General features: G+C 41.7%; 1 protein-coding gene across 3 annotated transcripts; it reads left to right on the top strand.

Moving 5' to 3' along the window:
* The first annotated feature begins 15,687 nt into the window (after nucleotides 1-15,687).
* WNT5A (Wnt family member 5A) lies at nucleotides 15,688-66,692 on the top strand. 3 transcript variants are annotated; one of them, XM_073644590.1, is made up of 5 exons: nucleotides 15,688-15,708; nucleotides 30,209-30,342; nucleotides 31,295-31,542; nucleotides 37,276-37,568; nucleotides 65,496-66,692. In XM_073644590.1, the coding sequence occupies exons 2-5, from the start codon at nucleotides 30,263-30,265 to the stop codon at nucleotides 65,952-65,954; spliced, it is 1,080 nt and encodes a 359-aa protein (XP_073500691.1). In that variant the 5' UTR covers nucleotides 15,688-15,708; nucleotides 30,209-30,262; the 3' UTR covers nucleotides 65,955-66,692. The 3 variants fall into 3 exon arrangements, with proteins under 3 accessions (XP_073500691.1, XP_073500690.1, XP_073500689.1); XM_073644589.1 differs by lacking the exon at nucleotides 15,688-15,708 and adding an exon at nucleotides 24,951-25,697; XM_073644588.1 differs by lacking the exon at nucleotides 15,688-15,708 and adding an exon at nucleotides 29,838-29,979.
* The last annotated feature ends 5,397 nt before the right edge of the window (nucleotides 66,693-72,089 follow it).

Genomic DNA, 72,089 nt, shown 5'->3' with positions numbered 1-72,089 from the left:
GCGTACCGTGTGGGCGCGCGCATATGTCTGCGTACCGTGTGCGCGCGCGCATATGTCTGCGTACCGTGTGTGCGCGCATATGTCTGCGTACCGTGTGCGTGCGCGCGCATATGTCTGCGTACCGTGTGCGTGCGCGCGCATATGTCTGCGTACCGTGTGCGTGCGCGCGCATATGTCTGCGTACCGTGTGCGTGCGCGCGCATATGTCTGCGTACCGTGTGCGTGCGCGCGCATATGTCTGCGTACCGTGTGCGTGCGCGCGCATATGTCTGCGTACCGTGTGGGCGCGCGCATATGTCTGCGTACCGTGTGGGCGCGCGCATATGTCTGCGTACCGTGTGGGCGCGCGCATATGTCTGCGTACCGTGTGGGCGCGCGCATATGTCTGCGTACCGTGTGGGCGCGCGCATATGTCTGCGTACCGTGTGGGCGCGCGCATATGTCTGCGTACCGTGTGGGCGCGCGCATATGTCTGCGTACCGTGTGGGCGCGCGCATATGTCTGCGTACCGTGTGCGCGCGCGCATATGTCTGCGTACCGTGTGCGCGCGCGCATATGTCTGCGTACCGTGTGCGCGCGCGCATATGTCTGCGTACCGTGTGGGCGCGCGCATATGTCTGCGTACCGTGTGGGCGCGCGCATATGTCTGCGTACCGTGTGCGCGCGCGCATATGTCTGCGTACCGTGTGCGCGCGCGCATATGTCTGCGTACCGTGTGCGCGCGCGCATATGTCTGCGTACCGTGTGCGCGCGCATATGTCTGCGTACCGTGTGCGCGCGCATATGTCTGCGTACCGTGTGCGCGCGCGCATATGTCTGCGTACCGTGTGCGCGCGCGCATATGTCTGCGTACCGTGTGCGCATATGTCTGCGTACCGTGTGCGCGCGCGCATATGTCTGCGTACCGTGTGCGCGCGCATATGTCTGCGTACCGTGTGCGCGCGCGCATATGTCTGCGTACCGTGTGTGCGCGCGCATATGTCTGCGTACCGTGTGTGCGCGCGCATGTCTGCGTACCGTGTGTGCGTGCATATGTCTGCGTACCGTGTGTGCGTGTGCATATGTCTGCGTACCGTGTGTGCGCGCGCATATGTCTGCGTATGTGAAGGATGAGGGGGCAGGCTGGGCCATGTGTAATAAATAAATAAATAAATAAATATATATATATATTTATTTCTCCGCCGTATCTGTGCATCATGAATCGTGTATGTGTTAAAAGGGCCCACTGAGACTCTTTCGCCCGGGGCCCAGAAAAACCTGGAGCCGGCCCTGCTTTCAGCCTATATTGATGCAGTTTCATTGTGGTTATTGACACAATCTTACCAGCTTCCGCCATCATCTTCACAAGATCTTTTGCTTTATCCTTGGGTTGATATGCACATGTCGGACCAAAGCACGTTCATTTCTGGGACACAGAACTCGTCTCCTTCCTGAGCGGTATGGTGGCTGGACATTCCCATCTTGTTTGTACTTGCGTATAATTGTTTGTACAGATGAACGAGGCACCTTCAGAGATCTTGAAATTGTACCCAAGGATGAGCCAGACTTGTGCAAGTCCACAATTCTCTTCCGGATATCTTTGCTGATTTCTTTAGACTTCCCCATGATGCTACACAAAGAAGCAGTGTGTATCAGGTGTGCATTAAAATACTTCCACAGGTGTGTCTCTAATTAACTCAGATGTTGCCAAAAAAAACTATCAGAAGTTTCCAAACACATGACAATCACATGGGCAGTCCAGAATTGTTTAAAGGCATAGTAATGTTAGTGTCTGTAAACTTTTGACTTTGCATTAAGTACTAAAAATGTCTTAAAACATTCTCTCTCTCTCATTATTCTGGCAATTGGCAAATACTAAAAATTATGGTAATCCTAATTGACCTAAAACTGAAAAGGTTTATTCTGATTTCATGTCAGATATTGAGAAAAACAGGCAGATGTGTCTTTTTATATAGTGTATGTAAACTTCTGGTTGCAACTGTATATACTTTTTGGCCATTTAGTAATGTTATATTGGGCAGATTTTACATTGTAGCAAATGGAATTTTCAATATTTCCCCTCCAACTAAAGAGGTTGATATCCAAGGGCTCATAGAAGATCTTACTCTTTGGATTTTTGTAGCATTTTTATTGTTTATTTCGATGGGGAAATACCCCTAAAAATTGTGCAGAATAATAGCCTGTTTTGATGAAAATTTGCATAAACTATTCCCTCTTTGTAGTGAAGTGAAAATTGGTATGGTTGACTACTTGACGAAAATGTTGCTTATGTGCCCTATTAAATCACTAAGAACCAGTTCCATAAAGCCTCATGACCAGAAACTTTAGGTGGCCATATACTTTACATTAGATGAGTTTTGGCCAATTTGTTTCGCTCGAACAACCATGTAATATGTATGGAGGTATCAGAGCTCTCTGTGAAAGCAGATGTTGGAGGAAAGGGACGTGCATGTTGAATTTCAACATGCCCAATCATTTCATTTTTAGGAAATATAAGCTGCCACAAGAAGAATTTATTTTATGGTTCACTCAATTCTCACTAAGTTGAATCTCTCATTGATTAAGTATTTTTTAGTGTGCCATTGAAATATAATGTGCAAATTGCCTCTTCAGAGGGGAAGAAGACTAGAACTCTAGTGGCACCTTTGACCTACCTTCCAGTAGGTGGAACTAGAGTTCTAGTCCTCTTCCTCTCTGATGAGGAAAATTTTTTATTTAACTTCCCAGAGAACCATTGCATGGCCTATAAGTCTCCTTACACTGGAATGTCAGGCATGTCACTCTCCACAAGGAGAAACGTTACCCCTTAGACCTCATTGAACTATAAAGTCCTCCATTCACATTAAAATCAGCCAGACCCATTACTTTCACCTTGACTGGCAACTAAGTAATGTGCATAGGGGCCTCCAGACTCGACTTCAATCGATGATGTGGAACAGAAGAACTAAGTCAAACTAAGTTAAGGTCCATTTCAGAGGCAGATATATCATTGGTGCAACCTGTGGAGCCGCACAGGGGCCCAAAAAGTGAGGGATCCATTTCCACCTTCAAAACTGGTGGTACTATGCATTATAAGGAACTATTGGACTGCAAAGGGCCTATATACTGTTCTTGCACATGGGTCCTCTTCTGACTATCTCATATCCGCCAATGGCCCATTTAGATGAGCCAATAATCAGGAATGATCAAATGATATAAACACTCTGGAAATTGCCCAACAAATGAGCAAAATATTAGTTTGTCAGATGATTGGCATTATTGACAGTGCATTGTACTGTCTAAAAAGGGGTTTACAGCGATAACATTATTCTATGTGCACAGTTCTAATCCCGGCAGATACTGGTTCATATATTGGTGATAAATTCGTTATACCTTAGAATTGGGAGAAATATTTTTCCCTTATTGGTGATGTAGTAGATAAGATAAAAAATGGAGTTCTTAATATTGATGACATCGTTATATTCTAGAATCGGGAAAAATATTTCTCCCCTATCAGTGAAGTAGAAAATAGGATGACAAATAATTTTATTTTATAGAGAAAAAAAGAAAAAAAGAAAAAAAAATTATTGAATAGGAAAAAACAATATATAGTGGTGTTTTTTATTTTTATTTTATTTTTTAAAATTTTTTATTTTTTTTTTTGTTTCCCCCTCCCCCCTTTCTAAATCCATATAGAGTTCACTTTTAATTAACTGCTTAATACCTTTTAGAAGTGCACGTGTTTTAAATTGATGAAAATTGATTGAGGGGTTGGATTAGTTCCTCCTCCTCTTTTTATGCTATATAAATGTATTCTTTAAAGACAACTATGATTTTACCTGATGAAGGCTAATGTTATGTATAGCCGAAACGCGTTGTTTATATAAAAATAAACTGGATTATTCCTGAAAGATTTGGAGTAAGTAATGAATCACCTGGAAGCGCTCCCTGACAAACTGGAAACTTTTTCTTGCTCTATGTGCACAGAAGGATCATATAAATGATTGCCTATTTTAACCCCTTAGCGCTGGAGCTAATTTTGACCTTAATTACAGGGCCAAATTTTAGAAATCCCCAAATTTTAAAAATCACTGTCACTTGATAATGTAATAACTCTGGAGCGCGTCAACGGATCCCACGTATTCTGTTTTTTCGTGACATATTGTACTTCATGTTAGTGATAAAATTTGGTTTATATGATTTGCGTTTCTTTATGAAAATTTAGCCCTAAATTTTTTATTTTTACAAAAGGTAACAGGAGAAAATGGACCACAAACTTTGTTGTGCAATTTCTCTTGTGTATGCAGATACCCCATATGTGGGAGAAAACTACTGTTTTGGCGCACGGCAGGGCACAAAAGGGAAAGAGCGCCTTTTGACTTTTTGTACGCAAAAATAGCTGGAATCTTGAGCGGACGCCATGTTGCGTTTGGGGAGCCCCTGATGTGCCTAAACAGTGGAAACCCCCTACAAGTGACCCCAATTTGGAAACTACACCCCTCAAGGATTTTATCCAGGGGTATAGTGAATGTTTTGAACAAACAAGTACGACACTGAATTTGATTAGGTCATCATATTGAAAGAGTTCATTTTTTTTCACAAAAATCTTGCTTTAGGCCCAAATTTCTCACTTTTGCAAGAGGTAACACCAAAATGTGGACCCCACAGTTTGTTAACCACTTTCTTATGACCCATATGTAGTCAAAAAGTTTTGTTTGGACAAATGGCAGAGCTCAAAGCGGAAGGAGCAATATTTGAATTTTGGAACACAAATTGGCAGAAATAGATGGCGGGCAACACGTTACATTTGCAGGGCTCCTAAGCACCCAAACAGCAGAAACACCCGGCCGGCAGATCTCTGTGGGCGCACTTTGCATGCACCTGCCATATTTTTTCGTGAAGATTATGCGGAGGGCCAGGAGATGGATCAGGAGGTCCAGGGATGGATCAGGAGGTCCAGGGATGGCGGAGGTACCGGGAGGTGTGGGGGGGGGTACTCGGGGACATAATTTCGCTCTCCTCTGGCATGTATATCATGTCAGAGGAGAGAGAAATGATTCAGTGGGTACAGATTGGGGACCGGTCATGTTCTGGTAAGGTGGGAGGGGGGGGCGCTACAGCCTTTTTCCCAATTCCTGTTTTAAAACGGCAATGAGGGAATAAGGAACCTTAACAGCCGCTGTTTTAATGCATATAAGCGGTCGTTAAGGGGTTAAAGTTGGCGCAAATCAAGTTGCAGGGGTCAGTCCATCAGCCATGTCAGTAATCTGTGGCCACTTGATGGGAGCCCTAAGAATTACCTCTTGCCTCCCAGCATTTGTAGTTCTTCTCTTGAAAAGCCGGCCTGATGCGACATCATCATTGCAGCATGATATACAGCGGGTGAAATAAGTATTGAACACGTCACCAGTTTTCTAAGTAAATATATTTCTAAAGGTGCTATTGACATGAAATTCTCCCCAGATGTCAGTAGCAATCCATCCAATCCACACAAGCAAAGAAATCAAACCATAGATGTCCATAACTTAAGATATGTGTAGAATGAGAAATGACGCAGGGAAAAAGTACTTGAACACATGAGGAAAGAGAGGTGGAAAAAGCCATGGAAAGTCATGACACCAGCTGAAATCTATCAGTAATAAGAAAGCAATCCTGCCACTTAGTGAAAAATAATATCAGTTGGTTCAACTGATGGCTTATAAAAAGATGTCTCATTACCAAGGTGCCACACCAAAAACCTCTCATAATGGGTAAAACCAGTGGGCTGTCTCAAGACCTTCGCAACCTTATTGTTGCAAAACATACGAATGGCATTGCTTACAGAAGAATTTCTAAACTACTGAAGGTTCCAGTGAGCAGTGCTGGGGCCATAATATGGATGTTGAAAGAACATCATTTCATCATAAACTGACCAAGACCAGGTACTCCCCCGCAAGATTTCAGACAGAGGAGTGAAAATAATTATCAGAAAAGTTGTCCAAGAGCCAAGGACCACCTGTGGAGAGCTACAGAAAGACCTGGAATCGGTAGGTATAATTGTTTCAAAGAAAACAATAAGTAATGCTCTCAATCTCCATGGCATGTATGCACGCTCACCATGGAAGACTCCATTGCTGAACAAAAAGTATGTTCAAGCGAGTTTAAAGTTGGCTCAACAACATTTAGACAAGCCTGTGAAATATTGGGAGAATAAATACTGGTCAGATGAAACCAAAATGGAACTCTTTAGATATCATAATGCATATTATGCTTGGAGGCCAAAAGGCACTGCATATCACCCCAAAAGCGCCATACCAACAGTGAAGGTTGGAGGTGGGAACATCATGGTGTGGGGCACCAGAACATCGTACTGTCTAAAAAGGGGGATTTACAACAAACATAATATTCTATGTGCACAAAAAGATCATATAAATGATCGATCTTTAGGGTTGATGTGAATCAATTTGCAGGGGTCGGTCTATCTGCCACGTCAGTAATCTATGGGCACTGGATGAAACCCCTGAGCACCTCTAACTTCCCAACATCTGCGGTTCTTCTTTTGATTAGCTGGCCAGACGTGTGGTCATTGTTGGGCCACAACATACTTCTGACGTTGCGCCTGCAGTCAGGTAGAAGGAAGTTTTCAATGCTTCCATCTTTTAACAGAAGCAGTCATCAGCATCTAAATATGCCTTTTAACTTATTTCTTTAATGAAGATAAGGTATTACAGTAGTAAAATAGGGTTGAAGTTGAGGTGGTTTTATAATTACAATTCTGAGTTCACAGAAAATGATGATGTGTGCTGTGCGGTTTTTGGCTGCCTCAAGTTGACCATGACGAAAAGTTTGGAAAAGTTGCATAAACTTCATTTCCTTGATGTGAAGCATCAGAATTTAATTAACAGTGAGAAACGCCTGACACCAGAACCATCTACCGATAGACATACGATGGATCAATCGAGACATACAGAAAGATTATCCCTTGATGGTGTCCTATTGTATTAACACTCTCCCTTCCAAGTTATAAGATCTGGTATATCTATTACTAATTGTATTAGGACCCTACAAAGCGTATGTAAAAAAAAAATCTCAAAGATGCTTCGTGTTTGCCAAGAACGGCTCTTTATCTTACTTATGAAATGCCTGGATAAAATGTAACTTTGGAAATGCATACATCATAGCCTGAACTGTAAATATATTAAAAGAAGCAATATGTGTGGACTGGGCACCAGAGTTTTATTAATATGAATCAGGTCTGGAACAAAGACTGAAGGCTAAAGGCACTTCCATTGTTTTCTTCTATTTTATTGGAATGTTATTAACTCCTTTCTGTCCAGGCACCACTTTAGAGGGAACGTTTACCAAGACTGATGTCTCATAACTCCAAAGACTGATAGGGAATGTAGATTGTGAGCCCCAATGGGGACAGCGATGATATAGTCTGTAAAGCGCTGTGGAACTAATGGCGGCTATATAAGTAAAATATATAAACACATTTATTTCTACATCTTTGCACTAATTTCTGGACATAAGTAATAGTAAATATGTCAAATTGTTGGAAACCAGGATCGCTCCAAGTAGGTTTACTCCATTCTCTTGATACTTGATAGTGGGCAGTCACAAATTTTTGCGCACATACAGTGGGGAAAATAAGTATTTGATCCACTGCTGATGTTGCAAGTTTTCCCACCTACAAAGAATGGAGAGGTCTGTGATTTTTATCGTAGGTACACTTCACCTATGAGAGACAGAATCTAAAAATAAAATCCAAAAAAATCACATTGTATGATTTATACATAATTACATTGAATTTTATTGAATGAAATAAGTATTAGATCACCTACCAACCAGCAAGAATTCAGGCTCTCATAGACCTGTTAGTTTTTCTTTAAGAATCCCTCCTACTCACACTCATTACCTGTATTAATTGCACCTGTTTGAACTTGTTCCCTGTATAAAAGACACCTGTCCACACACTTAATCACACTCCAACCTCTCCTCCATGGCCAAGACCAAAGAGCTGTCTAAGGACACTAGGGACATAATTGTTGACCTGCATAAGGCTGGGATGGGCTCCAGGACAATAGGCAAGAAGCTTGGTGAGAAGGCAAAAACTGTTGGCACAATTATTAGAAAATGGAAGAAGCACAAGATGACTGTCACTCTTCCTTGGTCTGGGGCTATATGCAAAACCTTGCCTCGTGGGGTAAGGATTATTCTGAGAAAGGTCAGGAATCAGCCCAGAACTACATGGGAGGACCTGGTCAATGACCTGAAGAGAGCTGGGACCACAGTCTCAAACATTACTGTTAGTAACACACTACACCGTCATGGATTAAATTCCTGCAGGTCCCCCTGCTCACGCCAGCACATGTCCAAGCCCATTTGAAGCTCATCAATAACCATCTGAATGATCCAGAGGAGGCTTGGGAGAAGGTCATGTGGTCAGATGAGACCAAAATAGAACTTTTTGGTATCAACTCTACTCGCCGTGTTTGAAGGAAGAAGAAGGATGAGTACAAGAGTACAACCCCAAGAACACCATCCCAACCGTGAAGCATGGTGGGAAAATTACAGACCTATCCATTTTTGTAGGTGGGAAAACTTGCAAAATTGGCAGTTTATTAAATACTTATTTTCCTCACTGTATGTCCAAGCCATAATTTACAACCTTTGCCACCCAAAAAAAGTGTTGCTAAGCATTTAACTAATTTTTCTCTTGCCATCTCTTTTTACTTTGGGATAATACTCAGGGTGTACAGATGTGACAATCATCAACTTGACATCCAACAAGGTGCAAATTATGATGCTTCAAACCTTAAAGTAGATCTGTCACCAGACTTTACAATATAAACTCCATTTATTATTAAATATACATTTCAGATCTGATGAGCTTAGTGTACTTACTTTGAAAATCCATGTCGAAATGACTATGATTTTTATATTAATATGAGCATTTTATATTTCCAGTTGAAGAGTTAGATAGCTCATTAGTTCAAGTGTATTCAGTCTCAACTGACTGATGGGTAACATCTTGTACTGAGCAGTGTGAGATCTCAGCAGCAGGGAGGAGGAACACTGAGGAACTGACAATCAGGATAGGTGGGTGGAGATTCAGCAGCAGCAGGGATGAAGAAAGCTAAGGAGCTGTTAATAAATCTAAATGGGCAAACATTCAACAACATCAAGGAGGAAGGACACTGAGGAGTCCTCATTCAGTCTGAATGCAAGGAGACAACACAAAAAGGAGAGAGTGACACTGAGGAGCTGTCAATCAGGCTAGGTAGGCAAACATTGAGTTTAAACATTCACAAGGATTATATTTAGCCATGTTGACACTGATGATCACAGTAAGTATGCCAGCCTCATCAGGCCTAATAGATCTTTTGACACTTTTGTCATTGAAAGTGTTAATCTAAGAGGTCAGTCTGTAAAGTATTTTCACTCTGAGTTCCCCGGAGCTTCTAGTTCTGCCTCTGACATCAATAAACAATAGTGATCCTTCATAAACTACCAAAACGCAGTCACCGATTCCTAAACGAATCACAATTCGTACCAAAATTTTCTTTATAGGGGTTGTCTGGTTTGGAAAACCCACTTTCATATTTAGTGTATTATTAGAGCACCCATTTAATCAGCGTAGGGAATGGTCTCACACTTTGGAGGGCCAGTCACATTTATGCATTACATGGATAGGGCATTAGGTCAATGAGAACTGTGTTATGCTCGGTTTCACCTGCGGAGGAGCTGTAGGTGAATCGAATACTTGCTGCCAAGTTTTCCCGCAGATTACAGCTCATTTCTAGTGACCCAGCAGCAGGACTCTCAGTATTAAAGCTTATTTTTTGGAGGACAACCATTTTAACCATCCGTTTGCTGTCTAGATCTTTACTAAAACCCTGTTTTGGGGACAACTATTATTTGATATCACTGAGCTTCCATATACCGGTATCTCCAAGCCTTAGAAGTCTAATATTTTCCTGATGCCGCTGACCTTTGATACATTCCTATTGGAGAAAGCCCAATGTCACAAACCTCTGTAAATGATAAATCTATTGGCAGTTTTGTTTTTTTAAAGCAGCAGATTGTGCAATATGTATTTTATATATTAATTATTAGCTGCTCTTTTCACAAAGCTTGGATGTAACAGAGAATATGACAGATCCTTTATCCCCAACAATGTATACAGGTTGTACCAGAAAAAAAGATTATTTTAGAAAGCTCCACCCTATTTGGATATTCCCCTATGGGACACTATTAACAAACTATAGGACTCCATTAAAGAGAATCTCTCAGCAGAATTTTACCCCCAAAACTATTGATATGTACATGTAGCTCTTTCAAAGACAAGTCCAGCAATATCTATACATGGCCGGTCCTCCACTACTGAGATATCGAAGTTTGAATAAGATAAAGAACTATTTGTAGATCTGGAGCCTCCGTCACTCCAGCTCTATTCTTTGTCCAGCACCACTTCCTCCTGCTTGATTGAGAGCCTCAATATTGAGTAGCTTCAGGTAAAGGAGCGGTCTTGACCTTTACAGACTCTTAGTTTGCCTGTACATTCAACTTTGATGTGGTCTTTGCTCATACATCGGCTGAGAGCAGCTGAGAAAAAGAGCGATAACACAAGTCCAAACTCTCCCATCAGAACGAGGTTACTAAAATTCTTAGTTAACTCATTCTGCAGCCAGCAACAAACAGTGCAATATAGAGACTGTAGAAGGAAACACAACTAAAGCCAATTTCAAAAATGATTTTTAGCCTCTAAATAAACATTCCAAGTAAAAAGAAAATACTTTCTAAAAGTGCATCCTTTCCAGAGATACTGGAAAGCAAGGCACGGTAAAAAAATAACTCAAAAGTCATACCAGAGGCAATATTCGAAACGCCTACATCCATCCCCTGCTAGCTATTACCAACATGTCCATCTAAGTTTGGGAATTTTCCAATTTCTCAAAATCAGAACATTATTGTGACGAGCTAGCAAAACACTTCACAGACTGTGGTGCACATCACAAACACCATATATAACCACATATAGCATAAACATCTCCAGACAGAGTATTGCAAAATCATGATTTTTTTTCAAAGCTGGTCATCTTGTGCCAAGAGGAGCCAAGATGAAAGCTGAGGAAGAACACACCTGGATTGATTGTACTGGTATCACCATGGGGGGCACTGGGACCTTTTGCTCCTTCAGTCTTCAGGGCTCTGGTGCGATTACAACCACTATCATAGTATCATAGAATGTTCTAAGTTTGAAGGGTCATCGTGTCCAACCCCCTGCTCAATGCAGGATTCACTAAACCATCTCAGACAGATGTCTGTCCAGCCTCTGTTTGAAGACTTCCATTCCATTCCACCCTATGCCACCCTACGTCTATGACTGTCGTTCATACTCCACTTGTCCGTTACGAAAGGAAGGAAGTGTATAAGTTTTGGGTACGTGGTGGCATAAACCAACATTGGGTTGGTGTCCCACTTCTCGTAGCTCTCTACTTCTTGGTACTACTAACATGTTCACATTCTAAGGGAAAGCAAATAGAATTTCAGTCTCTTACTACAAAGCCTACGATGTGCAGAAAAAAAATAGTTACCATTTTCGTCAGGAAATTACAGGAGTCAAGTGCCAAGAAGGTCGATGATATGTGGACTTCATTCCTTTGAAGGACCTTGTAAGCTGTAATTTTCACTTCCAATCGAATTCTAGAAATCTCAACATTGACTTTCTAGTTTCCACTAGAAGAAAACAGAAATAGAACAATGGTTGTTCAAATATAGAAACAAAATATGGCACCAGATGTCCTGCTAGCACCCTCATAGCTTTTACCTGGTACCGGCTCTCCAACCCTCCAAAAGACTTTGTGTAACAAAATAGACTTTTCTCCTAAATTGGCTTAGCACATCATGTTAATCAAAAGTAATACTAATAAAAGTTAATTTTTAGGGATCTAATACTCTCTTCCTTGGTTGCTTAGCCCATCGTGATAAGAAAGGCTGAGTTCACCAGATGTGATGGTGACTGTTCCTGCACTAGACAATGGCTGGAGGGGACATTCTGGTGCCAGTCAGCAGCACCTGTGCAGTCTTGTCATTGAAAGCCTGGGTAATAAGATCGTGTCATGGCTTTACTTGCATTAGATCCATGATCTGTATAACCACAGACTACAGGAGTATCCTCATTGTCTTGTTATGTCCTGAGAACATGAATCACTCTTAGAAGACATGACGGAGAGATGGATCCTTATATGGAGAGACTGATGTCTGCACACTGAACTCATTACCGTTTTGGGCAGTCATCAATGGGTGGGTCGGTGCTTCATCATCACATATTGGAACCACTGACTACAGTTAAGCCAACGAGGGATATAAAATGAAACTTTTTATTATTTAATTCTTCCGCCACTTGAAATATCTCTGCTTGCATCGAATGAATGGAAGCAATTAATCGCCAAAATTCTGACGCCAAAAAAAACCCATTCTCACCATGTTTAGCTGGCACAGATGCACAGATTTTTACAGTGTTTGGTTTTTTTGGAATCAACTCTGAATCCATGTTATTTACACGCTCCGAGGCTAGGGTCACACAAGCGTGTATTCTCGCATCGGGCCGATTTTTCTAATCACGCACTGATCAAAGTGTGATTTGATTTTCTTAAATGTGTAGAATATGGAAAAAAAAAATCCTCCATCTTCTCCATTCTGTAAGTCCATGAAAAACTGACTGCACTCAGATGTCATCCGGACTCATTGACTTGCATGGCAGAGTGCGATCTGATCCAACTTAGGCATGCAGTGATTTTTTTTTTGAACCAACACTGTCCGAGGAAGAAAATCGGACATGTGCACGGCCCCATAGAATAACATTTGTCCGACTGCAATCTAATGATTTGTCGGTTCACGCTCAGACCAAAAATACGGTCGTCTGCACGAGCCCTAATAGTGCCCAAGGTGGTGGTTTCAATATAGACATGGGGGATCGCTATTTTTTAGGGTAGCGGTCTTATACACTGGGTTATGCTTAGTGCAGGGCCTGATGGGGATGGTGCATTACACAGGTATTCTCACTTATGTGTTTTTTTGAATCCCTGGACTATGGTCAGCCGCCCCTGTGCAGTGTATCTGTTTTTCCTGGATTACTTTAATAAGCATGTTAAATTAATTACCTGTCACTTGCCATAAATATGTTGTTTTTTTACCTGGTGTAAATGCCGCTTTTCTCCTGAATCCGGCGATGTGTTTCTTTTGTTCCTGCACCTCTCCATTCCTGAGATATGGCCTTCTCTTCCCTGTATGTTAACCTAGTCTTTTTCCCCAAGTGGCCATACTCATCAACTTTTTCTGTGGGGTTTTTCTTGAGAACCTTACCCAGCTGGGAAGGGAAGAGAAGATCATATCTCAGGTTCAGAAAGGCACAACTACAAAAAAAATACATTACTCTAGATTCAGGAGAACAGCGGTATTTGACCAGGAGAAAAAAAAAATCATACTCATGCCAAGTGACAGGTTCTCTTTAAATGGAATCTGTCATCGGATTCTGGTTGCCCAAAGTGAGGGTAGCATGATTAAGAGCCTGGCTGCACAAAAAAAGAAAATATACTTTAGGGATCCGTCTGGAGACCATAGCCAGAGACGAGACTAGTTCGGCTCTTAGAGGAGAGGGGCCTTGGCACTCGCTTAAATTTTGCATCAACTTAATGTTTGTCCAGCTGGAGCAGCTTTCCCAGGGGCGCAACTATAATAAGTTCAGGGATGGCAATCGTACCCAGGCCCTGGAGCCTAGGGAGCCCAAAAGGCCTTTAGCCCATATGAAAAGACCATTACTACTATTAGGAAATCTGTCTTCAGGTTTTTACTATGTAGGCTGAAGACAGCATGCTGTAGGGGTTAAAACACAGATTTCAGCAATGTCTCTCTTATCAAGCTCTGTGTTATCGTTTGCTTGCAGTGATTGTTTTAGCCCCAGGAGCTTATCATTGTTGGACTAGAGCAGTGTGCCTCCTGGTCTGACACGCCCCCTCCTGTGATAGGCAGCTCACTGTCTATGGTCATTGTATATACAGAGCCTGGTGTGGGCGTGGTTAGGTTCCTCAGCTCAGCTGCATTGCTAAATTTAAGAACTCTGTGTCAAAACGGCTGCACCCTGTAATCTATGTGATACATTGTTGGATTCGGCTTCTTCTTGCCTACATTACACTGCTCTCAGATGAGTCAGCAAAAACCTGCTGACAGATTCCCTTTTAAAGACTTGCAATAATTAAAGGTCCCGTTGGAGCTTTTGCATTGGGGCCCACAAGATTCATGTTACACCACTGAGCTTTCCCATATATAAGGCAATACCACAGCTCAAATATGGATTATTGGTGGTTGGATCTCTACTGATCCTGGGAAAGTTCTTTAACTCAAAATATTTTCCTAGAAATTTCCTATGCAACTTACTGTGACATGCAGAAATAGTGCTGTTGTTGCAAAGCATCCAGCAACTAGAGGGGTTAACACAGTCAGAGGAGACAGGAAGTGTTTTAGCAGAGCCCCAGGGTGATTTTGGTGAACTTGTTATTGTAGTCTGGCTGAAGCCAAAGAGAAAGGTGGTGTGTTATCTGGATCTGACAGAAGGCAACCGAACAGGATTCAAATCAGGAGAGAAACTAAACACAGGTCAGATAAACTCCCTGAACTAACAGTGCAGAATATTATTGGGCAGGAAGATAAGGACTGGAAGGAATTGTGTCACAGGGATCATCTCCCTCATCAAACCCTCCCCCCTCCATCACCATGCAGGATAAAGAATGCGGTGTACTATTGTGTCCTTGTAAAGGAAAAGCCTGTGATTGTGTATGCATAGAAGTGTGCTGCTAAGAGATCTAATCTGTGCTGAATTATGCTACTGAAGAGACTGTAATACTGTGCCTTGTGAAGAAACTACTTTATTGTTACTGGAGCCGGTTGGTCAAGAAACTCAGACTGTACTGTAATGAAGATTGTTGCAGCTATATCCCTGAATTGCATTGGCCGTGCTTCAGATTAAATTCCACTGTTAAACTGTTGAAAAAGACTCTTGTCAGATGTGTCTGGTCAGCAACTGAATCTATCGTGTGCCTGAGAGAAGCTGCAGCACATGGTCTATGGTCGCCCTTAGTAACGGTTCCCCCAGGATTCCAAAGAATTCATGAAACCCGTGTCGCCCTATCTGAACCTAGCAGCGTGCGTGTAACATTACACATTAGTACTTGCAGTTCTCCTAGCTCCCTCCTAATCTATATAGTATAATTGGAGAGTTGTGACATCATGATCATTCCTGTTGTGCTGCAATAACGACTCATCCTTACAACACTTTTATACTTTCCTGTGCACAACTATTACACACAGATAACATCCATCCTCTTGCATGGACCTGCTCATTAGGGAGTCTATTGTCTTCTCTTTGCCAATTGAACACACAATGGGATCTAGTGACGTTTAGAGATCACTAGTGATTGGGGACCAGCGAGACATTATTTGGGGTTTATCCAGATGGGATTCAGAGAAAATAATGACAGGGCTCTTTAATTCCAGTCTAATACTCACAGGAAAATAAAACTCAATTTCTGAGATCTCGTTTGGACGTCTTAGAGGATTTTACCTGCCGGTCTCATTCCCACATGTTGTAATTAGACGGAGCCTCTGCCCAGTTGTTTCAGGACAGAGCCCACAGATAACCGGCTGCACTCCCATCACTGCTGACACTCGCTGCCTGCCGCCTGCCCAGTAAGTACATCACTGCTTCCTCTACATGGTTACATTGTAACGTTTATTCTTTCCCTAAACTCTTTCTCACATTATTACTTTCTTGTCTTTTTAACCATTCATTAGTGAATATTGTGCTGTGCTGGGACTTATGGTTCTACAACAGCTGAATAGTCTCCAGGGTTTTACTATCTTGTAGTTTATACAGAAGAAATGTAGTTTGGCTGAACTTTTCATAAGCAGTAATGCACCAACAGGTGAACTACAAGTCCCATAGTAGACTACATAGATGTCTCGGGATATCCTCATTGTTATGGTGTAGAACTACAAGTCCCATAGTAGACTACATAGATGGCTCTGAATATCCTCATTGTTATGGTGTAGAACTACAAGTCCCATAGTAGGCTACATAGATGTCTCAGGATATCCTCATTGTGAAGGTGTAGAACTACAAGTCCCACAGTAGAGTACATAGATGTCTTGGAATATCCTCATTGTGATGTTGTAGAACTACAAGTCCCAGATCAAATCATATGCAATATATTAGAGTGTGTACATAAGTTACAGGTGCCTGTCCACAGTCATTTGCGAAGATTCTTTTGGCATATCTGGGACTTGTAGTCCTACTACAGCTTTTCAGGCAGAAGAACAGACCGCTGACCTAGAAGTTCAAATGAAATGTGCTTTGTAAATTTACAGGCAGGGCATACTGAGACTTGTAGTACTACAAACTATTTTGATACTCTCTCACATATATTTCATATATTTATTTACTTTGTTTTGTTTATTTGTATCTATTATGTAACTACGACGTCTAGAATAGTTCGCCTGGTCGATTGCAGCAAAGGCATGCAGGGACTTGTAGTACTACACTCTATTGTGATACACTTGCACACACATTATTTACATATTTACTTTGTTTATTTACTTTTTGGATTTGTATCTATTATGTAACTACAATGGTTTGCTTAGCTGAATGCAGCAGAGACTTGCAGGGACTTGTAGTTCCTCAATAAGCAAACAGTTCTTGCTGCTGATCCTTCAGTAGTCTTTGGAGAATCTTGGCACCTTGGGTTATGTTCACACTGACTTTTTTTGAGATGTTCAAAAACAAAGATTTTGAAGCAGAAACCACATCAGGAAAAGTTTTTTGGAGAAGTTTTTCTGTTCCTGAAGAGGTTTTGAAGAGCGTTGGAAGTTTTTTTTTCTTTTCCTGAAGCCGTTTTAGAAGTCTTTTGATTTACTTCAAAGAAGGAGTGACGTACACTTTTTTTTTTTTTTTTTCACCAGTTGCTTTCGAAACCTCTTCAGGGAAATAAACTCTTTCTAAATAAAAAAGAATCCTCCATACCAACAGCAAAGTGCATTATCCGTGGAATTGAGTTTTCCAAGCAATTAGTTTTTGGATGATTTTGAACCAAAAACCACTACAAAAAAATCTCTTTGTGAACACTTTAGATTTTTTTTTTTATGCTTCTTTTTAGGATTTATTTTAGACCAGAATTTGACACCTAAAAACCTGCCGCACGTCTATAATAAATCTAGCTCATTTTACAACTCTCACTAACCACGCCTGAATTCTGAGTATATATCGTTTTTGGCACAAAATGTGGTAAAAATAAACTTGGCAAAAAAAAAAATCTGGTGTAATATTTTGATAAATCTGCCCCGCGGTGCCTACAACTCCCATCATCTGTGCAATGATGAGTATGCAGGGACTTGTAGTTCAGCACATTTTTGGAGGCTTTTTTTTTTTTGCATACGCTTTGGATTTGGAAGCCGAGCTTGCAGGGATTTGTAGTTCCATAGTTGTCTTTCGTCGTAGTCCTAGAATTGTATTACTGTTAAAGCCAAATATTTCAATATTCTGTGTCTCAGCATTGGATTGAGGTTTGTCCGGGACACATTTGAGGACATTATTGCTTTGAGCAGCTGTATCCCCGGCCCCTGGGATTGCACGCTATAGGGGGCAATAGAAGGTTTTATTTCAGGTGATTGTAGCTGTAGTTCACTCATTGACAGATCTGTGCTATTTTCTGCTAATTCTAGTGATTTCAGCAATGACCCTTAACACCTAACAGCAAGCAGCTTCCTAAAGGGGACCAATTCAGGTATGTGGGCCATAAAAACCTGTGCTGGGCTACTAATATCTGCTATTCAGCGACACACCTGCAGGCTAGCCACGACGGCAATAAATAGTTCCTCTATGAAGACGTCATTAAAAAACTGATCTGCAGCAGATGAGAGACTGTACCGTCCTGATCAGAATTATTTGGGTTCTTTTGAATCTCACTAGTTCTTTGCTTGATTTAGATCGAGATGCAATACCAGACACGGCCACTAACAAGAGTGGTGGCGCCGTTTATGGGGGGGGGGGGGGGAGTAAAAGTAAAAAAGTAGATTTTTTTTCTTTACACATAAAAACTTAAAAGGGCTTTTCTTAAACAAAAAAAAAGTGACCTTTTTCCTGGCAATTTTTACACCTTTTTTAATGTTTTTTTTGGGGCTGTGATGAGTTACAATCAAATTCTATAGGTGTATTCTGTGTAATTTTTGAGGCTAGTGATGTTTTCTTGCTGTGGGTATAGCAGGTTTTTGTTTCTGGTGTTCCTCTCCTTTAAGCCACGTTCACACGTTCAGTAGTTGGTCAGTATTTTACATCAGTATTTGTAAGCCAAAATCAGGAGTGGGGGCAAAAATACAGAAGTGGTGACGTGTTTCTATCATACTTTTCCTCTGATTGTTCCTCTCCTGGTTTTGGCTTACAAATACTGATGAAAAACTAAGGCAAAAATTCTCACTTGTGAAAAAAGCGCAAGGCTGTGTGTGCATGATGAGTTTTTGACGTTGAAGATTTTCGCTGCGTCTTACAGATCCAGCAAAGTGGATGGGATTTATAGAAGTCTCCTGCCCACTGTGCTTTTATTTTACTCAGAATAAAGTGACCTGCGGTGCGAGTTTCACATCCGCAACATGTCAAGTTTTTTCTTGCCGGTATACTGAGTTTCCTGTTGTGGATTTTTCCCATAGACTTGCATGAGATGTGAAAAAATTCACAGGTAAAAAAGATAAAATGCATTTTTAGTGCATTTCTGGGGCAGAAACGGATCAAAAACGCATGTAATCCGCAGTTGACGATATCAAAGTTTTGTCAAAGCCAAATATCAGGAAGTTTTAAAAAAGCAGCTTTTTTTTTTTTTTTTTTTTTTTTTTTTACACCATAAAAAGAGCAACAAGAGACAAAATACTCAGCATCAATAATCTGCTAAACGAGTGTAATCTAATTTACTTAATACGGGCAGAAAATCTGCAACATAAAAAAAAAACTCACCAGAAGCTCATTGTGGGAACGTAGCCTAAAACTAGATGTTTTGGGGAGAAACTTTTCTTGAAGCTGTTTTGGAAGGTTTTATTCTTTCTGAAAGCATTTTAGCAGCCTGTTGATTGGACAGTGCCTAGTTTTAGAACAGTTTTCATCAGGATCTGCCTTTTGATTGATATGCATTTTTTTTTCCTACCAGTCATTTTTCAAAACCTTTTTTCTGCAGGCAAAACCTGCTCTCTTGGCAGTAAAAAAAAAAAGCTGCTTACAAAAAGCAGGTTTTCTGCTTCTTTTCAGGTCCATTTGTCTCTTGTGCATGCTGATAAAGTTTAGTGCATGAAAAAAAAAAAAAAAAAAAAAAAAAAAAGCACTACTAAACTTCAGTTTTTTGCTCCAAAAACGCAACATAACCTGATACCTGCGTTTTTTGCACTTATTTTGTTTCTATGGGTGAAAAAACGCTGAAAGAAGCGACATGTTGCAGGTTGCAAAACCACAGCAGTTTTCCACATCAGTCAGGAAAAAAACCAATGTGTGTGCATGAGATTTCTGAAATCTCATAGCCTTTGCTGGTACTGTAAAATTTGCATAAAAAAAACGCAACGTGTGAACATAGCCTTACAGAATTGCAATGTAGCCGTATAAATCAAATGTTATACTGCGGCATCTGATTTGTTTTTTTTTTTTGCACACCCATACGACATGAATGGGTGAGACTTATCCAATTTCCGAAAAAGAAACTAGTGTACCCCCCCCCCCCCAAAAAAAAAAAAAAAATCGTTCATCTGCACGGCCCCATTGAACAACATTGGTCCAAGTGCCGTCTGTTTTATTAATGGACCGAAAATGTGGTTGTGTGAATGAGCCCTAAGGAAATGAGGGAAGGCTCCAATCTTTATGGCCATTATCAGAACAATCGTAAAAGGGCAGCAGATCTGATTATCACATTATAGCGTTGGAGTTTAGTGATTATTATGGACCGTAAACCCCAATCTCCTTCCCATGAGCAATAATATAATGTAAGAAATCCCATGAAAGACTATTTATTGCTGGAGCTGGCGCAGGGAGCTGGTAGGGCTGTGTCCTAAGCAAACACTCGGTGCCCTTTCTGGCCGCAGGTCTGCAGGGTTTGGGCTGGTGGCAGGTGCTCTGTTTGCACTGGGATCCTGCATGCCACATATTGATAGAGAACAGATTTCCTCCGCTGTGTTTGACTTTCTCACTGTGCCTTGATAATGCCATTTTCAAAGAGAGGAAGGTGTAGTACCTGGGACATGATATGAGGGATTTGCTCTCCTTCCTGTTGCCTGCATGCATGACTTCAGCGCCAAGCCACTTGGCACCAGTTCTTGGCTTTGGAGACGAGGGGGGTGGCTGCAAGTTCATTATTGCAGTCTTACACCTGAGACTAATTGACTTGTGAGATGTGTGTGTGCCTGTGCTTGTACAAATGCAGCAGAGCTCAATTTGTTATTTGATACCATATGTAAAGGAAGGATGACAGTGAGAGAGCGCTGATCCATGTGAGTTGTCTGCTGGTGCAAAATCCAGGGCTCGGTCACACAACCACATTTTTGGTCCGAGTGCCATTAGTGGAAAAATTGGACCAATGTTATTCAATGGGGCAGTGCAGATGAGCATTTTTTTAAAAAATATATATATATATATATATATATATATATATATATATATATATATATTTTAGTGAAAAAAAAATATTTATATACAAATATTTCTTCTTCACTTTATATTTTCTACTATATATAATTTTTTTATATATTTGGTTTTTATTTAAAAAAAAAAAAAATATATATATATATATATATATATATATATATATATATATAATATATATATATATATATATATATATATATATATAGTATAAAAACAAAAAAATATATAAATATATTTATATAAAATTAAGAAAAAAATATATAAAATACTTTTTTCCCCACTGATCAAATCTGCGCGTGAAAAAAAAAAATGTCAGCATGCACTAGTTCCGTCTGTAAATTTAATGAAATTTTCCCATTCAAGTCTATGGGGGCGCAGAAAAAAAATCTGAGCCACAATCTAACATCCATATCAATTTATGGATACATTGCAATTCTGTAACATGGGGAAACTGTAAGCGGTTATTAGCTGCTGAGGAAAAAAAAAAGGATTAGGTGACAAGGGGGGGGGGGGTGGAATTGTCCCACTTTTCTGGATGAAACTGAACAATTTTTTTTATACACTTGCCCTTCGAGAAAGAGGTGTAGTGATGGTCGGTGACTAATCTAACCCCACAACACATTAAAGGGCTTCAGATGAGTATGATTAAATTTAGAAAGTAATCATAATGCATTGAGCACAAACCCAGCTCAGCTACATCAACATGCAATAGTTTTCTGACTTCCAACCAGGACTTTTTTTGTCTATTATTGAAGGGATGGCTACAAGTTCACTATTGCAGTCTTACACCTGAGACTAGTCTCACCAGAGATGTGTGCTTGTACAGATGTAGCAGAGCTCGCGGTCATTTACCGCCAAGTGTGAATAAAGAATGCTACTAATACATCTAAGTTGTCTTGATGATCTAAGAAAAGAGAGAAAAGAAACAGAATGGTTAAAGTTGAGTTTGTCAGTGAACATCACAATATATTATAGGGCTTTAGATGAGTCTGATTTAATTCCGAAAGTTAGCATGACATTTAAAGGACAAACTCAGCTCTGCTACACCCCTATGTAAATAAGCTCTGACTTCCAACCAGAACATTTTGGTTCTCATTGAGTTCAATATGCAGCAGGATTTTGAGACGCCTGCAAGTGCAAAATCTGATTATCACACGAGTGTAAAATAAACTGTCCGCTTGTCATCCGTCTACAATCCTGGCGTCTACTTTTTATACATCAGCAGTTATTAAAATTTACAAGACCAAATACAGTTTCTTATGTTAAAGAACTGCAATGTATTTGGAAAAATCAGATGCTATACGGTGAATACATATGGCATTATTATTTTTTGCGCACCCATAGACTAGAATAGGCGAGTCTCGTGCGACATACAGAAGAAACGAGTGTCTGCCGCAATTTTTTTTTTTCATGTGCAGATTCGGTTCGTTAAAAAAACCAAAAAACTCACATGAACAGCCCAGTTGAATAACATTGATCCTAGTGCTGTCAGTCTTTCGAAAATAGGGAGGTGTGAACTTGGCCACACTGAGACGTTTTGTTTCGCATGCTTCCATTAAGGGCTCATGCTGACGAACGTATTGGATTTAAATCAGACCGCCCACTGTCACGTTATTCATTGGACTGTTCAGATAAATCATTTTATTCTCGATCGTGATTTTTTTTTTTGTCATGAGAAAAAAAAAAAATCGCAGCGTGTACTACTTGAAAAATCAGACCCCACACGGAATATCCAAGAAGCCCCCGAATTTTTAAGGATAGATTTCTATTCTAAACCTAGGAATGTGCATGTGATCATGTACATGTTTCAATGTAGCTGTGTGAAAATGGATCGCACATGGACATAAAAAACGGACACACGGATGACACATGGACGTAAAAAACGGACACATGGATGGCACACTGACGTAAAAAACGGACACGTGGATGGCACACTGACGTAAAAAACGGACACGTGGATGGCACACTGACGTAAAAAACGGACACGTGGATGGCACACTGACGTAAAAAACGGACACACGGATGGCGCACTGACGTAAAAAACGGACACACGGATGGCACACGGACGTACAAAACAGACACACGGATGTAAAAAACGGACACATGGATGGCACACTGACGTAAAAAACGGACATGTGGATGGCACACTGACGTAAAAAACGGACACGTGGATGGCACACTGATGTAAAAAACGGACACGTGGATGGCACACTGACGTAAAAAACGGACACACGGATGGCACACGGACGTAAAAAACGGACACGCGGATGGCACACTGACGTACAAAACAGACACATGGATGACACACGGACGTAAAAACGGATACATGAATGACACACAGCCGTAAAAAAACATACACATGGATGACAAATGAACGTAAAAAAATGGATACGTGAATGGCACATAGCTGAAAGATAGAAAAAAAATTGTCTGAGTTTTCTGGATGAAACCCGAATGATTTTTCATACGCTCGTCTGCAGATGCCCTAAATCTGTGTGTATTAATTATTATTTTCCATGATGAAGAAGCCTTTGCTCTTTGAAAACTTGCAAATATTTTTCTGGTTAGCCAATAAAGGTATCACTTTTGTCTTATTTAGCATAAAAGTATTTACGTAGATAATACTTTCCATAGAGGATACAGCAACTCATTCCAATATAGAAGAGCAGGGACAATGCCTGTGCCCAAATCACACGTGATGTCAATTACAAATTGTGCACACAGAATAGTCGGAACAAAGAAATAAAGCAATACGACTTCTTTCACACGTCTGTATAAAACACGTATGTGAAAAACCCATACTGGTGTCATAAGTGTGCCATCCGTGTGTCCGTTATTATGATCAGTGCCATCCGTGTTTCCTTTATTATGATCAGTGCCATCCGTGTGTCCTTTATTATGATCAGTGCCATCCGTGCGTCCTTTATTATCAGTGCCATCCATGTGTCCTTTATTATGATCAGTGCCATCCGTGTGTTCTTTAATATGATCAGTGCCATCCATGTGTCCGTTATTATGATCAGTGCCATCCGTGCGTCCTTTATTATCAGTGCCATCCGTGTGTCCTTTATTATGATCAGTGCCATCCGTGTGTCCGTTATTATGATCAGTGCCATCCGTGTGTCCGTTATTATGATCAGTGCCATCCGTGTTTCCTTTATTATGATCAGTGCCATCCGTGTTTCCCTTATTATGATCAGTGCCATCCATGTGTCCTTTATTATGATCAGTGCCATCCGTGCGTCCTTTATTATCAGTGCCATCCATGTGTCCTTTATTATGATCAGTGCCATCCGTGTGTCCTTTAATATGATCAGTGCTATCCATGTGTCCGTTATTATGATCAGTGCCATCCGTGTGTCCTTTATTATGATCAGTGCCATCCGTATGTCCGTTATTATGATCAGTGCCATCCGTGTGTCCAATATTATGATCAGTGCCATCTGTGTGTCCTTTATTATGATCAGTGCCATCCGTCTGTCCGTTTTTCCCATCCATGTGTCCGTGATTACCATCAGTGTCATCCCTGTTTTTCAAGGATGGATAAAGAAAGAAATACATTACAAAGCTTCTCCTATACTTTGCAATATTAAACATGGATGGCGCACGGACTGTACACCGATGCCATCCGTGTGTTCTGTACCGACCTGTCCATTGCACCATAGGTTATAATGGACACGTATAGTGTCCATGAAAAAAAAAACAGATGCGACATGGATGTGTGAATGAGGCCTTAGGAGTAGAGGAGGAACGGTAAGACATTTTTAATTAAAGTATATTAGAAATAGAGATTAGATTATTACATTAAACAGATAGGCATTTAGCATTAAATCAGTGCTAGTTTCGGACCAGCCCTTTAAATTATCTACATTGTGAAATCTTTCCAAAAAAACAGGACAAGATGCCCCACAAATAAAAGCCTGCATTAAATCAGAAAAAAAAGTATGGCATCATGTCATGCAACATGACGTCATAACATCAAACTTTTTGACAGCTGTCTTCTCTATAGTAGTCCATCCCCGAAAGAGTTAATCCTGCTCAGTCACTCAGAAGCCATATACCTGCTGCTTTGTGAGTGCACTTCATGAATATTCCATGACTGCTGCCTGCTCTGGAACATGCCCCCCTGTGGCTGCAGCACAGACCCCCTCATTCCTGCCGGATAGATAATTACCAGTACAATGTACATCCAGTTTAGATGGCTGCAGCCTGCAATAGGTGGACTCAGCGCGCATGCGCGCCCTTGAAGTTTTCCCAGCTCTGGCTGCTGAAGTTTCCACAGTGAGAGCTGGAGAGAGCAGAGAGCTGGGCGCACAGAGGGCGCAGTCGGACCCCCGAGCTCCGTGCACTGAGGGATTGTCCTGGACTCCTCCAGACCTGTGTATGGGAAGCCAGATCTGCGCAAGTCACATTTAAAGGGGAACTCCATGTGCTGGGTGCATTCATCCTGGAGGAGCGGATTTTGCGCACCCTGCCCCAGTTCATTGACATGACACCAAGTCTGCGCCATCTGATGAGACCAGGGGTGCTGTCACCCACCTCCACTTTCTCCTCCAGGCTGTGAAGTTCTGTCTCCCCTTGATCACTTTTGATGAACACATTGAGAATACCACCAACACTGTTGGGGGCTGCATAGGTGGGTTTCATACTTCTATAAGGAGGGACAGATTCATTCTGTGGGATATTTGGTCAAGTTCGGAATGCTCCATATACTTGTCTCTGGATCTCCAGGAAAAAAAAACCCAAAAAGTGGTCAACCTTGGAAAGGATCTCCAATTCACCTAGAAAACAGGATTTACTATTGGTACAGCTACCAGGGTGGCTTCTAAAAAAACAGGAGGAACCTGAAGAAAGTCTTTGGAGCTTCACTCATCGGGGATTACACACAAATCCTCTCCCTTTGCTGTAGGGGGGTCTTTTTATTCTAAGGGGGATCAAGTTCAGTTATTTTTTGGATTTAATCTGTTTTGGATTATAACATTGTCCTACCACCAGTGTGACCATAATGAAGGTGAGTCTCTGCGCAGACCAAGTCTTTTCTATACTTTGTAGATGATTATTTTCCAGAGGTGAAGAAAAAAAAAACTTCTACACTTGTCCCACCTTACTGTAGAGCCCTCATAGATGTCTTACTAGATGTTACCAGGACCTTACTGTGGCTTTTTTTTGCCTTTGTGCTTTCAAGGTTCAACCAAAAAGTCTCCAAAACTTCAGATGTTGATGGTTCTTCTAGTGTTCTTCACCTTCTTTACAGTCAATGAAACAAAGCAATGAGTAACTCAATATGTTCTCAGCTGAATGGCTTCACACACAAGTTTTACCCACTTTGTATTACTTTTTATATCATATATTCCTAAAAAAAAAAAAAAGAAAAAAGTAGACTTCATTTAAAATAATCACTGGAGTAGATGTGGTCTTGTTTTATGGTCAATAGTAGGGATAGGGAACTTAGACCATTTCTCCAATTTGTCACTACAAGTTCAAACCGAGACCCTGAGAGTTTATTTTGGAGTCTCCTGTGCAAATGTTCCTTAACAGAACACATGGAATTTGAGACAAAGATGGTCCCACTTTACACCTAGACTCTAAGCCAGGATCTCCTCCCTCCCAGACAGGCTACATAGGGTAGACAATAGCACCAGGGCTGGTTTTATTGCACGTGTTCCTAAAACTCACAACATGGCTCAATATGTTGGAATGGGAGGGGGGGATGTTGCACATTTGTGGCTCCATGTAGAACATTTGTGCCCTGGAATTCCACATACTTGTTACTGAGTGAACTCATAACACTTTTACTATGGTACTAGAAGCATTGAACTTGAAGGCTTTCACCCAGTGCAGGTGGTCAAAGACTATGACTCGCCCCATTATTTATGTATACTTCAATCAGGCATCCTCTATGTAAAAGTAAGAAGGTAAACCTAAGAAAGAGGTAAGTTCTGAGCAAACTGCAACCTTTGCTGCCTCCTATTGACCAGAGCTGTAACTGCAATCATTGTTATTTAAAAAAAAAAAAAAAAAAAAAAAAAGCCCCATTTTAGTAAACTTTTTGTGATATACAGTTTAGGGAATTCCTACATTTTTATATTTCAAGTCTGTAAAAGAAAATCATATTGGGACTTTCTTAAACCTACTAAATTAGACTCCATTGTCTATAGGTTACATCTCCCTCCTTATGGATACAATGTATCAAATCTGAATTACTGTTAGGATTCAAGGTTCTTGATGGAATGAGTCTTTTACCTTGTACATGGCCTCAGGTCTAGTTGAACTTGTTAATGATTTTCAATTGATACCTAATCTGCTTCTTGCACAAACAATTAGGAGATTTGTCACTTAGAAAGTGATTATTCCTTTTGGCATCTGTTACCCTGGTCAACATCTCACTTATCTCATTAAGTGGACAAGGAACACAAGACAGTGATCCTGACAATAGAGGACTTTACATATCTAAATACCAGGAATATCTACCCCCCCCCCTCTATCTCTTAAAGAGAAATATACCTGATGGCTGTGCAATATATTTTATTATTAACATCCTAGTTAGGGTGCAGTGCACAATCAGCCACAGTAGATGCTTTTTTTATCCACTTAATCCCAATTTGCTTGGTCTCCTGAAGTCTGTGTATCCAGAACAGTTTCTTGTAATCATAAATTTCCTGTATGCCACTTTTGACAAGTACCCCCCTTCTCAACTTTTTTTTTTCTTCTTTTCTCTCCTCTCCCTTCCCCCACAAAAAAAAAGTTTAAATTAATTGCACTTTTTTCCTCTCTAAAGATTTCACGGTGCAGGGAGAGCGCCCTCTTGTGGCAGATGTCTGTACAAAAGTCGGTATAAAGCGTGAACGGAAGTGGCCGCTTTGTGATCTAAAGGGAGAACTTAATTATAATAAGATCTGTCCCACAAAAAAAAATCTGTGAAATATTTATTTTCTGTCGTAAAAAAACAATTTTTTTAGAATTGATGGTGACTGATTGTTTAGCTCAAAAGAAGGGCTCCCATTCGGTAATAGTGTCTATAAGAAAACTGTTTAGAACGATTTATAAGGATTTATAGATCTGATGCACAAATTGTAATTAGAGACCAAGAAAATAACTAATAACAGATCGAAGTAAAGTTTAAAAATCTTAAGAAAAGTGTAAGAAATGTATATAGAATCTGTGAGCTGGTTAAATGTCTGGAGAAACAATTCCCGAATGTTCAGATTTCATTCTAATCAAAATATTTACTTTTCGATGAATGTGTCACAAGCTGCTAATAGGAAGGTGCAAGGTGAAGACTTTCTATGGAAAGGTTTGATCACCATATGTATTATGATAGTTTATTCTATAGTTGCTCCTCTATATATACTTTCCTTTTTTTGTTTAGAGGTTGATGAAAACTAAATATCTACTGACAATTAATGTGTTCAGTTAAGTGGCATCTGCAGTAATTCTGGTGATGTCTGTCTTTTTCTGTATTCTTTCATTTGATCATGCGAAGGTTAGGATGTGTTAGAAAAGGTGGTTAGGTTATAATAATAAGTCGGTATAATGTACATTAAGAAACTCAGTTGTTATATGCAATATATTGCACAATATAATTAATATATAATAATGCTGCTATGTGCTAATGTATATTGTGCGGTTTCAATCTACTACTAGAATACATTAAAATACATGCGTGATATATATGTACATATTGCACATACTCACATTATGTATATTACTATATTCTAGTATTTGAACAGCACAATATAACAAAATATATTAGTACATAGCAGCATTATATAGCACATGCATATAATGTATACATCTATATATTATTGTGCTATTACTTTCAATATCCTATTAGACTATAGAAATATACATAATTTATATATTACTATGTTCTAGAAGTAGATTGAAAGTAATAGCAGGAATATTAGTACATAGCAGCATTGTGTGTGTAATGTATACACAATGCTGCTATATACTAATATATATTGTGCTGTTAGTTTGAATCTACTACTAGAATATAGTAATATATAATGTGTGTAAAATTATATTTTTTACACATTATATATCACTATTCTAGTAGTAGGTTGAAAGTAACAGCACAATAATATATTAGTACATAGTAGCATTGTGTGTTTATAATGTGTGTGTGTGTATATATAATGCTGCTATATGCTATTATATATTGTTACTTTCAATCTACTACTAGTGTGTGTGTGTGTGTGTGTGTGTGTAATATTTATATGTGTGATTAGATCAATTTACTATTCTATTGACATAGTGAAGTGTTTAAAATCCAATAATATACTATATACTCCATTGGATTAATCATAGATGCTCAGTATTATATATTGCAATTATATGCAAAATTCTAGTATAATATATTGAATAAAGCATAATATGTGACTGACAAAGTGCAGTCTTGTAGTGCTGCTATATAAAATACATTACTATAGTGTAGCAGTATGATATAATGTCTGTAAATATATACTGCTAGTGTAATTCTCCATTATAGCTGAATGCAATATATTCAGTATAATTTACCAGAGAATATGCTGCTATGAAGCGATGTAATCTATCATCACTTGTGACTTTCTAGAATTAATATAATAATCAGAGGTGGTAGATAGTTGTCACTATGTAAGTAGTCTATAGACAAAGCTGAGGAGGAGGATGAAGATGGTGAACAGGGAATGTATAACTTGTTCAGCAGAGCTAGTAATAAATAACTGGCAGCAGGGAGCAGACACGATGAAGGCTGTGATGGGCCCAGTATAGTAACTGCTGGGAGTAGCTGCACCTCTTCACAGGTCTCCTGCTGGAATCTCCTGGAGAAGTAAAACCAGATGAGGTAGGACAGAGGCTGCTGGCCTTTGTGTTTCTGCTGATAATAGGAAAGAATGGGGCAGCTAAAAAAAGTGAAGTTTTAATAAAAGAGAATATCCTTGTTAATGCAAGATCTAGTTGTCTGATTCAGTTTTGCTTTCTAGTCCACTTGTAACTTTGCTTTCAAGACCTGAGTCAGTGCATGTAATAAATGTCTGGAGCTGTACAGTATGAGTGTGAGAGCAGCAGCAGCAGCAGCAGGGCCTGGAGCAGATGTGCGGCTGCTGCTGGCAGCTGGGGGATTGCTTAATCCAAATGTTATTCGTTAGAGCTTCCCTGTCTCAGGGTTTGGACATCCTTTGTAAATCTATTAGCACATATAAATGATACCAACAAGTACACAGAGCAGGCACAGACACTGGAGATCCTCACACACAGGGACCCTGCAGGGACTGATGCAGAGCATGGACACACAGGCTGCCAGTCACTGTGTAGGTGGAAAGCTGAGTGGTGTCCCTGCTCAACCTCATCACGCACTACACTAATAAATATATATAATATATATTATAATATAAATGTATTACTACTATTGCATTAGTACATTATGTATCACTGCTTTTCATGTTTTAACTTGTTTTATATTTATTGTAAATATTTAACCATAATATGTAAACACAACTTTATACTTTATGTTTAGTTGAACTTTTTTTTATTTTTCAGCCTTCCTTGGGACTGTTATTGAAGGCAGGAGGTTTTAGGGTACCCGGGGGAGCCATGATCTCCAGTTATCTCCTGGTCCTCCTCCTGACATTGTCCTGCATCTCGCAGGTGGTGGTGGACGCCAGTTCTTGGTGGTGAGCACATTTTATATTCCTGTTTCCTAGATTTTTCCAGCCATTGTGTTGTATTACTGCTCTGTTTGATAACTGCCTGATATATGTAGATTTTTTTTTTCTTTTTTTGCACCATGACCGATACCATTGCTATAGATCGTCTGAACGATCTTTTCGTGTCTGGTTGGATTGTGCTGCTCTCTAATCACTGTTAAGCTGTCAATTACACTAAGATACATTTTATTTTATTAGACCTTTTTTGTATTGCACAGTTACTATGCCACGTATCTGCTGTAGATGGCACATGCGATCAGATCGTCATTGTAGTAGCAAGTGTCGGCGATGACGCTCTGCACATCCTTTTTTAATCATTTTTTATCTTGGCTTTGGCATATTTTATCACACAGAATTATGTGTATTTGCAGTAGATTGTATGAACGATCAAATCGACCTTGTGTTTTGCAGTAGTTAAACATTCTTATCGTTTAGCAATTTTTTTTAATTTGCCCTTAGTTTTAGTACCCAGTGAGAATGAGATGTATCTGTTATATTTGGTAAAAACGATCAGATCTCTATTTTATTAAGACAAGTGGTCGATTTAGCCCTTTCTTTGCCTTTTTTGCTGAATTCTAGTTCACTGTTTGAGGTGTATTTCAAAGAGATTGTATGAGCGATCGAATCGCTGATGTGTTTTTGTAGTGGTTGCACTATGCTAGGTGTTTATACATTTGCATCCTTTGCATTTTTAACTAGTTCATTGTTCTAGTGCACCATAAAGATGCAATATATGTATTGTAATTGGTACATGCAATTATATCAGCACCAAAGGGTGAAAAACCAGCGCAGATAACTGTGTAACTGTGCCTATTCTTCTATGTTACATTGTAAGTTATTGCTGTATATTGGAAATAGATCGTTCATACAATCAGATCGCGTCTGTACTGATGAGTGACTCTATGCTGTGTTTGCACAGGTCTCTGGCCATGAACCCCGTCCAGCTCCCAGAGGTGTACATTATCGGGGCACAGCCTCTGTGCAGTCAGTTATCGGGGCTCTCACAAGGGCAGAAGAAGCTGTGCCAGCTCTACCAGGACCACATGCAGTACATCGGGGAGGGGGCGAAGACGGGCATCAAGGAGTGCCAGTACCAGTTCAGGCACAGGAGGTGGAACTGCAGCACAGTGGACAACACCTCCGTGTTTGGCAGAGTCATGCAGATAGGTAAGAACACAACTAATGCTTAATATCTGGATTTAATTTTATAGCTGTTAGGATTTTATACCAGTTTGATTTAGGTAAAACATTTTTTTATTTGCTCATTGTGGTGGCTCCTATCTATCTATCTATGTATGTATCTATCTATGTATGTATCTATCTATCTATGTATGTATCTATCTATCTATGTATGTATCTATCTATCTATCTATCTATGTATCTATCTATCTATGTATCTATCTATCTATGTATCTATCTATCTATGTATCTATCTATGTATCTATCTATGTATGTATGTATCTATCTATCTATGTATCTATCTATGTATCTATCTATGTATCTATCTATGTATCTATCTATGTATGTATGTATCTATCTATCTATGTATGTATCTATCTATCTATGTATGTATCTATCTATCTATGTATGTATCTATCTATCTATGTATCTATCTATCTATGTATCTATCTATCTATGTATCTATCTATGTATCTATCTATGTATCTATCTATCTATCTATCTATCTATGTATCTATCTATGTATCTATCTATCTATGTATCTATCTATCTATGTATCTATCTATCTATGTATCTATCTATCTATCTATGTATCTATCTATCTATCTATCTATCTATGTATCTATCTATCTATCTATGTATCTATGTATCTATCTATCTATCTATCTATGTATCTATCTATCTATGTATCTATCTATCTATGTATCTATCTATCTATGTATCTATCTATCTATCTATGTATCTATCTATCTATCTATCTATGTATCTATCTATCTATCTATCTATCTATCTATCTATCTATCTATCTATGTATCTATCTATCTATGTATCTATCTATCTATCTATCTATGTATCTATCTATCTATGTATCTATCTATCTATGTATCTATCTATCTATCTATCTATGTATCTATCTATCTATGTATCTTTCTATCTATGTCTGTCAAAATTTGGTCTAGATAAGGACCCTTTTCAAGCTAATGTATCTAGTCTATATATCTACCGTATTTGGTATGGCATATGGCATATTTGGGACTACAATTCCCAGCATGGCTACGTTTGATTAATATGGATTCCAGATTTGATGTAATGCAGGATGTTCTAAAGAAAAGCCTCATTCTGCTTCCCTTATTTTGATTATTGCATTATTCTAGTTTTCCTTAGGCTATATTCGCATACAGGTGTCTGCACCAAAATCCGTAATAGTAATCTTCAATATATGTTGCGCTATTGGTTACTTCTTTTGTGTGTTTACCCTTTCTTTGATACTTTTTTTGATACAGCATTTTCCTAGTGCAGAGATTCTAGACTTAATTTATTTTACTCACTTATATGGCGCCATCATATTCCACAGCGCTTTACAGACATCATCATCGCTGTCCCCATTGGGGCTCACAATCTACATTCCCTATCAGTATGTCTTTTGACGTGTTGGAGGAAACCCACACAAACTCCTTGCAGTTGTTATCCTTGGTGAGATTTGAACCCAGGACCCCCAGGGCTGCAAAACAACCGTGCTAACCACTGAGCCACCGTGCTTGCCCAAAAAGTGCAATCTTAAATTTTTATAATTTTTTTTTTCTTCCCATATGTGGCAAAAAATAATTAGCGCTCTGCTACATCTTTAAACGCACATTGGACATGAGTTTATCACATCACTTTTGCTTGCAGAATTTTTGCAGAAAAATCGCAGCGCTTGGGAACGTGGCCTTCCTCGCTAGTCACCTATAGATTAATGATGATGAAACGATATAATGCCGTAAAATCCATCATGAATCTCCGGTTCCTGCCCCACTTTAATGACCTTATTATAAGGCATTATTGTATTATCCTATTTTCACACCTACCATTTCTGCAGAGTCTGAGCTGTGTTGCGACATGATCCCACCTCTCTGGTCTTCTCACCCTTTTCTGTTCCATCTTGTTTACACGTGTGGTGTGAAGTCCTCTTTGCACATCTCCACTCTTTAATGGATCCACCCTGCAGGTTGTGACAGTCTCAATCCTGGGGGGATTGAACGCTCCAGACTATTTCTTCTAGATTTCAAATCTCTCTAATATCCCGGCATAAACCTATTTCTTAAACAAGAAGTAATTTATAAGGGCAATTAGCCACTTAAACTAACTGCTACGCTAAGAGGGCTTAATAGGTATTTGGAGGCGGCGTCCCAGACTGGGGATAGAGAAGGGGCTATTCATCCAGGGCTAGAAACTGGACTCTCAGACTTTATTTAACTTTCATAAAGTTTAGGGGGTGGGGGAACCAGTTGTATGATTTTTATTTCTGGGAAATTAGCTGAAATGTAAAATTGCTCAGCTTTAAAGATGATATGCATTACAGAATTAATGTGCTTTTATAGGCACTTTGCTGCCATTTTTGGTAATTCCATATATCAATATGTCTCCTACAATTATCAAAGAATATACGCTGTGTATTTTCCTATCAAAAGTGCAGATAAATTATATTTTGTATTGTTTGTCAGAAGTCCACATCTAGGACCAAACCAATCTATGCACATTTTATGTTCTATTTCTTTTAAGCATTTTTTTTTCCTTTTTTCTTTATCTAAAAAATTTTTGTTACATAATGAAATTTTTCATCATTTGCATCTGTCTCCAATATAAAAAAAAATCATCCAATGCTTTCGCAATTGTTTCCCTGTGTTTGATAGAAAAGGAAATACTGAGAGCTGCTTGTAATGGAGTGAACAATGAGAAAATAGACATTTTTGTATTTTATTTCTTTAGATTCCATCAAATGTGGTTTAAAAAAAAAAAAATTGGAAAAGAAGAAAATATTAGCTGTAAAAAAAGAAAAATGGCTAAATAATAATAAAGAATAAATTAGAGCTAAAAATACTAAAAAAAAATAATAAAATATTAGCTCTAAAACAGGAATAAAATATTAGTGCTACAAATAATAAAAAAAAAGTAAAATATTAGCACTAACAAATAATAAAAAAAGGAATAAAATAGCCCTAAGTAAAAAAGGAATAAAATATTAATGCTAAAAAAGGAATAAAATATTAGTGCTAAAAATAATAATAAAAAGGAATAAAATATTAGTGCTAAAAATAATAAAGAAAAAAATACCAGCTCTAAAATGGAATAAAATAGCGCTAAAAATAATAATAATAAAAAAAAAATATTAGCGCTAAAAGAAGGAATAAAATATTAACTCTAAAAATAAAATAATAAAATTATTAATAGCTCTAAAACAAATATTTAATTTTATTTATTTTTTTTATGTTTACAATGGACAGGCAAAACAGTAACTATTTAATGACATTTGCTTTCCAAGCCACTTGATTCCAATACATAGAAAATAAAACAATAGTGTAAAAAAGGAAAGGAAACAAGCAAAAGCTGTAAAGATAAATAAGAAATAAAAGAAATTTTTTTATCTACACGCCAAAAAAACCCAATAATGTTTAATTGCCTTTTTTATGTACTATTCATTTTTTTATTTTCTGATGGGCAGAGTTTTAAAAAGTTCTAAACTTCCTAGAATTCAAAATATTTATTAATCTTTAAATTCTAAAGGCGAATTACACTGTGGTCACCTCGCACTCCAATAAATTCTATGGGGTCAGATTAGTTAAAGCGGTTTATATTCATTGCCGAATCCTGACTTTCTCCTTGGATTTCAGATGGCCTATGGCATTTCTATAGGACTGTGGACAATATGGCATTCATATGGACAGAACACTCACATTACACAAAGTGAACAGAACTTGTTTCTTAATTTAATACAAACCTTCTGCAGGCTTTCGGGTTAAATTCTCCATTTCAATGCTTTTAAAGGCCATTTAGAGATAAACACTGAGATGATTTTAATTCAATGTAAGAATGAGATGGCACAAAGTTTGATAGGAAGAAACAGAAAAAAAAAGAAGAAAAGAAAAAAAGAAGATATCAGATTTAAGGATCTTGTGTTTTTATTTCTGCCTGACATTTATTTTGGAAAGTCGGTTAAGTGCAGTTATTGTAACCCTCTGCACATGTAACTTCTCAAATCATCTTGTTTTCATTTAATGGGAACTAGTGTGGGAATAAAGTTTTGAAAAAGCTCAAAATTACTTCCACCCCATGAACCCTCTCCACTTTTTGATTAAGAGATAAATTGGCTAAACTATTTCAACCTGCAGTTACAAAAGGTGCCTATTAGGGGGCGTAATCTGAGAATGCCCTAATATTTATGAATATCAGGCTGCTTAAAATCTTAAATCATCAAACATTATTTTTAAGTGTTTAAAAGTTTCAAAGTATTTTATGACTTTTATATACCTTTATTCTATACCTTTTTTATATGGCTTATTGTATATACATTACTTTATATCTCTTGTAAGCCTTATCCTTTTATCATTTGTGGTTTGCTTTTATACCTTTTTTTTATATAACTTATATTAAGTAACTTTTATTTTTGTGAGATATATCCCTTGTGGGCGGGGGGAAATAAAATTTTATATATATATATATATATATTTTTTTTTTTCCCCCCCATCTTTTGGCTTGAAATAAAGTGTTGTTTGATAAGACACTCATTATCCCCCAATCTCAGTGACCCTAGCGTATACCAACGTGCTGATTTCAACCCTACATGTAGTTTGACGTTCCCATACATATGTGTACAGGCTTGGACTGGCTCACGGGAGAGCAGGAGAATCCTCCGGTGGGCCACCACCCTCTTATATAAGCAGTACTTGGCACAATATACTTGAATCACTATGTACAGACAAAGGCAGCATCTTATTCATTTATCAATCTACCCAGATTATTGTTATATAAATTTGTGATTGAGGATAATGTCACATTTGCATGTAGCTGAAAAAGTGGGGTCCGGAGTTGGTTACTGGTGGGTCCTTGGCAGCCCAGTCTGACACTGTATGTGTATGCTTTTCAACTGATGACCTCCATTTTGTACAGTGTCACCTTTTAAGCCAGGCTTACATGGTATAATCGCAACCATTAAATTATTGTTACCCGCAAGTCAATCAGTGGGCATTTAATGATCTGTTCAGACTCCTGACCACAATCCTGTGTACAGAACTATCATTAACATGATATTCTATGTTCACAGAACGATTGTATTATCGGCAGCACATCACCTGCTTAAAAAAAAATTCTTTGCACTCAATGGACAAGCATTTTACTTATTTGGAGACCTGATTAGATGGGCTGATAATTAGAAATGAGCATTCCGGTGAATGCTCGTTTCCCGATGATCAGCCTTTGTAAACAGTCCTTTAGGAATCTGTGGCTGTTTGTCACAAAGTCTCTGAGTTCTCCGTCTACCATGCCCTATCTATCACTGGTGCCAACCCTGATTATGAGCACTGCAACAATTTAATTTTATCTTCTCTTAAGTTGGTTGTCTTGAATTAGAATAAATGGCTTCTAAAAAAAAATAAAAAATGGCGCCGAGCCTGTACAAAAGTTGTATTTAGTACTGGAGCTCGGCTTCATTCACTTTAATGATGGTTTCTAGTTGTGTACTAGACCAGGGGTGGACATACTATTTGTGCAACCAAGAGATAAAGGGGTCAATATCACCCCCAAAGAAGTTGGAATTATGCATTATGATGAGTTATTGGGCTGCAAAGGACCCATATATTCTTGCACAGGCGCCCTCTTCTGTCTGTGTCCGCTCCTGTACTAGACTATGATATTTTTGGACTAATCGCACTCATTTTCTGTTTTTCTTGCATTCTTATTTTGCAGGGAGCAGAGAGACGGCATTCACCTATGCGATCAGCGCCGCGGGAGTGGTGAACGCTGTCAGCAGAGCATGCAGAGAGGGGGAGCTCTCAACATGTGGATGCAGCAGAGCAGCTCGTCCGAAGGATCTACCCCGGGATTGGCTGTGGGGTGGCTGCGGGGATAATCTAGACTATGGCTACAGGTTTTCTAAGGAATTTGTGGATGCAAGGGAACGAGAGAAAATCTATCAGAAGGGATCCTACGATAACGCCAGGATCGTAATGAACGTGCACAACAATGAAGCTGGGAGAAGGGTAAGGCATTTTTAATTATTGCAATCAACATGACTTAAATTGGTATTGGCAAAATTGTATTATATAGTTCTACCCAACCACAGGACCTCAAGCCCCCTTAAGTTCATTTTTCAGTCACATGTGATTTTGCCAGGCTAGTATCCTGCCAAAATTAGCCTGGGAGGTCTTCAATGTTTGTTCTTTAATATGTTTTGTTTTACCCTTTTGGGTTGTTAAGTTAATATTTTTAGGCAGAAGACCATGTCATTAAACCCTGTTTACCATTGATGATCTAGCCTCAAAATGGTCCTGTACCATGTGCTTGGTGGAGGTCTGATCCGCCACTATCAGGGGAGTCCAATGAGCTTAAGTCCCCTTAATATTGAGACTGGAGTTAGACTCTGTTGTGGCCATGACACCAGTCGTGTGGCCAAATATCACTGAGTACAGCCGTTATATCGCACCGAAATGCAGGTGAATGGCGTCACACTGCGACCCATAGGGCACCGTGACAAGCAAGTCAGAGCCATTTGGGTTTTTTGCTACTTTCTTGTCATGGTGCTCAAGTGGTCCCAGTACAACCCAATTTACCTAAAATACGTTGCGATTTAGCAGTGACTGGTTTTTGACTATGCGATCTCTTTAACTGGTAGAATGTTATATGGCCTATGTTGTAGGTGACCATGTGCTCTAAGGCAGGGTTCCCCAACTCCAGTCCTCAAGGCCCACCAACAGGTCATGTTTTCAGGATTTCCTTAGTATTGCACAGGTGATAATTCCATCATCAGCACAGGCAATAGTTACATCACCTGTGCAATACTAAGGAAATCCTGAAAACATGACCTGTTGGTGGGCCTTGAGGACTGGAGTTGGGGAACCCTGCTCTAAGGGTTAAACTAGTAATTTAAATAAAGCATTACATACCGTAAGAACAGTCGTTGTGCCGAGTCTGCCATCCTCCTAACCTTAGTCCTCGGGCAGTGCGGCTTAGCTCATATCCCGTCCTGGGTGTAACCTTAGACTGGGTCCTCAGATGTGGTCCATGTGATTCATAAACGTCATGCTGGTCACTCCCTTCACAGTCTGCGGATCTTTACAGAGTCCTTGCCACTTATCATAAATATTGAATTATTTTTTTTACCTGGTGTAAATGCCATTGTTCTCCTGAATCCACCATTGTTTTTGCTTTGTTCCTGCACCTCTCTGTTCCCGAGAGATGGACCCTTCTTCCTTGTTTGTAATTCTGGTCTTTTAGCCATCTGGGTGTGGTCTGATGGCAATCGACATTGCCTCCCTTAGGACAGCATGGCAACCTAGTATTTTGCTGCTGTGCCTTTGCAGTGTTGGACTGGGTTATCAAAGGCCCACCAGTAACATTGATTCTTGGAGCCAACTGTTCAGCTACATGCAAAAATAACCTGACCCTTGTACACAAATTTACTTTTGCTTCTATGGAAAATTAATGTGGCTAGCTTGTTTAATGAATGATTAGATGATACCTTTTCTGCTCATCAGCACTTTCACTGGGACTGCCTACCGGAGGATTCTCCTGTTCTCCTGAGGACCAGTCCGAGCCTGCGCTCTTGTCTCTTATTCTGGTTTCTAGTTGAACTATGTTGAATATCATATATCAGAAATCTGAAATAATTTATTTACACAAAGCTATTTACATCTTCAGATCTTCATTTGATGTCTTCAAATGGAAACCTTTTTTGCATCCAGAAACCCTTTGCAGATCCAAAACAGATTCAAGACACACTCTTATTATCATTTATTATTATAGCGACATTTATTCCATGACACTTTACATGTGAAAGGGATATACATAGCACAAACAATTACAATAATTTTGAACAATACAAGTTGGCGACTAGTACAGGAGGAGCGAGGACCCTGCCTGCGAGGGCTCACAATCTACAGGGGATGGGTGAGGATACATTAGTGGAGTATAGAGCTGGTCATGCAGCGGTATGGTGAAGCGGTGGTTACTGCAGGTTGTTCACTTGCCAGAAGAGGTGGGTCTTTAGGTTCCTTTTGAAGGTTTCCATGCTAGGTGAGAGTCTGATATGTTGGGGTAGAGAGTTCCAGAATAGGGGGGGATACACAGGAGAATTCTTGTATGCAATTGTGAGAAGAGGAGATAAGAGGGGAGTAGAGAAGGAGATCTTGTGAGGATCGGAGGTTGCGTGCAGGTACGTACTGGAAGACTAGGTTACAGATGTATGGAGGAGACTGGTTGTGGATGGCTTTGTATGCCATGGTTAGGGTTTTGAACTGGAGTCTCTGAGCAATGGGGAGCCAGTGAAGAGATTGACAGACAGGAGAGGCCGGGGAATAGCGGGGGGGCAGGTGGATTAGTCGGGTAGCAGAGTTTAGGATAGATTGGAGGTGTGCGAGAGTGTTAGAAGGGAGGCCACAGAGCAGGAGGTTGCAGTAATAGCGGCGGGAGATGATGAGGGCGTGCACTAGTGTTTTTGTAGATTTGTGGTTGAGGAATGTGTGGATCCGGGAGATATTTTTGAGTTGGAGTCGGCAGGAAGTGGAAAGGGCTTGGATATGTGGTTTGACGGAGAGATCAGAGTCCAGGGATACCCCGAGACAGCGAGCTTGCGGGACTGGGCAGAGTGGGCAGCCATTGACTATGATGGATAGATCAGGTGGGGGGTTGAGTGAGACAGTAGAAAGATGATGAATTCCATGTTAAGTTTTAGAAATCTGTCAGAGAAGAAGGATAAAAAAGGTCCTTTAAGTGCCAGTTCAAAGATGCCCAAATGCTGGAAAAAATGCTCAGAAAAACTGATGGTCAAAAATGATTAAAAAAAAAACTAAAAAGCACCTTTCAGGTTTACGAATAAATGAAGTTCCTTGAAGCGTCTTCTGCTTGAAAAATTTATATTTTTGGCTTACTGGAAAAACAATGATGTGTGCGAATACGGGTTGTTGTGTTTTGTTTTTTATTAGGAGTTTTTGGAATGACAAAAAGTAAATGCCTAAAGGATGGTTCAAAATAATGCTTCAAATGACTATTCCTATTCATTTGTATTGTAAAACCACTTGGCTGCTCATATGTCCAGTGTTTTGAGCTTTTATTTTTTTTTCCTCCTCAAGATTTGAAATATACACTTGGTGGGGAAAAGAAAAAAAATGCATGTCACGTCTTTTGAAGCGGCTCCTGACTGAACAGTGCCAATGTTGGAACAGCCAAAGGCAGCAAAACTTGCTTTAGGAAAAAAAACAACTTTCAAAACACTCCAAAAAATCTTCAAAACTGCCTTAGGAAACTAAACCTTCCAAAGTAAGAGCATTTTCTGAAGCGGTTTTTACTGGAAAACTTTAAAAAAAATTTTTTTTTTATTATTCCTCCTATGAGACTCGAACAAGGAAGAGATTTTTTGATCTCTTGTGCAATACTGTAATATTGCCTCCAAACATGGCACATGGCGGCATCTGTATCCCCCCAAAACGCTGCGTTCTAAACACGCAATTAAATCCGCATGTGTTCAGTGAACTATGCAGATTTACCGCATGTAATGATTGGCTATGGGTGAAACTGCAGCGGAGACTAGCGTGATTTCTAGAATAGGGCTCTGCAGAACCTCCTCTTGAATGGAGTGGGGGTTGTTCAAAAGTTCAGCCTGTGCTCCATTCATTGTCTATAGGACTTGTGGACATAGCAGGGTGCTGAACTCGACTTTCTTCAGCAGTCCATAGAGAATGAATGTAACTGAGACTACTCCATTCAGGACGGGGATCTGCACTGCTCCATTCTTGAAATCTCTGGGAGTCCCACTACTCGAATCCCCAGCGATCAGTGAGTTATCCCCATTTACTGTAGATGGGCGATTTAGGGCTTGTGGAGAGTGACAATCCAAGCCTGGCATGTCAGAGCGAAGGAGACTTTTATAAGTAGGGATGAGCAGACCCGAGGATGTTCGGGTTTGTCTGGTTCGACCAAACTTTAGTCCAAAGTTCAGTTCGGATACCAGAACTCTACCCGTACTTGAACCCGAATCCCATAAAACACAATAGATACCCAAACTTTAGTGCTGTAAAAGGGCTTTCTATTGGGGACTTCCAGGAAAAGTCCGGTGCTGAACTCTGAACACGGATAACAGTGTCCGGTAAGAATCCCGAACTTTACAGTTCGGGTTCGCTCATCTCTACTTATAAGCATGCTCCTCTGGGAAGTTAAATATGCCAATTGTCTCTTCAGAGCGAAAGAAGACTAGAACGTGTCACTCTCCACAAGGAGGGAGAAATGTTACTCCTTTAAACTCCAGTCCAGTGTCTCTCACCAAGCCAAATCGGATCTCATGCTTTGCACTGATCAGGAGCAAAATCCCGAAACACCGTGTCTGCACATTGAGATTCTGGTTTGGCTTTTATCCTAAATCATGTGGCAAAGCTCGTTAAGGAGTCAATATTGATTTCTAGGATCCCTGCTTCCAATAGGTGGTGCTACAGTTCTAGTCCCCTTCCTCTCGAAAGAGACAATTTGCATATTCTTCTGAAACTACAAATGTATGGCCTCATCGTCTGAATATTGCTGATCATTTACAATTTTGCACCAGTCCACTGTGTCTCCCTAATCTGCCATTTTAGTGAGGTATGTTGATGTTGGATTTGGTCCTCTCATACAAATGATCCAACAGATGAAAAGCCATCTATAGCTAGTGTTGATCCCTCGTGAGCTAAGATTTAAGGTTTGAGATGGCTACAAGCTCCATTTAAAGCTTTTAGTTTTCGGGTGGAGTTATACTTGAATTAATTTCATGACTCGACATTAGGTTTGGGAGTGCTCGTGAATGGTGAATTGCGACATCGTTGGGCCTTTTATATGAATGTTCCTTTTTTATAACCTATTTGTGGGGCGACCAAAGTCTAGACGTAATTACTCTAACTTTTTATGAAGGTCTAAATTATAGGTTATTCCCATTCTTTAACACACGGCTAATCATCTATTTGATGATAAACAGTGGCCACCATAAAGTTTAATATTTCATCTTTGTAGAAGCATTTAAGTATCTTCCTAGTTGGTGAAAATGTAAAGAAAGGAGAGAACAAGGCGCAATGGGTGACTCAGTATTGCAATTGTAGAGGGGTGTGGGGATGGCTACTAACCTTATGAAGTTGTGCACCTCTGCACAACCCCAGTGTAAAGCTCCACAAGCTCCACTCTGTTGGTGGCTGTCATCTATTTCCAGCGGCGTTCACAGATCCTGATCTCTTGATGGTATATCACGTGGTCAGGTTAGTGGCATGTAATGCCGAGATAGACACCCAGCTTCACCAACACCCCCGGCAGCATTCCGGAGGGGTTAAGGCAGCGCAGCTTGGAAAACCAGGGTAGTGATTCTAATTAATTTGCTCCCACAGGTGAAAAAACAATAGGTTAAAGGCAGCTCTACCGCACCCCAACAGGGGGAAAAGGACAATCAATGGATATGAATAGCGGTACCAGAGCGCCAATATTGGCGCTCTGGTACCGCTATTCATATCCATTGATAGTTGGTGAAAATAGCAGAGCTGCAAACCTTTAGTCATATTGTAACGTGAAGCGGGGCAGTAGCTGTGGGTGAGGTACTCTTCTCTTACGCCCTGGCATGTTACATGAAGGTGAGGGTCCTGGATGAGTGTGTGGAGTTGTGATATGGGGGCACTACGCCCTTGCAGGCTGCATGTTACTAATGACTTTGGTTGGCTAGGACCAGTTGTTGAGGACTTCAATGAGGGAGACCACCAGTCAAAAATAAACTTTTTACTTAACGATAACTTTATGGGAATTATGTACAATCAATAGGAGGTATACAACTTTATGAATGTTTCCTTCACAAAACTGAGCATCTTCACAGAGTCTCTGTTCTTTTCTCTTTTACTCATTTGTTCTCTATTTCCACCGTTTCACTCTACTTCACCACAACCCAGGTCAATACTACAGTCCAGTTAGCAAGAGTTCTATTCTTAACTCGCGGTTCCGCATCTTCTTCCCCCTCAAGGGAACTATGTTGCCAGTATGGCCGGTACTTAGCTTCTTTCCTACTGATGCTATGGAACTCCTGCCTGGAGCACTCTCTTCGTCTCACTTATTTTGTCCTGTTTCCTCTCTGAGTTACAACTCAAGGCTGTACTGATGGGCATCCTCTTTCAAGACCCATCTTTGATCGATCACTCTGCCTTTCGGTCACTTCTCTCCTCTAGGGTCACGCTATCCTCTGTCAGTCACCGCTCGCGTTAGGGACACTCAAATATGCGGTTCTGATGACTGACCAGACATTAGGTCTGCTTTTCACACACATTGGGCCCTATTTGATGTCCAGACAAGAAAATGTATTTGTCCCTTCTCATTTTCCCCTCCCACTGTGGGCTAGTCCCAAACATTAACTCACTGTCCCTACTGTCGGGTAGAACACAACACCCAACATAATTAACGCATGTCACAATTCATACTACACAATACAACATTACTGCCAACGTTCCCCCTTGAAGAACAAGTGTATGTCAATCTACTTACAATAGCACGCAGGCCTAGTTAGTAATTGCCACGCTGTTTAAAGGAGTTGTCCACTGCTTAGATAACCCCTTCTTAAATGTCTGGGTAAACTTAAAAAAGCTTATTTTTACCTCCTGCACTTGTAAAGGTCCTGCAATGTCTGTGCTGACTCTCCCGGGGCTCATATGACATGAAATGGTAAAGACCATAGCCGGTCAGCGGCCGCTAATTGGCTGCAGCGCTCAAGTAACATAGTAATGTCACGCAACTGCTGGGATACAAAGCGCTGGCATCACTGGAACGATGCTTGTGCGGGAGGTGAGTAAAAACTTTTGGGCAATTAAGAAAGGGTTGTCCATATTGTGGACAATCCCTTTTTTAAGGTTAATTTGTCATTGAATTTAACTAAGTAGCAGTTTTAAGAAACTTTTGTACACAATGTATTTGCAAAGTTTTAGGACACTAGAATCCATATCTACATTTAGCACTTGGGCCAATTTGACATATAATTTGGGAAATTTTATACAATACAGTTTTTTTGTAAAATTGCATGTGATTCTATAGTGTCAATTGTTGCAAATTCTTTGAGGCCAAAAAAAGCCATGAGTTAAAGGGATTGTCCCAAGATGAACACTTATGGCTTGTCCACCACTGGGACTCCCAGGATCATGAAAACAGGGGGCCCATGTCCCTTATTTGAATAAAGTAGCACAGGGAAAGCACATTACTGCACCACGAAGTCTATGGAAAACTCTAAAGGCGTGCTCTGTTAATTTTTGTATATTTTCAATGATGCATTATTTTGATTGGGACTTCCATTTAAAAAGCTAGTATCTTTTTAAGCACACTACTGCAGGAAAAAAAAAGAAATGCAATGTTTGGAAGAAAGGACAAAGAGAAGGAATATATCAGGATAACATTATATAGTTGATGGCATTAAAGAAACAATAAACATAGTAGATGTGCAAGGAGATGGACATATTGCTTGCGATTCCCCCTTGAAAACATGAGTGTTTTTATGATGTGAACTAAGATGAACTATTGATGATGATGTTGTGTGTTGCCAGATGGTAGAGACAGTTAGGATTAATGTTTGGGACAAGCCCAGAGTGGGAGGGGAACAGCAGGCAGTGCCCCATGACGTGGGTGTCCCAAAGTGAGAGGAGGAGACTGAGGCAGTGGATAGCATGATCCAGAGTAAAGAAAAAAGGAAAATCGACAGAAGGACGGAGTGGTCAATCAGAGACAGATCCTGGGAGTGGACGCCTAGCAGTATGGGCCCGAGTTTAGAACTCAGAGAGGTAATGGGCCAGGACAGAGATCATGAGATGAAGAGTGCCCTGGGTGGGAGTTTCAAGGCATCAGTAGCAGAGAAGCTAAGTACTGGCTATATTGGCAAACTAGATCCCTTGAGGGGAAAGAAGTGGAACCGCCAGTTGCGAATAGGACTCACTAACTAGACTGTAATACTGGGCTGTGGTGAAGGCAGGTGAACTACTGGAAATAAGAACAAAGTGAGTCAAGAGAAAGTAACAGAGACTGTGTATGAAAGATACTCTGTATTGTGAAGGAAACTGTCATCAAGTTGTGTACCTGCTACTTCCTGCACAAAATCCCCACCAAGTGTTCGTTCATTAAAAAGTTTATTTTTGACTGGTGGTCTCTCTCATTGAAATCCTTAACATCTGGTCTTAGCCAACCAGAGACATCGGTAATGTGGTCTGCTAGGGCGTAGCACCCCTATAGCACAAGTTCACACACCCAGCTGATAACCCCACCTTCATGTAATATGTAAGAGGCAAGTACTTCACCCACAGCTACCTCCCCACGCCATGTTACATATGCATTAAAAATCTCCGCAATTCCTCTTTATTTCTTTTATTGCGATCTTGTCTCATATTGCAAGTAAACTGATATCATTTTATTGAAAACTTCTGTGCCAGGAGGTCTGTTATATCCACGTTCCTCCTCCTCACTATCCTGTGTCTGGCTGTAAGACATCTGGCTGCAGCAGGAGCCTCTTCTCTATCCGCAGGACAAAAAAATCATTAATTTTGCTGCACCCCTCAGCAATTCCACAATTGAAAATGGAACTGTTCAGTAGGAGATTATCTCCCCAGTTAATCTGCAGCATTTTCTGGATTTACCTGACACCATCTTGCAGAAGTTCTGTATAGGACAAACTTTGAGGGCATTTTTTGCCAGCAAGAAAATGTAGGGTTTCCTTCACATGTCAGTGATTTTTCTCATACGTAAAAAAAAATGGTCTGTTTTATCATATTTTGGTCAGTTTTTAGCATGAAAGTTAGTCAGTTTCATCAGTTTTCCTTCAGGGGAAGAAAAAATAGATGCAACTTACTAGAATGACACCTGTGAAGAAAAACGGTCCATTTCTCTTGGATGCTAACACTTGCGTGGATTTGTGAATATACAGTACAGACCAAAAGTTTGGACACACCTTCTTCTCATTTAAAGATTTTTCTGTATTTTCATAACTATGAAAATTGTACATTCACACTGAAGGCATCAAAACTATGAATTAACACATGTGGAATTATATACTTAACAAAAAAGTGTGAAACAACTGAAAATATGTCATATATTCTAGGTTCTTCAAAGTAGCCACCTTTTGCTTTGATGACTGCTTTGCACACTCTTGGCATTCTCTTGATGAGCTTCAAGAGGTAGTTACCGGAAATGGTCTTCCAACAATCTTGAAGGAGTTCCCAGAGGTGCTTAGCACTTGTTGGCCCTTTTGCCTTCACTCTGCGGTCCAGCTCACTCCAAACCATCTCGATTGAGTACAGGTCTGGTGACTGTGGAGGCCAGGTCCTCTAGCGTAGCACCCCATCACTCTCCTTCTTGGTCAAATAGCACTTACACAGCCTGGAGGTGTGTTTGGGGTCATTGTCCTGTTGAAAAATAAATGATGGTCCAACTAAACACAAACCGGATGGAATAGCATGCCGCTGCAAGATGCTGTGGTAGCCATGCTGGTTCAGTATGCCTTCAATTTTGTATAAATCCCCAACAGTGTCACCAGCAAAGCACCCCCACACCATCACACCTCCTCCTCCATGCTTCACGGTGGGAACCAGGCATGTAGAGTCCATCCGTTCACCTTTTCTACGTCGCACAAAGACACGGTGGTTGAAACCAAAGATCTCAAATTTGGACTCATCAGACCAAAGCACAGATTTCCACTGGTCTAATGCCCATTCCTTGTGTTCTTTAGCCCAAACAAGTCTCTTCTGCTAGTTGCCTGTCCTTAGCAGTGGTTTCCTAGCAGCTATTTTACCATGAAGGCCTGCTGCACAAAGTCTCCTCTTAATAGTTGTTGAAGAGATGTGTCTGCTGCTAGAACTCTGTGTGGCATTGACCTGGTCTCTAATCTGAGCTGCTGTTAACCTGCGATTTCTGAGGCTGGTGTCTCGGATAAACTTATCCTCAGAAGCAGAGGTGACTCTTGGTCTTCCTTTCCTGGGGCGGTCCTCATGTGTGCCAGTTTCTTTGTAGCTTTTGATGGTTTTTGCAACTGCACTTGGGGACACTTTCAAAGTTTTCCCAATTTTTCGGACTGACTGACCTTCATTTCTTAAAGTAATGATGGCCACTCATTTTTCTTTACTTAGCTGATTTTTTCTTGCCATAATACAAATTCTAACAGTCTATTCAGTAGGACTATCAGCTGTGTATCCACCAGACTTCTGCACAATACAACTGATGGTCCCAACCCCATTTATAAGGCAAGAAATCCCACTTATTAAACCTGACAGGGCACACCTGTGAAGTGAAAACCTTTTCCGGTGACTACCTCTTGAACCTCATCATGAGAATGCCAAGAGTGTGCAAAGCAGTCATCAAAGCAAAAGGTGGCTACTTTGAAGAACCTAGAATATAAGACATATTTTCAGTTGTTTCAGACTTTTTTGTTTAAGTATATAATTCCACATGTGTTAATTCATAGTTTTGATGCCTTCAGTGTGAATGTACAATTTTCATAGTCATGAAAATGCAGAAAAATCTTTAGATGAGAAGGTGTGTCCAAACTTTTGGTCTGTACTGTAAGTTTAGGCTAAAGAGTGCTGTCAACCTCTCCTATGAGTGTCCAACACACTGCTCCTAACAGGCCATGATCTAGGTTTGGGGGAACTGAAACATTGGCAATCATGTAAAGTTTGAAACCCCTGAAGATGACAGGATAATAGATCAATAAATGTCGTTTTCTTCTCTGGAACCAAGGAGCACCATAGTCTTTCCTATATTATTATTGTCAGGGTATCCATCCTACCTCTGATCCTCACCATCCACCCAGAGTGCCAACCATAATCTTTCTAAGGCTAAAAAGGACCTGTCAGGGGTTTCTTATTGCCTTATCTGTGAGCATCATATGATTGCAATGCTTGGCAGTGCCCACTCAATGTGTAGTGTTATAGTGTTGACTGTTTTGTGGCAAAGAATCATATACCGGTAAATGCTTGTTGGACTTCCAAAGAAAAAATGGCGACTCTGGTCTCTCCTGCCCACAGACTTATGCTCAGCTTTTCATGTATACAGGGGAAGTTGTCAATGTTTCGTGAGGTAAGGTACGCTGTGAGCCATGAGCTTGACCACCTTAGATGGGGCAGTGTGGGACATAATTACGTCAAACTCCTGGTGTTGTCCCACTTTTTGAAATTTTACCGCTTTGTGTTGTATACTTGCTCCAACCAACAATATTGGTACTTCTGTGCTAAACTAATAAGTTATATATTGCACAGACTTATGCCGTCTGCTTATACCATGAATAATTTGTCAAGTAACTGTCAGTGTTATAAATTCGTTCCCACAACCAGAGGGACTAATTGGTATTTAAGCAGTTTTCTAATATATTCTTAAAGTGGCTGTCTAGAGCTTTTTTATTTTAATTTTATATCCTATGATGCTTGGTCCACTCTTCTGTTGATGTGCCCGATTGTGTGCTATACCCCATGCATCCCTCCTATGTTCATGTAGTCCTAAGTGATATTACATGCATGGGCCAGGTGAAGCATCATTTCCACAGCACATGCGCACTGCTTGCACTACACTTGCGCACTGCTTGCACCTACACTTGCGCACTGCTTGCACCTACACTTGCGCACTGCTTGCACCTACACTTGCGCACTGCTTGCACCTACACTTGGGCACTGCTTGCACCTACACTTGGGCACTGCTTGTGACGCGCCCCTGGGCCTGAGTCGCGCAGCGTTGCGCACGCGGGAGCCTACCCGGAGCCGGATCTGATAGGGGTAGTAGTCTCGTGGCGGTGACCCGGTCCGTGCCCAAGGAGTCAAGCTGAGTGGCAGAGTTTAGCAGAAGATGGTACGGTGTTCGACTACGCCACCCGTTGAATGCGGCTATGAGGCCGCCGCTGCAGGGCAGACCGCTGACGCCGGTGGTACGATTGTGCAGCGTAGATGGTATAACCCCCAACGGGAGGGGTAAGGCCTCAGGGTAGCCGAAGTGTTTGAAGGGGGTAGCAGAATAGCATGCAGGTAGCAGGAACCACTCAGAGACGGTGCGGTGTAGTTCAGGGTCTTTACTGATGACAAAGGTAGACCCTCCCGGAGTACTGGCTAGCGATCGGGGCCTGGTCAGTCCGTGAGCAGATGGGATCTCCCCTGGCCAGGCGGAGTTGTAGGCCTCCCCAACTAATTGTACTCTTCTGGCTACCTTGCTAGAGGCGGGTAAAAGTAGCCCACGTCCCTGAGTGTACCGTGTGGTGCTCACCCGTATGGCCGGTGACTCGGGGCCTTCTGGTAGCTTCCGCTCCACGACGGCGGTGCTGGTCCCTTGCGTGTGACCGTGCCTTCGGGTTTCTTGGCCAGAGGACCTGAAATCCCCTGCCGGTCGGTTTCTGCTGCTGGGTAAGGATTAGTCCCCACAGCCTCGGACTCCGGGTCCGGTGAGAACTCTTCAATCAGGGCGAGCTCTACAGCTTCCAGCCCCTGACTCCTTTTAGCACTGCTCCCACTGAGCTCCTGATCTTTCTTTCCTATAGCTGCTCCTCTCCAGACCAGACTGTCTCTGTCTGGGACTCTTCTTCTTCTCTTTCTCTCCTCTCTAACCCTGCCTCAGCCCCAGTTTATATAGGGGAAGTTCTTCCCCTCCCAGGACTGGGCAGGAGGTGTGGCATGCATAGGATTCCTGACCAGGAGACCTCCCACCTGCTCTCAGACGTAATATTGCTATCACTGTGGAAACCAGACCCCTGGGGTGCCACATTCCCCCCTCGTGAAATTTAGTACTCCGGGACTAAACATACTTTTGTAAACATAACAAGTTATAAACAGAAACAGTACAATAAAGAAAAACACATTAGGATGGTCACGGCGTGTCCGCAACCGGGTGCAGTTTTTGAAGAAAACAAGGGTGTCCATTCCACCAAAGAACAGGGAGCCGTAACCAGGTAGGGGTCTGTCCTGCCCCGAGTCTTTAACAGTCTTTAGTCCGTTCCTGGGTTACGCTCCAAACATATGTACAAAGGATTCCGGATAATCCATAAACGACACCTATAAAATAACTAGAAATACACAATTATTCACAAGCAACAATAAACAAGTAAATACAAATAAAACAGTTTGAGCACTTTAAATCCTCCAACGTACGGGCAACTGGCCTCTAGTGACCCTAGTAGACCTACGGAGCTGACTGACTGGTCCTGAGTTACAGGGTGTAGGGGCTGTCAAAGGTAAACTGGGCAGCTGTCTACGAGCTCTTTGGCTCACTAGGGGCACGGCAGGCTCACTATAAGCAGAGGGTTGATCCTCCTGGTCTGCTTGTGTGGGGTCTTCTGCCTCCTGGACCGGCTGCTCTTCCAGCTCTACCTGTTTCTCCGTAGGTACTTGAGATGCTGGTTGGAGGAAGGTGAGGACGGGTACCACAACAGCGCCATTGACTTGAGTCCAAGACCGAGGGAAGTCTCCGAGCACAGTACTGACCATATCTTCCCTTTCCTCTGCGGGTCGAGGGTCTTCCTGTTCTTCTTCAGGGTTCCGTAGCTGTTCGGGACACTTCTTCAGGTGATCTCGGGATACAATGGCTGTGGTTTCTCCTCCATCCTTACTGATTGTGCAGACTTTCGGGTTCTCATGGCTTGAGGGCAGTACGGTTTACGGGTCCTTCTCCCACTGGTCGTCCAACTTGTGGAGCCGTCTCTTCCTCTTCAAGACCTGCTCTCCAGTTACCAGGGGAACAGCGGGAGCATACTGGTTGTAAGTCTTCTCCTGTCTTTCTCTAGCTTGACAGAGACTTCGCTCCACGCTCTCCTGTACTTTCCGGTACTGCTGCTGCCTCCCTGTGTCCCAGTCTGCTTCTGGTGAAGTGTCCTCGGGTGTCAGGACTCCCATATCCAGGTCAACAGGCAGCTTACCAGGTCTTGCTCTCATTAGGTAAGCCGGGGTACAGTTGGTAGAACCTACAGGGATGTGGTTGTATAGGTCCACCAGATCAGGCAGTTTCTCAGGCCACAGACTGCGTTCTTCCAGGGGCAATGTTTTCAAAAGGTCTATCACCACCTGGTTCATTTTCTCACAGAGTCCATTGGTTTGTGGATGATAGGGTGTTGTTCTTATCTTCCGGCAGCCATACAGAGTGCAGAACTCCTGGAAGACCTCCGCTTCAAAGGCAGGTCCCTGGTCCGTCAGCACCTGCTCTGGGTATCCGTGTGGACGGCAGAAGTGCTGCTGGAAGGCTCTAGCTGCTGTTTGAGCCGTTAAGTCCTTGACGGGGACGACAACCAAGAACCGGGAGTAGTGATCCACGATGGTTAACGCATAGACGTAGCCACTTCTGCTGGGGGTCAGTTTTACATGATCCAAGGCTACCAGTTCCAACGGCTGCTTGGTGACGATGGACTGCAGGGGAGTCTTCTGGCTAGCACGGTCCTTCCTTCTTAGGTTGCATGGGCCACAGTCTCTGCACCACCTCTCGATGGTTCCTCTCATGCCTACCCAGTGGAACCGCCCGCGCAGCAGGAACTCCAGCTTCTTCCATCCGAAGTGCCCAGCTCCGTTGTGGTATGCCTCCAGTACCATAGCCGCGTCTCTTCTTGGCACCACTACTTGCCAGATCAGTTCATGCGTCCGGGAGTTAACCATTCTGCGGCACAACTTCCCCTTGTAAAGGAACAGTCGACTCTTCTCAACCCACAGTTGCTTGGCCTCCTCCGGAGCGTCTGGGTCAAGGCGGGCATCTGGCTGAGTCAGCATCTCCTTCACCAGTCGGACGGCGGGGTCACTGTCTTGCGTTTCCGCCCAGTTGTAATGAGGTAAGGGGTTGAACGTAGCAGATTGCTTACCCCTTACACGGTGGGAATACTGGATAGTCCTATGACGGTGGAACGCGGGGAGTTCAACTTCTTCCAGTTCCTCTGGATCTTCCCCTACGTCCGGTAGGTTTGGCATTCTGGACAAGGCATCCGCGTTGGTATTGGAGCGTCCTGCCCGGTATTTGATCGTGAACTCATAGTTGGACAGGCGGGCCATCCATCTCTGCTCCAGGGCACCGAGTCTTGCCGTATCCAGGTGTGTCAACGGGTTGTTATCCGTGTACACGGTGAACCGGGAAGAGGCAAGGTAGTGCCTAAAGCGTTCGGTGACTGCCCACACCACTGCCAGGAACTCTAGCTTGAATGAGCTGTAATTCTCAGGGTTTCTTTCGGTGGGTCGCAGTTTTCGGCTGGCATAAAGCAATTACCCGTTCTTTCCCCTGCTGGATCTGGGACAGTACGGCTCCTAGCCCGACGTTACTTGCGTCGGTGTAGAGGATAAAGGGCTGGCTGTAATCAGGGTATGCCAGGATTTCATTCCCCGTGAGGGCCATCTTCAGCTGGCGGAAGGACTCTTCTTCCAGCTTCTCCCATCTGAAGGGTGGCTTCTGGTTCTTGGCCTTCCTGGACTGGCCTATCAGGAGGTCCTGCATAGGAGCTGCCTTTTTGGTGAAACCGGGAATGAATCTTCGGTAGTAGCCTACCAACCCGAGGAACTGCCGCACTTCCTTTACGCTGGAGGGGCTTGGCCATTCCTTAATTGCGGTGATCTTATCAGGGTCGGGAGCCACTCCGTCAGCACTCACCACGTGTCCCAGGTACTGCACCTTTGGTTTCAGGAGGTGACACTTGGAGGGTTTCACCTTTTAGGCCGTAGTTTGCCAGGGCTTCAAACACTTCTGCCAGGTGTTTCAGGTGGTCCTCGTAGGTCTTGGAGTAGACGATGACATCGTCCAGGTATAACAGGACCGTCTCGAAGTTTCGGCGTCCCAGACAGCATTCCATCAATCGTTGGAAGGTTCCTGGTGCGTTGCAGAGTCCGAACGGCATGCAGGTAAACTCGCTAAGTCCCATCGGGGTGGTGAATGCGGTCTTCTCCCGGTCCGCCTCTGCTACAGGAACCTGCCAGTACCCGCTAGTGAGATCCAAAGTGGAGAAGAAGTTAGCAGATTTTAAAGCAGCCAAAGACTCCTCTATCCTTGGTAAGGGGTACGCATCTTTGTGTGTGATACGGTTGATTTTCCGGTAATCTACACACATTCTCATGGTGTTGTCCTTCTTTTTAACCAAGACTAGTGGAGCTGCCCAGGGGCTACAGCTATCCCTGATTACTCCAGCCTCCTTCATGTCTCTAAGCATCCCCTTGGTGTGTTGGTAGTGTGCAGGGGGTACGGGTCGGTATCTCTCCTTTATGGGAGGATGGTCTCCTGTGGGGATGTGGTGTTCTACCCCCTTTACTCGCCCGAAGTCTAACGGGTGTTTACTAAACACTCTCGTACTCTTGAACCACCCGATAGACTCCCTGTTTCTGGTGTGAGGGAGTGGAGTCAGTTCCCAAATGTAGTTGCTGACACCAGTCCTCCATTGGTTTCTTAGAGCCGTTACCTTCCTCTGGGTGAGATGGAGGCAAGGGTTCCACTGACTGTACAGAATTTTGGTCGATGGTATACAATTTGGCTAGCGTGGCATACCGGGGCAGGTATACTTCCCTCTTCCCGATATTTATTATGCGAACGGGCACCCTCCCATGGCGTACATCAACCACCCCCCGTGCCGTCAAAATGGTGGGCCTACTGTCTGAGTAGACTGGTTCTACCATTGCTTGGTAATCTCTACCTCTCAGACCAATAGCTGCCCGGCACCAAATCATCATTTCACTTTTCGGGGGCATGGCAATAGGGAAAGGGTCACACATTCTCACGCTTCCTATCTCACCACCGGAGAGTTCCACCTGTTGCCGTCGCATCAGTGCCCGGATCTCTTTTTGGAGCACTCGCTGCTGGCCGGAGCTGGCGTTCTTGGCAACCTGCTGTAAAATGAGAATCACCTCTGCAAGACAATTTTCAATCACATTAGTTCCTAGAGTTATCTTTGGGTGACTCTCGCGCTTGTCAATGTCCACAATGATCAGTCCCTGTGCTGCCAGTTCGACTTTACCGATTTTAATGGTCACCTCTTTAAATCCGATCTGTGGCACGGGCTGACCATTGCTGGCGATGATACTCAAGTCGTCGTCAGGGTAGCGGGTTATATCCGAGTCATTCCAGTACTGCTTGAAGAGCACGTACGGGATGGTGGTGACCTGTGACCCGGTGTCCAGTAGGGCACTCATAGGAATGCCATCCAGTACCACAGTCAAGACTGGACGTCCTCCCACATATTTGTCACGCCAGTTCGATGGGCCTGGTGATCTTATTCCTGGGGGTTGGCCCTCTACCCCAGGTTGTGCCAGTTTAAAGGACAGTACCTTGCCATATGTCCGGGTTGATTGCATCGGCGGCAGATGGGTTGTCCGTCCTCGTTGTATCGGTCGCTGTGTCTTCCTCTGGCCGGTGGGGTCCTCCTTGGTCGACGCCACGGGATGTCCTCCGGTCCGGATGCCAGCTGGATCTTCCCTGGAGCAGAAACCTGTAAAGACTGCACAGTTCGGGTTAGCGCAGCAACGCTTTTAGCTAGCTCTTGGACCTGATGGTGCAGGTCTGGAGCCGGGTCATTGTTCAAAGCCTGCGCGTCAGCTCCCACAGGCCCTGCCGACAAGGGCGCCGCCTCCTGGTGGTAAGCGGTAGTAGGGCGCCTGTGGGTCACCACGCCACCCGGTGCCGGTTCTCGGAGCACCCGGATGGCTCTGTCCTTGAACTGTGCAAAGTCCAGATGAGGATCCTGTAAGGCCATTGCCCGCAACTGGGTTCGGTGGGCATTGCAATATAGTCCCTCTATAAATTGTTCGGTCAACAGCTTATCTTCATTTCCCACGCTGTCAGGGTCTGCCTGCTTAATGGCTCTCAGGGCCTCTTGTAGGTTTAGTGCATAGTCCCTTATATTCTCATGTGCTCGCTGTTTGCACCCGTAGAATCTAAGCTTAATCTCGGCTGAGGTGCGGGTATCAAAGGTGTCCTTCAGCCGGGTTAATATCCCTGCGACAGTCCTCCTCCCAGGTGGCCAGGACTTTACCTCCCTTTGGGCTGCCCCGGTTAGTTGGGCCACCAGGATGCTCACTTTTTGCTCTTCTGTGAGGGGGTACACCTGGAAGAGGCTATCCAGCTTTTCTCTAAAGTCATTCAGGGTATGTGACTCCCCTGAGTACTGGGGTAGCCAGGCTGCCCCCGGGATATAGGGCATGGTGAAAGGCATGACCGCAGCAGCGGCGGCGCTGGCGGTGGCAGTGAAGCTCTCCTCCGTATCCGACATCCTCCTCCCCCCTAGTTGACCGTGGCCTACCTTGCGATGATCCTCTTCCGTAGGCCGCGGTTCCGCAGTGGATCGTCAGGGTTGAGGACCTTCCGTCGCGCTCCTGTGACGTCGGCGTCTGCTGGGCTCCTTCCAGGACCTTACGCAACGTCCTGACGTGAGGCGGGGCTTCAGTTCTCGCGCGCTTTCAGAGTCCACGCCCCTCTTCTTCCCGCGCGGCGTCTTCAAGATGGCGTCCAATGGCGGGAAAACTCCACGGATGGCGGGAAGAAGGCAGAAGATGGCGCCGGATGGCGGGAAAACTTCACGGATGGCGGGAAGAAGGCAGAAGATGGCGCCGGATGGCGGGAATCTTCACCACAGGTAAGTTTAACAGTCTTCTTTCACTCACGCAGTACCCGGTGGTTGCGGGCACGGAATCCTGCCGACTACGCCAAAGTTGACGCGCCCCTGGGCCTGAGTCGCGCAGCGTTGCGCACGCGGGAGCCTACCTGGAGCCGGATCTGATAGGGGTAGTAGTCTCGTGGCGGTGACCCGGTCCGTGCCCAGGGAGTCAAGCTGAGTGGCAGAGTTTAGCAGAAGATGGTACGGTGTTCGACTACGCCACCCGTTGAATGCGGCTATGAGGCCGCCGCTGCAGGGCAGACCGCTGACGCCGGTGGTACGATTGTGCAGCGTAGATGGTATAACCCCCAACGGGAGGGGTAAGGCCTCAGGGTAGCCGAAGTGTTTGAAGGGGGTAGCAGAATAGCATGCAGGTAGCAGGAACCACTCAGAGACGGTGCGGTGTAGTTCAGGGTCTTTACTGATGACAAAGGTAGACCCTCCCGGAGTACTGGCTAGCGATCGGGGCCTGGTCAGTCCGTGAGCAGATGGGATCTCCCCTGGCCAGGCGGAGTTGTAGGCCTCCCCAACTAATTGTACTCTTCTGGCTACCTTGCTAGAGGCGGGTAAAAGTAGCCCACGTCCCTGAGTGTACCGTGTGGTGCTCACCCGTATGGCCGGTGACTCGGGGCCTTCTGGTAGCTTCCGCTCCACGACGGCGGTGCTGGTCCCTTGCGTGTGACCGTGCCTTCGGGTTTCTTGGCCAGAGGACCTGAAATCCCCTGCCGGTCGGTTTCTGCTGCTGGGTAAGGATTAGTCCCCACAGCCTCGGACTCCGGGTCCGGTGAGAACTCTTCAATCAGGCCGAGCTCTACAGCTTCCAGCCCCTGACTCCTTTTAGCACTGCTCCCACTGAGCTCCTGATCTTTCTTTCCTATAGCTGCTCCTCTCCAGACCAGACTATGTCTCTGTCTGGGACTCTTCTTCTTCTTCTCTTTCTCTCCTCTCTAACCCTGCCTCAGCCCCAGTTTATATAGGGGAAGTTCTTCCCCTCCCAGGACTGGGCAGGAGGTGTGGCATGCATAGGATTCCTGACCAGGAGACCTCCCACCTGCTCTCAGACGTAATATTGCTATCACTGTGGAAACCAGACCCCTGGGGTGCCACATTTGCACCTACACTTGGGCACTGCTTGCACCTACACTTGGGCACTGCTTGTGTAGCGCCCCGAGGGTTCGGCCGCTACAGGGGTATTGCACCTCTGCCAGAGGTGTGCTATTCCACTCCCGGGTAAGGATGGAGCATGGACCAGGACTCGGCTGCATACAGCACACACACCCCATTTCCGAGGGACAGCTCAACGGTGCTCCCACTAGACAGAAGTGCAGGCACAACCGACTATGTCCCTGACTGGAGTGGGGAGGGGGGTGGAACACCCAGTGCTGTAGGGGCAGATAGGGGTTGGTTCCTGAGCGTAGGAAGGAGCCCATTGGTTGCTGGTCACCTGGGCTCATGGCTAGAGGGAGGTATAAAAGGTGGGCACCATCTTAGAACAGGGTTCAGTTCAGTCTGTGCAGAGAGAGGAGAAGACAGGGAGCAGAGGCTCTGTAGGAGCTCTGCTCAGAGGCAGGCCTAGAGAAAAGGCCGGAGCCTGAGAGGAGAAGAAGTGGGCCTGGAGAAGAGGCCAAGGGAAGGAGGAGAAGACAGAACAGAAAAGGAGAAGAAGAGACAGAGAAACAGGAGGGCTCAGGAACAAGAAAGTGGAAGGGACCCTAAGAACCCACGAGAATCCAGGGTGCAGGGTCAGGCAGATTAAGGGTACCGGATCCCAAGTTGGTGGAGGAGAAACAACCCTCAGCCAAAGACCGGAGGCTGTGACCATTTATTGGTGCAGCACCTCATCAAACCTGCTAGGAAGGCACCATATAGGACAGCGGAGAACGGGGCCCACGTTTACCCGCACAAGTCCGCGGCTGCTGGACAAAAGTGGGTCACTGGTGAGGAAGGCCAGAGAAAGGATTGAAGGGGGTCCTGTGCCATGCTTCTGAACTGCCTGGGGGTTGACCGAGCCCCTCACCTGGTGGACACCGCACTGCTTGGGTGGTCACTGCTTGCGCAGAAGTGACCCGGAGCACCTGAACTGTGAGTAAAAGACATTGGACTGCAGTACGTTGTCTGTGTGCTCTTTCGCTCCTCCAGCACTAACGGTACTGGGACTCTCACCACTATCACTCCCACCATCCACTACACTGCCCTGGGGCCGCACTCTTCCCGTGGGGAGTCACACCATCCCAGCTGCATACATCATCGGCCCCAGCGGTCTGCCCTGCAGCGGCGGTTCCTAATAACCACAATCCACGGGTGGCGTAGTCGGACATTATCTAAAACATCTAAAAGACTGCCACTGGTCTGACCACCCTGAGCGACGGGACCGGGTCGCCACTGCTACCCCCATCGTCTCCCTATTGCCCGGTTCCGAGTGCCCCACGGCCCAGGGGGCGAGTCACTTGCACCTACACATGCTCATTGAGCCAACCGGGCATCAGACTGTCCATGTATGTGACACCACTTAGGAGACATTTTAAATGAAGTATAGCACTGTCCGGAAGGAAATAAAATTGTCACTCAAGTATTGCATATCTGTACACTTTTCAGATAGCATTGCTTTGAAGATTCCGATAAGATGATTAATTCCTTTCCTAAGGTTACCTTCTCAGCATATTAAGCAGCCATCCAGAACCATACTACTGTATTGATGAAAAGCAAAAACTCTAAAGCAGGGGTGGGGAACCTCAGGTCCGCGGTGACTTTTCTCCGACACCTGGGAGATTCCCGGGGACTGCAGTGCTTGAGCTGGCACCTGTGTTTTTATGGCCATCTGCCATTTAATTTCTTCTTGCTCTGTGAGCATGCACACTACTGAATGCTGCAGCGCGTGCAATAAAGGATTACGTCCTGACACCAGTGACATCATCAGGATTTATTTTGTGAGCGGAGTTAGAGCGCAATTTGTACTGCCCCTGAAGGATGGTATAAATATCCAAATGGCCCATGGGAGAAAAAAGGTTCCCCACCCCTGCCCTAAAATATAGAACCTTGAGACATGATTTGGGTTGTCGGCCAAACTAGAGACTCTGATCCTGACATGCAGGAGGGAAGCTATCAATTGGCGGCTCTGAAGAGACCGTTTTTTGTACTATGGGAAGAGAGCTATTTTTCTTTCTTTTCACCAGGGAAACTCTGTTAAACAGACCTTTGATGATTGTACTACATCTGTAGTATGGAAAATTTTAAATTAGAAATGAGTGAATCAAATTTGTTTTGAATTTTTAGGAATTTGTTGAAAACGGTAAATTAGAACTATTTGCAATATGCTTGACAAGAGTTGTCTAAAATGGTTAATCCTTTTCTGGCTGATGTGTAAAATAGTGGTAAATTACCTTGGGCTGCTTCTCTATAATATCTTGCAGCTAACACATTGGCTGGGCCATACCATGTAATCAGGAGGGACTATCAGCCTGTATGAAAGCAGAAGAAGAGAATGCAGCAGTCATTTTGTGGTGAATCTGGATAGTGACTGCTTAGCTTTAGAGATGGGGAAAGAAAGTCATAAAACACTGAATAAAATGTAGATAGTGTGTGACAACATAGCAGCGAAGAATATAAATGTTATGAGCAAAACAGCATAGTGCCATATACGTTTTTCTGAGCAATAGGAGACTGAAATACTTTTGTTTTGCCACAAATGTAATTTTCTGGGAAAATTTGGTAAATTTGTCAAATTGGACTTTCAACATATTCACTCATCTCTAGTTAAAATTTCACCCCTTCACGACATCTGTCGTACATGTATGTTGCTTCGGTAGGTGCATTCCTGAAAACTCCCGTACATGTATGGCGTGACGATCATGCAGGCTAACTCCGAGGGTCGGCGCGATCAAAAGCGGGTGTCAGCGCTATGAGTGCTGACACCCTGCAGCAACGCCCACGATCAGTGCTAGCGTGTTTAACAGCCACTGTTAATAATGACAGCGACATAGATCACCAGGGTTTCCGTGTAAATCTCTGAAATACGTGATTCAGATGGAACCCCTGATGGAGGATTCCCTATAATGAGCCAGATGAAGACACTGTTGATTCAGTATGATCCGACAATGTCCGTATTTTTAACCGCGCATTGAGGTGCCGTTGGACACAGTTTTGTGCACCTCTGAAAAGAAGAGCACTGAACAGAGGCCAGACAGAGTCCAGAGTAACTCTGCTACCTCATTATAGTGAATGGATCCCTCGGGGGTTTCAAACGAATCATGTCATTTGAAGATACAGGGCTCATACTCATTTGCAAGAAAAATGACCGATTGCTCTCTGACTACTGTTGTTCTGAGAGTCCCTGCTCATATGCGAGTCAATGGGTGCAATAAAAAAAATCGCACAGCAATCAGACTATGCGAGTGCCATCCAGTTTTTACGCATCCATCTCATAGAAAACCCGATATTTCATCAGCCGCATACAGTAAAATCAAAGCGTGACTGTCACAGAATTTATATATAAATATGTGAGTGGCATATATAATTAGCACAATACGTGTGTAGCTTACTGTACATGTAATTTATTTATTGCTAAGATAAAGAAAAAAATGGCGTGAAGTCACCTAAATTTTTATTAACCAGCTGAGTGAAAGTGGACAGCTGGGGGCTGATGTTTATAGCCTGAGAAGGGGGTAATACCCATGGAGCTTCCTAGGCTATTAAGGCTACTTGGCCTTTACTGGCTATTAAAATGGGGGCCCCCAAAAAAGACGTGGGTTCACCCCTATTTTAACAACCAGCAAAGGCTAGGCAGACAGCTGCGGGCTGATATTAATAGGCTATGAAGCGGCCATGGGTATTGCCCCCCCCCCCCTCCTAGACTAAAAATCATCAGCTCTCAGCTGCCCCAGAAATGGCAAATTTATAAGATGCGCCAAATTTGGTGCATAGCCTCCGCTCTTCCCACTTTCCCTGGTGCGGTGGCAAGTGGGATAATAGTATTGGGGTTGATATCAGCTTTGTATTGGCAGCTGACATCAAGCCCAGGGGTTAGTAACGGAGAAGCGTCTATAAGACGCCCCCATTTCTAACCCCATAGTCTTATTGTAAGTAAAAACACCTAGAATAAAGTCCTTTATTTAAAATAATGACACTCATTTATTGAAATAAACACTCCCCATCCCTCTTTTACCCATTTAACCAGAAAAATGAAAAAGCAAACTTATACTCCCGTCTGATGAGAAGATGTTCCATTGAAGCCCATGTACCCTGTAAAAGGCCAAAAAAATAAAGCGCCATATTCCTCCCCTGTCCGATGAGAAGATAAGATAATCCATTTGTCCCTTGACACGTCTAGCATTGCTACATCTAGATGGCGGGCTGAATGGTTGCCTGATGCGTCCATTCAGCCTGACATCCAGCAAAGACACTAAGCTGTGCGCAGTCACAGCTTAGTAGTCTACAGCTTAATGACTTGCAGTGACGGGAATATGGTGAGCGGAGTTCATATCAGTGAGGTGAATGGAGTTCATTGGCTATTAGCGCGAGCGCCGTGAGAAAGTTCTCGCGCTGACGTCAGTGAGATGAATGGAGTTCATTGGCTATGAACTCCGCTCACCTTATACCCGGCACTTCAAGTCACTGAGCTGAGCTTGTACACACTACTCAGTGTCTCTGCTGGATGTCAGGCTGAATGGTCGCATCATGCAGCCGGAGTTTCGACCACATATTCGGTACTAGCTATTGCACCCGTTCGAAGCCCAGGTGGTGAGCATTTTTATTGGTGAATTTTTGTGCTATGTTAATTTTGTAGTAGAATTCTTCAATAAAATGACACCGGAGTCAGTGTGGTATACGCACGCGCTATCAGCGCCATTTTTTCTAAGACACTGTGTCTGTGAATTCGCATATACAGGGTCTTCAATAAAATGGCGCCGGAGTTCGCGATATGCGCACGAGTTGACTCCAGCGCCATTTTATTGAAGCAATGTAGTACAACGTCAACATAGCAGTGCGCACGCATCGGGCATGGGGATAATGGTGATGGACAGTGCGTGCGCACTGTTATGTTGACGCTGTAGTAGAATTCTTCAATACAATGGTCCCGGAGTCAACGTATGCTCATCCTGTGATATCCAGTGCCATTTTGTTGAAAACAGCGTGTCTGCAAATTTGCATACACAGGGTCTTCAATAAAATGGCGCCATAGTATGGTATACGCATGCACGGACTCCGGCACCACACTGCTCAGGCGACGCCCAACTCTGCTTCGGATAGAAAGATGTGTCTAGTGTTGTATATACAGTAAGGTCCATATATATTTGGACAGAGACAACATTTTTCTAATTTTGGTTCTAGACATTACCACAATGAATTTTAAACAAAACAATTCAGATGCAGTTGAAGTTCAGACTTTCAGCTTTCATTTGAGGGTATCCACATTAAAATTGGATGACGGGTTTAGGAGTTTCAGCTCCTTAACATGTGCCACCCTGTTTTTAAAGGGACCAAAAGTAATTGGACAATTGACTCCAAGGCTATTTCATGGACAGGAGTGGGCAATCCCTTCGTTATGTCATTCTCAATTAAGCAGATAAAAGGCCTGGAGTTGATTTGATGTGTGGTGCTTGCATTTGGAAGGTTTTGCTGTGAAGTAAACATGCGGTCAAAGCAGCTCTCCATGCAGGTGAAACAAGCCATCCTTAAGATGCAAAAACAGAAAAAACCCATCCGAGAAATTGCTACAATATTAGGAGTGGCAAAATTTACAGTTTGGTACATTCTGAGAAAGAAAGCACTGGTGAACTCATCAATGCAAAAAGACCTGGGCACCCACGGAAGACAACAGTGGTGGATGATCGCAGAATAATCTCCATGGTGAAGAGAAACCCCTTCACAACAGCCAACCAAGTGAACAATACTCTCCAGGAGGTAGGCGTATCAATATCCAAATCTACCATAAAGAGAAGACTGCATGAAAGTAAATACAAAGGGTTCACTGCACAGTGCAAGCCACTCATAAGCATCAAGAATAAAAAGGCTAGACTGGACTCTGCTAAAAAAAACATCTAAAAAAGCCAGCACAGTTCTGGAAGAACATTCTTTGGACAGATGAAACCAAGATCAACCTCTACCAGAATGATGGAAAGAGAAAAGTATGGCGAAGGCGTGGTACAGCTCATGATCCAAAGCATACCACATCATCTGTAAAACACGGCAGGGGCAGTGTGATGGCTTGGGCATGCATGGCTGCCAGTGGCACTGGGTCACTAGTGTTTATTGATGATGTGACACAGGACAGAAGCAGCCGAATGAATTCTGATGTATTCAGAGCCATACTGTGTGCTCAGATCCAGCCAAATGCAGCCAAACTGATTGGTTGTCATTTCATACTACAGATGGACAATGACCCAAAACATGAAGCCAAAGCAACCCAGGAGTTTATTAAAGCAAAGAAGTGGAATATTCCTGAATGGCTAAGTCAGTCACCTGATCTCAACCCAATTGAGCATGCATTTCACTTGTTAAAGACTAAACTTCAGACAGAAAGGCCCACAAACAAACAGCAACTGAAAACCACCACAGTGAAGGCCTTTCAGAGCACCAAAAAGGAGGAAACACAGCATCTGGTGATGTCCATGAGTTCAAGATTTCAGGCAGTCATTGCCAACAAAGGGTTTTCAACCAAGTACTAGAAATGAACATTTTATTTACAATTATTTAATTTGTCCAATTACTTTTGGTCCCTTTAAAAACAGGGTGGCACATGTTAAGGAGCTGACACTCCTAAACCCTTCATCCAATTGTAATGTGGATACCCTCAAATGAAAGGTGAAAGTCTGACTTCAACTGCATCTGAATTGTTTTGTTTAAAATTCATTGTGGTAATGTCTAGAACCAAAATTAGAAAAATGTTGTCTCTGTCCAAATATATATGGACCTAACTGTAAGATTGGTGTACTCAGGAGAAACTGCATAACATATTTTGTGGTCCATTTTCTCTTATTATTCCTTATAAAATTTGAAAACTTGACGCCAAAGTAACATTTTAGTGGAAAAAAATGGTAATTCTCCATTGATTCAGCCAAATGTTATTCATTTCTGTGAATCCCTTGACGGTTAAAAATTCTCTCTTCACCCCTAGATGAATTCCTCAAGAGTTTGTTTCCAAAATGGGGTCACTTGTGAGGTTTTCTGCTGTTTTGGCATGCCAGGGGCTCTTTAAATGTGACATGTCATCCACAATCTGTTACAGCTAAAATTGCACTCCAGAATTCAATTGGCGCTCCTTCCCTTCTGAGCCCTGCAGTGTGCCGAAATAGCAGTTTTCCACCACATATGGGGTATCTGTGTACTCAGTAGAAAATTGAGCATAGAATTTGTTGTGCAATTTGTCCTGTTACTCTTGTGAAAATGAAAAATTTGGGGCTGAAGCAACATTTTTGCTGGAAAAAAATTATTTTTTTTCATGGCTTGAAGTTATAAAATTCTTTGAAGCACCTGTGGGTCAGAAGTGCTCACTACACCTCTAGATAAGTTCCTTGAGGGGTGTAGTTTACAAAATGGGGTCTCTCTTTAAGCGCATCAGGGGTTCTGCAAACACGACATGGCATCTACTATCTATTCCAGCCAATTTTGCACTCCAAAAATCAAATGGCTCTCCTTCCCTTCTCGGCACTGCCGTGCGCCCAAACAGTAGTTCTCCACCACATATGGGATATCTGTGTACTCAGGAGAAAATGAACCATAAAATTTGTTGTGCAATTTCTCCTGTTACCCTTGTGAATATGCAAAATTTGGGGCTAAATGAATTTTTTTGTGGGGAAAATTAAATGTTAATTTTTTTCCTTCCACATTGCTTTAATTCCTGTGAAGCATCTGAAGGGTTAATAAACTTTGAGGGGTGTAGTTTTTAAAATGGTGTCACTTTCGGGTATTTTCTGTCATAGAGGCCCCTCAAAGTCACTTCAAACGTGATGAGGTCCCTAAAAAATTTTTTTTCTACAAAAAATGTTTTTATTTTTGTTAGAAAAAGGAGAAATTGCTGTAACTTTTAACCATTTCTAACTTCCTAACAATTATTTTTTTTTAAAAAAAATGATGCTGATGTAAAATAGATGTATGGGAAATGTGGTTTATAAATTATTTTGTATAGCATGATTAACTGGTTTAAGGATATTGCGAAATTTGCTACATTTTTGCCAAAATTCCATTATTTTCACAAATGCAAAAAAATTAGCCCTAAATTTACCACGAACATAAAGTACAATCTCAGAATCGCTGGGATTCATTAAACATTCCAAAGAATTCTAAAAATTTATGAACCAATTAGTCTGTGTCTAATGTCTGTATGTGTCCCTGAAATTGTATATAGCCATCACACTAACCTTTGTGTCTCTATTTACAGGCCGTAAGTGCATTGGCGGATGTGGCCTGCAAATGTCATGGAGTCTCTGGTTCTTGCAGTCTTAAGACTTGTTGGCTACAACTAGCTGACTTTCGGAAAGTAGGAGACCTACTAAAGGAGAAGTATGACAGTGCCGCAGCCATGAAACTCAACAGTCGGGGAAAATTGGTGCAAGTCAACAACAAGTTCAATGTTCCCACTACGAGCGATCTGGTTTACATCGATCCAAGTCCGGATTATTGTGTACGCAATGAAAGCACTGGGTCTTTGGGAACCCAAGGAAGGCTGTGCAATAAAACGTCAGAGGGCATGGACGGCTGTGAGCTCATGTGTTGTGGTAGAGGGTACGACCAGTTCAAAACAGTACAGACTGAGAGATGTCACTGCAAGTTTCACTGGTGCTGTTACGTAAAATGCAAGAAATGTACCGAGATTGTCGACCAGTTTGTATGCAAGTAAGAGGCAAAAGTAAACGACTATGGACAATATCGAATATCTGCTTTAATTTATAGAGGTCACTTAGGAGTTGCAAACAGAAAGCAACTGGATCTATTTTTTTCTTCATATCACACAGCCTCTCCTTGGAAAAGAACAGGTTAATAGAAAAAAAATGAACTGAAAAAATATTTATTGACAAAAATTAAAGACTTTTTTTCTTTAAAAAAAAAGTATATAATTAGATAAACTAAGACTGAAGCGCTCTGGATTTAGAACATGTATAGTAGGTTTATATGGATGAGAGGGAAGCAGACGGATGAAGTCAAGTTTTTTTTTTTTATATTAAATAGAAAAAAAAGTTGTTTTTTTTAATGGTTTATGGAGAATTCACTCCAAAAAATGTCACAGTTCGACAGTTAAGATGCAAAGTTATTTTATTTTTTTTGTTTTCTCTGCCATTTTATTTGTTTTTTAATACTAGGAACTACTATAGGTTGTGTGATACCTCTGGAGATGTTGGGATTGCACTTTTGTATTCTGCATAAAAACCTTATATGTTTCAGATATTCATCATACACATTACCGATTTAATTCAGGCATAAGTTAATTCATATTGACGTATTCATCCTGCTCATTTTTACTTTCATCGTTCTAAGACTAGAATGGTTAAGAGAGAAAAATTAGTGAAAAATTTGACCTTTTTTTTTTTTTGTTTTATAATTTCACTTTTTGGATCTGTTTTTCCAAAAAAATTTCTTTCCCTAACATGAAAAAAAAAAGAATTTTTGTATGTCATGCTGTATTTAGCCATTTTAAAATTCTTCAGTGAGGAAAGTCATTATATGCAGTTTTTTAAGAATAAGTCATACTTTTTACATACTATTAATACTATACACTAAACTTTTTACATGCAATATGGTTACATTTATGGGAAATTGTGGTCTGCTGTTTTCTATTTCAAAGCTTTTGTGACTTTATGTATATATAACCCTAAATACTGCCAGTAATTAAATGTATGTATTTATTTACACATTTACCTAGGCAACGTTTCCTTTTTATTTCAAATCGATAGTTTTGGGATTTTTATTTTAAAGGGGGAAAATCAAAATACCCTTTTTTTGACATGTTATACATTTTGCAGAATCTTAACACTTTTGGTGTCAGGTTTCATAGGGGTTTGAAATAGTTTAAAGCACATATTGATAAATGCTTCATGGCCTTTAGGGTAGAGGGGAAAGCAAGTAATAGGGGTGGGTTTCACAAAATATAATGCACTTGAAACCAATTTTTTTTAATTTCCTTTTGGCAGGGCATTACATACCAATTTAATTTTTATTAATTAAAAAAAGCCCCATAAATATCACTAGGGAAAATATCCCTAAAAAGTTTTAAAAACTTTCAAAAACTTTTTACAAAAGCAGCAGCAATATTTTTTTTTCCTCCAGTCAACAGTTAGGACTTTTATAATTCACGAGTATTTCACATTTCCATGTTGTATTGTAAAAATGTATTTTTGTCTCCCATTTACAGCATTTTTTTTTTTAATTTTTTTTTTTACAACGGTTGAAAATGTGTTTAATTTATTACCCATGCTTACCATAATATCTGTAGAAAACTACAATACCATTAAATTTCACTAAGCACTAATGAAATCATGGTTTGGATTTATTATGGAAAAAAACAATCATATTTTTATATATATATATTTTGACTACAAGATTTTTTTAAGTAATTTTTTTTTACCCGTCCAGACTATTCATTCAGAATTATTTAATGTAAAATATTTACTTGTCCTTGAGAAATGTAAATTCTATGTTCCTTTTTTTTTTTTGTCCTGTATATTGTACATGTAATGTACATATTTTGCAGCCCTATATTGTATGATTTCGCTGGTTTAAAAAAAAAAAAATCAACCAAAAAGAACATCATGAAAGACAAAAATATACAATAAAAAACTAATTTTATTTTAAAGTGGCTTCATTTAAGCATTTAATACAAAAATTCAAAAAAGTTTTTTTTTTCTACAGAAAAAATGCTACGAAAGTCTTTCTGCAACTGAAGCAAAGCTAACATTCTGGCTTCACCAAGTTTAGGAAGAAAGGTCAAGGAACCATTATTATTTCAGATGTACATAATTAAAATATTTGTATATGAAGTTTGCATACATTTTGGCCGCAGTTGGGGGAATACACGTCGCTGAAATAGGATTATAGCTGCTGGTTTAATAAAAAAAACAACTTTTAAAATTTAGAAATAAACCATTACACATTGAGTAATATTAAAATCCTTTTTTCTTTTTTTTTTTAACATTTCTACATTCAAATAGTTTTAATTACACTGTAAATGTCTTAAGTTTATTGTGGGCGCAAATCTAATAACTGTGATAAAAGATAATATTTTATACTTTGCTGTTTATTCCTTTGTCTTCTGTGTTTGTGATTAAAATTTCATCTACAAAACTTCCGTTTTGGGAACGTGCCCAGAAAGTACAAACAAAATGGATATCACTTAGGGCTGACATTTTGGAAGAAGACTAGAATTATGGTCAATGATGTATTTTGTTAAATAGAACATTTTTACTCCTTTCTGGGAGTCTTCGTTATTTTTTTTTTTCCTTTTGTTTCCTTTTTTATTTTTAGGTAAATGCTCAGTATTTTTTGCCACATTTTTATGAATTAAAAAGATTTTTTTCTATTGATCAATTCAATTTATTAGGAAATAATCTAAAGTGAAAACAAAATTTTAAGTGTCATTTTAAATAGTTTTTGTCTTTTTAGAAATGGTTTACACATTTCAACACTGCATATATTTATTCTTTTTAATAATTTTATAGATTTACCATAGGGCTATAATACTATCAGCCCTAAAAATAATTGATTCATCACTAAGCTGATTTATTTGAAAGTTTTTTTTTTTTTTTTTTACAATTTCATATTTTAATAAGAATTACAGAATGTTGTTGCTGATGAAGAAAAATTTATATTTTTAATTTGTTGTATTATATCTTTCTCAATTCTGATAGTAAAATGGGGCTGTCTGCTGTTTTGAAACCTCAAAACTACTGGTTCCTCTAGATACATGACTTGCAAAGTGACTAAAAAAATACTCCTTTTTTTAAAAAAAAAAAAATATTGCCAGAAATAAGATTGCCCATCCCAATGCCAAGTGTCTTTTCCCTGCTTTAACGAGTCTTGAGTTCTTTATGCTGATTGTTCCCAAATCCCTCACCTCTGCTCTCTCGATTTCTTAGATGGACGACACATTGGTCAGTCGAGAGCAGAGTGAAGGGGATGGGGAACATTCAGTGTAGAGAGCCTAGGACACTTCATCACAGGTGGCTAAAAACTTCTTTATCTGCCTTACGTAACTAATATGCACACCGACACTGACAAGCTTTTGCTGCTCTACAAGTCTCCTTTTAGTGCTGTCTTCTGTTTTGAGGGGTCAGAACAACTGACAGACCACTTTTACGATGATTCCCAAATTAGTCAGTTGGTCGCATATCAACAGTCTATGAGATCATATTCCAAATGCATTTTCAAGTCCCAGCTATAAAAAGAGATCGCCTTGAGTACAGCATGACCCGATGATGCAATGTTGCTCTGTCGGTTATTTGCATTCTGATTGTGCTAGACAATGTCTGATCACCTGGAAATTTCTGCCTGATCTTAATGGAATATTACCATTCCAGATATTTTGGCATACCCCCTTGCCATAAATGTTTGATAAAGGCATGTCCTGTGTCTGTCATGTATGGAGATTATCACGACGTGCGGGCTGTGCTCACGGAAAGTATGAGATCGGGAGAGTATAAGGTGTTTGATTCAAACAACGCGTTTTGGTGCTGGACCCGCGCCTTTCTCACTGTAAAAATCCAAGTAAAACTTGTTTTTTTGCTTTGAGAAAGCGGCGAAATGCATTGAGTAAAAAAAACTTTCTTTATACTCTCCAGATCTCACCCTTTCCGTGAGCGCAGCCCGCACAGTTTGATAATCTCTCCTTTGCCAAACTTATCTGGATGATACTCCTCACAAGGCTGCAACTATGGTACATCAGGCTTCTAAAGATGATGTGTCCTTGCACAACACTTTCAGGTGAGCCCTACCATCACCCTCACCCCATCTTGCTCCTTACAGTACTGCCCTATCTGTGCGCATTTTGTCCCATCTAGATCTCCCTATGTCATGTACATGCCAACCTTGACATTCCTTCCTCTTGATGAAGTATCTATTGCTAGAGATGAGTGGATTCATTCATGGGAGTCCAAACCAGCATCCCGGTCAGTGGTACCCGACGGGTAGACGAGGCCCGTGAATCTCTTACCTTCCAGTATCCTCGGTGCGGCATTTGATTTGTCAGTGCTGGTTCAACATCCTCTGTGCAACATGGCACAAATGATGTGGCGCCAGCTTTGGCTAATCAAAAGCCGCACTGGAGACACCAGAAGGTAAGAAGTTCGCTGGACTCACGTTTAGCTGCCAGGTACCATTGACCTGGATGCTGGGCCAGAACCCTGCAAGTAGATCTCCTCATCTCTAGCTACTGCATAAAGGATAGAAATAAGAGCAGCAGCTACGCATACTTTCTTAAGAATTTCTCTACCTTCCTTAGAGCAAAATGGAAACGCACTCGTATGCATGGGCTACTTCATGAGACAGAACAGGGTGTGACACGTAATTTTCCCTTCACCCTTGACGACACAACTGAGACTATATGGGTGCCGTCATGGGTTCTGGAAAAATCGACTACTGGTAAGTAACCTTGGTGTTTCTTCATGAAGATGCAGGTCCTACCTGTAGAACCAATAAGATATTTACAACATAACCTGTAGCTATGCCAAAAATATTTGAGAAGACTCCTTTAAGTGGACAGGAACTGCAATAATTTTTTAACTACAAATCTGTAATTTTAAGAATTAATGTGGTAAAAACTAATACATTGATATTGTAATTACAGGCTCTATGGGTCTAATACATGACAATACACTTCTAATATCAAAGAAAGATGTACTGTGGCATGCGCGGCCCCCTTCAGTCCAAAAATGGGCACAACGTAGCGTATTTGTGTCAGGCGTTGTATCCTTAATTGTATACAGTGCCCTTACTGTTTAACCTGTTGGAAACGTGGTTACATTACTTTGCTTCCATCTTTGTCTTTCTTGCCATTTAAGAGCTGCCTATAACGTTTCAGCTTTTCTCTTAACTCAAGAGCATGGAGAAACATTAATAGTGGTTGTCTTTTCAAAGTTTTTTTTTTACTTTTATTAGTCCACTTCGAAGCTTGAACATGGAATCGATTGAACGCTTATAAAACACATTGCTTTACTGTATTGTACAATATGGCAGATATGGGAGCCTTTAATAGGCTATCAACTCCCATGACAAATAATGGGCTCCCTGTGATCACGTTGGTTACATTCGTTCTCAGTGGTTACTCTGGTGCTGGTAGTGTAACTCGGCAAGTATCCGAGCAGTATGGAGCAGGCGCCAATATATAGTAAGTGCACACATCCTCTGTAAATATACAGTGGTGTGAATGTGTTTGCCCCCTTCCTGATTTCTTATTCTTTTGCATGTTTGCCACACTTAAATGTTTCAGATCACAAAACAAATTTAAATATTAGACAAAGATAACACAAATAACCACAAAATGCAGTTTTTAAATGAAGGTCTTTTATTAAAGGAAAAAAGAAATCCAAACCTACAGGGCCCTGTGTGAAAAAGTGATTGCCACCTAAACCTAATAACTGCTTGGGCCACCATTAGCAGCAACAACTGCAATTAAGCGTTTGTGATAACTGGCAGTGAGTCTTTTACTACGCTCTGTAGGAATTTTGGCCCACACATCTTTGAAAAATTGTTGTAATTCAGCCACAATGGAGGGTTATCGAGCATGAACCGCCTTTTTAAGATCATGCCACAGCATCTCAAACAGATTAAGGTCAGAACTTTGACTAGGCCACTCCAAAGTCTTAAATTTGTTTTTCTTACGCCATTCAGAGGTGGACTTGCTGGTGTGTTTTGAATCATTGTCCTGCTGCATAACCCAAGTGCACTTCAGTTTGAAGTCAAGAACAGAAAGCCGGACATTCTCCTTCAGGATTTTTTGGTAGATAGCAGAATTCATGATTCCATTTACCACAGCAAGTCTTCCAGG

Source organism: Phyllobates terribilis, unplaced genomic scaffold, assembly GCF_046119375.1.
Source record: "Phyllobates terribilis strain yellow unplaced genomic scaffold, ASM4611937v1 Scaffold_8__6_contigs__length_399053987, whole genome shotgun sequence".
Taxonomy (NCBI): domain Eukaryota; kingdom Metazoa; phylum Chordata; class Amphibia; order Anura; family Dendrobatidae; genus Phyllobates; species Phyllobates terribilis.
Note: the sequence above shows the minus strand (reverse complement) of the source record. Positions and strands in the feature narration are given on the sequence as shown.

Excerpts from the sequence above, each read along its gene's own strand:
- WNT5A (XM_073644588.1), top strand. The coding sequence starts at position 29,872 with ATGATACCAACAAGTACACAGAGCAGGCACAGACACTGGAGATCCTCA. Across the intron at positions 30,343-31,294 it reads GTGGACGCCAGTTCTTGGTG|GTCTCTGGCCATGAACCCCG; the intron begins GTGAGCACATTT and ends GTGTTTGCACAG. Across the intron at positions 37,569-65,495 it reads ACAATGAAGCTGGGAGAAGG|GCCGTAAGTGCATTGGCGGA; the intron begins GTAAGGCATTTT and ends CTCTATTTACAG.